Source organism: Castanea sativa, chromosome 6 (assembly GCF_040712315.1).
Source record: "Castanea sativa cultivar Marrone di Chiusa Pesio chromosome 6, ASM4071231v1".
Classification (NCBI taxonomy): Eukaryota; Viridiplantae; Streptophyta; class Magnoliopsida; order Fagales; family Fagaceae; genus Castanea; species Castanea sativa.
The window spans coordinates 19,733,923-19,806,011 of NC_134018.1; the positions used below are offsets into that span (position 1 = coordinate 19,733,923).

The following is a 72,089-nucleotide window of genomic DNA, read 5'->3' on the forward strand; positions in this document are numbered from 1 at the left end:
AGAGAATGGAGAAGAAATTAGTTTGTTCAAAGAGAAGGAGTGGAATTGTGAATTACTCCAAATATAGAGGAGTAAAATACTTTTCAAGTAATTATCTGGCCACATTTAATATTTTGTAGTTACTCAAATAATGACAATTCAAAAAAATTCAAAAGTTTTTTTTTTTTTTTTTTTTTTTGTGTGAAGCTCCCTCCTGGAACTTAAATCCCGGCTCTTAACCCTCACACCCCACAAACATTTATACTTGTATACTGACTACCGCACCAAACGTGCGCGATGGTAAACAAATTTAAAAGTTAATTTCCCTCATTTGGATGGATTTTATTTATTTATTTATTTTTATACAAGATAGAATTCAACTCTAGTCTAATCTAAGTGTATATGTGTGTGAAGCTCCCTCCTAGAGACTTGAACCCCGACCCTTGCTCCTCACGTCTCACAAGCACTTATACTTGTGAAGTGACCATCACACAAGCACTTATCACATTTAATATTTTGCATTTAATTTTGCAAAGCTTTTATTGCGCCATATCCCACTCATCTCTCTCTCTCTCTCTCTCTCTCTCTCTCTCTCTCTCTCTCTCTCTCTCTATATATATATATATATATATATATATATATATATTGGAGAAATTACACTTTGCCTATTTGTGGTTTAAAAATTGACATTTTTCTCACCTGAGGTAAGCTTCATTTGTCCCTTGTTGCCCACTTCTGTTAAAAACATTGGTAAATTTATATGCTTCCATCATTAAATAATATATTAAAAAAAAACTAACTTTTAATAATAATAATATATATAAAAAACTAGAAAATCAAGAGAAAAGAAGATCTAAAAGTTAGGTTTTATAAAAATTAAAACCTAACTTTTAATTTAGATCTGAAAAGATTATCCATAATCATCAATCAATATATATATATATATATATATATATATAAAAGTAGAGACCTCATGTAAGAGTGTATGAGGTTCTGCTACATGGCACTCTAATATTGCATTTAACATTTTTTTACCTTTTTTCATTAATTTTTTAACCATTACCCAATAGATCATAGTAACTTATTTTTACCATTATATAAAGTTAGTATTTTTTTACCTCTTTTTATTAAGTTTTTTTTACTGTTATAGTAAAAATAGTAACTTCTTTTTACTATTATATAAAAATAGATCATAGTAACTTCTTTTTACTATTATATAAAATATGGGTTGTTCTTGACAATTAGACCCATTAGAGCAAAATTTGTTCACTATAAAATAGACTACCTTTTAAAAGTAGACCAAACCTTATGAAAAACTCAAGCACAGTTCTTACATTACATATTATGATCCAAGTTTGACCCTTCCCACATGTAAATCAAAGCAAAAACTCTTACTCTCTTACAAACTCTCTTTTTCCTCCCCCACATATAGATGATACTTCTAGAAAATCTCATTCTCATGAAATCATGTCTTCATTTTTTCCCAATTTCAATTCAATATGCTTTTGTCTATTAATAATGTTCTATGAAATTTATGCAGACAAATTTCTGTCATTGACCAGTGCAACAAAAATATATATAAAAATCTTAAGATCCCTGAGGTTACTGAAATAATTGACAAGTGCATATTTTTAAAATTTATAATAACAAAAAAGTCTAATAAATATCATATACTATCTCACAAAATGCCATTAATTTAATATTTTCTTTAAAAAAATTCAATGATAGGAATGGTAAAAAACATGATCCTATACAAGAAAAACTAAAAATACATGCAAAACAATTTTCATAGGAGGATTTATCTTTAAATAATATGAAGACAATAGTAAAGATAAAATGCATTGAATGAGATCCTAAGAAACAGGTTTGTTAATCATTTCAAATTATACTCATCAATTACGTAAAAAAATAACAATACATCATATTATTTACATTAAAAAAATAATGCATATTAATTTCAAAGTTCTTTGCAAGATGTGAACTGCTAAGGTATTGCAATAATAAGTAACATTGATACAACAATAGGTTGGTATTACATTTTGTGCATACTTTATGAAAGGAATGTCAAATCACAAGTAAAATCATTTTGGTGTGCAAAATGTGAAACAAAAATAAATCTTTCTATCCCAAAATTAGCGGCACTCACATTAACTACATACTCTCCAAATATTTATAATATATTTATCTCACAATAACTACAATATATATACAATTGCAAATTATTTCAGATATATGATTCAAATTGAAGTTTTTGATGCAACTAACAAAACAAATTTTGTGATATTTGATCGAGATGCTGAGAAAATTCTAAATGAATCTACAAGAGATCTTGCTGAAAAATAAACTGAGGTATTACTTATTTAAATTATTGTAAAAATATTGATATTGGAGAACGAATCCCATATGATTTGAAAAAAAATTAGGAAAAAAAATGGATTTCTCTACTTCATTTGAATGAATTCAATCTAAAGGATGGTTTTGAAAATTATATAGTTGCTAAGATTTTTGATGCACTTTCAAATAATAAAAATGTATGGAAGAAAAAAAAAATTACACAATTCAATATGCTATATTAATTCTTTTTGCTGCACTATTGCAAAGTTAACAAAAATAAAAAATAAAAATAAAAATATTTACAAAAAACTGTAACATCATTGAAATTTAATATAAAAGCAAATACTATGAAAAATCTTAGCGATAAAGTCTAAACTTTGTAAGATTCAATCAAGAGTCTCTTGATGCCAATTCATTAGTGATTAACACAAATGATGCAACAAAAGAAAAAAAATGATGAAAGCTCAAAAATTGAACAAATATGGATGAACTAAACTTCAAACGTTGAAGATGGAGAAACTGATGATGATAACAAGCATCACCATACCGCAATAACAAAGATTGAAGGGAAAAAAAAAAAAAAGATTTCGTAATGAAGCTTTTTATTACATCATATAATAAAAATCAATAATATAGAATGAATTAATATTCTTTTATCAACTTTTATTATACAATATTACTCCAAGTTGTTTTAATTATTGCTCATTACTTGAACAAAATAATTATAATAGATATATGTGTGCAATTTATAATTGTTACTTTTTATGATGAACTTATTACTAACAAAGTTTTATAATAAATATGCTATAATATATGTATAATATTTTCCAAAAACAAATTTACATAAAACATTACAACAGTATCCGTGCATCGCACGAGAACCTTACTAGTTACAAGAATGTTGAAGCTGTTGAAGATATCCTTCAAACAAATGAAGACCTTGTTGAGGAGCAACACTAAATTATTGCCTGGACGTCCTGAATATATAGCAGCAATGACTTTTCAATTCTTTTTTACTCTTCCACTCCTATTGAGAAATTATATGGTCCTCATGGTAGACCACATCACTTGTCTACTATTCCACTAAAAGACTTTCATTTATTTAAAATTGCTTAGTCAGTAATCAGTTTCTATTTTTTAAAAATTTCTTACTCAGCAATTTTAAATAGGTGAAAGTTTTTTAGTCAAATGATGGACCATGTCACTTGTCTACCATGAAAACCTTATAATTTCTTCAATTCCATACCGTTCCATTTCTTTTCTTTTTTTTACTCTTTACAACACCATAACTGGGCACTTTGTATATGCACATTGGGATAGCTTTAAGATCATGGAAGCTAAAGACAATAAGATGAAATATACTTCAGAAGTTCTTCAAAACATGAAGACTCTTAGACTTCAAGCATGGGACGATGAATTTCTTCAAAGGTTAGAGAAAAAAGATCTAAAAGTTAGGTTTTAATTTTTACAAAACCTAACTTTTAGATCTTCTTTTCTTTTGATATTTTTAGTTTTTTATATTTTGAGAGGAGAGAGAGACATAAAAAGGTAACAAAAATATAAATTTATCCTTGTTTTTAATAGAGGTGGGTAACTAGAGACAGACAAAACTTACCTAAGATGGGTAAAGTGCTAATTTTTAAACTACAAGTAGGCAAAATGTTTTTTGAGCAAACTACAAATGGACAAAGTGTAATTTCTCCATATATATAACATGATCAAGTAGTGTAACTTTTAAATTTATTTAATATATCAAAGGATCATGGCATTGAATTACATATATTTTCATTATCCTTAACTTGTGCATTGAAATTCATATTAATCAAATTTATTTACTATTAGATTACTAAACTTACATTTTCTTTTTTAATTTTGAAATATAGTTAAAAAAATTTAAAGAAGCAATAGTGTGATCTTTGATCAACAATTTTTACACATTTTAAGTCCTCTTGATGACATATATATATATATATATATATATATATATATATATAAAAGTAAAGTTTAGAGAAAATCTAATTAGATTTTAATTGGATTCTCAATTTTGCACCACGTGTCCTATTTAATTTTTAATTTTGTGCCAAGTGAATTATTGAATGTAAAAATTGAAGAGTTTAAATCCAATTAGATTTTAATTGGATTCTAAATTTTGCGTCACGTGTCCTATTTAATTTTTAATTATGTGCCGAGTGAATTATTGAGTGTAAAAATTGAAGAGTTTAAATCCAATTAGATTCCAAATTAGATTTCAATTAGAATCCAATTTTTTGCCACGTGTCCATCTAAGTTTTTTATTTTTGTGGCGATTGAATTATTAGGTGCAAAAACCAAAGAATTTAAAACCAATTAAATTTTAAATCATGTGTGTGTGTGTGTGTGTGTAAATGAGATACCTTACATTTTTTAGAAATGTGTGGTTTAAAAAAGTGTAAACTATTACCATGTATAATTTAAATCTCTTCTAAAATTTAATTCTACCACGGGATTACACACTAGTATGTATAAAGTAAGAATTATGGATGGAGTACATTCAATTTCTGATGTGTCATTAAAGATATTTTAATGGGGTAACTGCATTTATTTTTCATTTATTAATTATATATAGTGCACTAATTATTTATATAAAATAATTTCTATTGTTATTTTTTCTAAAATTCATATGAGGAGCTATTGATTAGGAATATGATATTCTTGAGTTTAGTTGCATTGATAATAGTAGAACCAAAATCAAGCAAAAGGAGGAAAAAAAAAACATATTTCAAAAAACAAGCATTCAAGACTGCTAACATAAAATAAAATATGTGCTTAACTTAATAGAAATAATTAATTTTTCAACTCTTAAGTTCATATTATTAATTATAATAAAGTACATTTGCTTCATTTATAATGATGTGCAATATAATTAGAATAAATTCCCTAAATATTTTATTAGAAAGAGTGAATATTTTAGATGAGTTATTAAAATATTTTTTTTATAAAATTTTTTAAAATGAACTTATATTGTATACACACATCGACTGGTATATATAATAGAGTAAAACTTAGATACATTACTTAGGTGTTATTCCTTAAGTTTCCCTATAAAGATTCTGCTATATGAATTTTTTCTCATAAGATAGAAGTGTATTTTTTAATTAAGTAGTCATATGACTGAATTTTAAAAGGAAAACTTAAAGAACAACATCTAAAGTACTGTACCTAAGCTAAAGAGCTTCACTTTAAACTAATTTTTTTCCCCCTACCATGTCCAGGGCCGGCCCTTCCCTTAGGCGAGTTAGGTGGTTGCCTAAGGCCCCTAAGTGGAAGGGAGGCCCCAAAATTTTAGAAAATAAGAGGGAGTAGGGGAAAAAAAATTTAGTTTCAGGGGAAGCACAAAAATCTGACACAATAGGGGAAAAAAAAATTAGTTTAAGGTGAAGCACAACAATCTGACACAGTCAGGGCCGGCCCTAGACATTTTGGGGCCTAAGGCGAGAATTAAAATTGGGGTTTTTTTTTATACTTATATATTAATTAAATTAATATTTATTTAATATTTTTATATTATAATATATTTCATTTAAAATCTATTTTTCTTGCCTTTTGAGATGCAAATCGACTAATTAAATTTTTGTAATCAAGTTCTTCTAACATCTCCTTTTCAATCGATAGTATAGCTAATTCACTTAATCTTTCTTGGGACATTGTCGATCTTAAATATGATTTTATTAATTTTAATTTTGAAAAACTTCTTTTTGCAGTAGCTACTGTAACATGTATTGTTAGTAAAATCCTATAAGCAATGCATGTATTTGGAAATGAATCTAATCTTTTTATATAATTTAGTATGTCAATTGGAGTATAATCTTTTATTTGTAAAATTTCTTTTAAAATCTTTAACTCTGACAATAAATCAAAACCATCAATATCACAATAAACATCATGTTTGAGAAAATTTTCAAGTTTAAGACAGTATTTTTGTAAACGATCATTATCTAGTGACTTCAATTTTGTGAAGTTAAATAGAAAACCAAAAATATCTTAATATATTTGAAATTGTTCAAATCTATTCTCAATTGAACTAATTGTTTTATCTACTATATATAAAAAATAATCAATTCTAAAAGATTCTTCAGCAGAACATGTTATCTCATTATAAACATTTTCATCAAATTGTTTCTTTCTATGAATTATACGTTTCTCACGAAATACAGGATGTTTTTATCTATTGTTTTATTTTTTGACAATCTCATTTCCAAATCTAGCCAAGTCTTCATATTAGTAATATGCTCTCTGGTTGTTTCATGCTTTCTAATTTTAGAACTAATATTTTTCCAATCTCGAGTTCCTTCATTACATAGTTGTCAATACATTTAGACTCAAACAATTTGCAACAAAAACAAAATACTTAGTCCGTATTTTTTGAATACACTAGACATTTTCTATCATGCTTCTCCCCATTTGATAACATTCGAATGTAATGAATAGTAGAAAAATGTCTAGTGTCATCATCTTTAGGAAAAATTATATCATTGTCTCTAATTGGACCTCTTTCTACTAATAAATCTCTTAATTTTGTGTTAATATTTTTCCAATTACCTGGATCATAAATATTTGAAGGAATATAATTCAACATGTCATTATTATTTTCATTTTCTTCTAGTTGAATATCATTTGGTGAACTTGTTCATCTGTGACATTTTCATCATTATTTTTATTTTCTTCTAAATTATTTGAAGTTCATTATCAAGATTTGTTGTATTGCAAAATTGAAAATCATTATTATCTTGCAATTGTATCATTTCTTTATCTTCTAACTCTTTTTGGTGAATTTCTTGCTCATTGTGATATTTTCATCTAAATTTTGTGTTTTATTTTGTTTATTACTAATAACAAATTTATCTATTGATCATTTTTAAGACTCAATTAAATTTTCTTCTTTTTTTAAGTTTTTCATAGCCAGATGCATATTTTCTAGTAGACATTTCTAATCAAACAATATATTTATAAAGACCAAAATAAAAAATAACTTTTAAGTGCAGAGCAAATGAGAAATAGAACCTGATTTATATAAAAAGTATTGTTGTAGTTTCACTGAATAATAACAAATTTTTAGCAATTTCAACCTGCATAAATAAAGACTTATTCAATATATGGCTACTAAATATATATATATATATATATATATATATATATATATATATATATAAATTGAAAACACAAGATTAAAATTAAAAATAAAAAAAAAAGTACAACTATAACAAAAATTTAAGCACAATTATAACACAACAAGACTTATTAATAAGACCCACCAAAAAAAAAAAAAAAAACACAAAACAAATTAATCCTATCTAATCTTATCACTTAGAATGCGTTTGGATAGCACAGCACGTCCACGTCCAACCCGTTTTTTTTTTTTTTTTTCCACGCGCATATGTCACTGTTCATTGGCCATGAACAGTACTTTTGGGATGAACAGTAATTTTTACACATTAAAAAATTATTTTTGTACAATATTTTTAGTTTTTAGTTTTTAATTTTCAGCAATAAGTTCTATCTAAACGGACTCTTAGTAGATGATTCAGACTTATCTAAAACGGTAAAACCCAATACGCAAAAAGACAAAAACGCACAGGCAACCAGGCAGGCAAGAGCAAGCTTTATTAAAATAAAAATAAAAATAAAAAGACAAAAACGCACAGGCAGACAGCAGACAGCAGACAAAAAGACAAAATCCCATCTATCTAACCCAAATCCAAAAAGAAGAAAACACAGACAGCAACAAGCTTTATTTAAAATAAAAAAATTAAAAAAAAAAATCTTGAAGGAAGCTTGCTGAACGGAACTGAGGAAGAGGAAGAGAAAGACCGGAGGAACTGAGGAAGCTTGCTGCCAGGGCTGGAGAGTAGATGAGCTCAGTGAGAACAGGGGAGAGAAAGAGAATCAAAGAGAATGAGAATGAGAGACAAAGAGAGGCGGAGAGTAGAGATTAGAGAGAAAAGGTAAAATTTTTAGGGTTTTGAGTTATTTTATTTGTTATGATTTGTGATTGTTTTGTGGTTAATGTGTTAGATCGGATTTGTAGTTTATCCAGATGATTTTTGATTTGTTTGATTTACCAAAATTTTAATTTTTTGGTTAAAAAGATGTGCCAAAATTTTGAGCTTCACCTTAAACTAATTTTTTTATTTATTATAATATAAAAATATTAAGTAAATATTAGTTTAATTAATATATGAGTATAAAAAAATGTCCTATTTTTAATTCTCGCCTTAGACCCCATATGTTTAGGGCAAGTCCTGTTCCCAAGGGAATCCAGGACTTGTCAAATTGCATTTAGCTCAAGTATATTTTGCTAATGTTTCTCTCACTAAAGCAACATATTTGGTTACAAATGAATCAAGTTCGGTAAAAGGAGGAAAGATAAATCCAACAGGTCTGATTTATTGTACTTTTGAGTAGTGATGTTGCCTTGTTCCTTTAATTCACTCCCAAGACTTGGAAAATGTTGTTAACATATTTCTATTTTAGTAGGAACAATATGACAGAGCTACTAATGTTAAAATCAAAAATATTGTGAGTGAATTATTGTGGCAGCTTTTCTAGGATGTCGTCATGTTTATTTAATCTACACTCTTTTTTATTTTTCTTTGGAGTTTCCTCTTCTTTTTTGGATAAATTAGAGAACCTTTCTAAATAAGTCTTTTGGACTCACTTCTAGGTAGTAAAACTAAAACCTACGGACAACTAAACCCACCCACAAGCCACATGAACCAACATTCAGCTGCACACCTGTCCCCAATCAACAAACTGCATGCATACGTTTGTAGACGGCTTCTATGTGGAATTTCTTATAGAATCCTTAAGTGGAGTTGCCTTTTCATATTGTTACACAAATGGTAATGCAATCAAGAATTTATAGTACACTGTATCATATTTGGAGACTCATTAATTAACCAAATGCAAAATTCATTATGGAGTATTAAGAGTTTGGACTTAGAATTTCGAAATATACTTTGTAGACTCAATGGTTCCTTCGAAAAGTATTTGGAAGCCTAAGATTACGTCAAGTTTCTGCTTCTTTATTTGGACTGCTTCGTTAGGTAGAATTTTAACAGCGGTGAGACAGTAGTTGGTGTTCTATGTTTAAGTAAAATGGGGAGACACTGAGTAATTTGCTATTTCATTGCCCTTTTGCAAGTGAGTTAAGGGATATGAGTTCACTGGGTGATGCCTAAGAATGTTGTAGATTTACTAGTTTGTTCGCAAGACCAGTTGGGATGACATAGAAATAGCGTAACTTGGAAGGTGGCCATTCCTTATTGGGTGATGTGGTGCATTTAGTAGAAAAGAAATGCTAGAATTTTTTTGGGATGTGGGTGGTCTATCTTAGAAGTGAAGATGCAATTCTTCCCAACTTCGTTTCTGAGTGGATAATGGCTACAGGAGTATATCCCTTCCGTACTTCATGTTTTGGTTTTCTTTTCAATAAAAATTATTAATATCAAAAAAGAAAAAAAAAGTCATTCATTTTTTTTTTTTTTTAAAACGACGTCTTTTCCCCCTCTTTCATCCTTTAACCCACTCAAGAAGCAACTAAGATTGTGTGTTTTAGACAATCCTGTGATTTCGTTAAATAGAGATTCAAATTGGCTTTTGTAAGTCGCCACATTAGAAATGTTTTTGAGTCTAGATAGGATCTCCATTGGATCATTATATTTTGTTGTACTATTTGGCTTACCAATGCAGACCCTGAACCTGTTGAATTGCTAGGAACGTGGTTGCGTTGTCACCCTGATTGCTTCTTCCTTTCTTTTGATTCAGCAGCCATTTTTTGCATGAACAAATTACAAATTAATAGACTATAACTGTTTTTAAATTTCTTGTAACACCTGATCGTGGTGATCAGTGACCTTGGTTAAGGCTGCAATCTTTTCATTGTTTTGAATAGTTGATTGATTTTTTTTCATCGGGAGAGTAATAGGATATAACTGCTCTTATTCCAAATGTGTATTTACTCTTATTTTGAAAAATATGTAGTAAAATGCTCCTATTTTGAAACAATTTAGCAAAATACCCTTTTTTAGAACTTGATTTTGTTAAAATCAAGTTCTGTATAAATCTTGATATCCTCAAAATCGAGTTCTGTGTATTAAGTTCCACTTAAATTTTCAAAAAAATTAAAGTGACAAAATATGCATAGAATTTGATATTACTAATGTCAAGTTCCATCTATAACTCGATTTTGTTAAAATCAAATTTAAAAAATAGGGGCATTTTGCTACATAGTTTTCAAATTAGAGGTAAATACTCATTTTGGCCCCCAAATGTAACTACAAATTGATCAATTTTTTTTAATAAAAAAATGAAGGATAAAATTTGGTTACAAACTTGGTTGTAGCTAGTGGTTACAAGTCCCATTAAAAAATCAGCATAACTACATATTTTGAAAACCTAACAAGTTGTATGTTTTTTATATTCTTAACAAACGTGTCAAATTTCATGCCAATCAAATATTATTTACTATTTAATCCATAAAATTGTTTTTTATATATTAGATTACAAAATTTTGAAATTTAATAATTTAATTGATGACATACCCATTGATCTTTAAATTGCTAAAAATTTTGCTAAAAGATAACAGAAAATATAATCTGGTGGTTGATTTGTCAAAATTCAAATTTATAAAAAGATATTGAGTGAAATTATAGCCAAACTTTGTCCAATAATTAATTAATTGTTATTCTAATTAAAGATTTAAAAAAAATAGTTATTCTAAAACATTAAACTTAGAATATTGGATAATGAAAAACTTTAGATTTAATATAGTGGTATGTTATGCAATTTGACTATATGTAATTCTTGACATATATTTTAATGGTCTAAATAATTCTACTATATGGATATGTTTTAATGAAATATTTCATTAGATAAACTCAAAAAACATCAAATTGGGATGAATAAAAAAATTGATTAATTACAAAAAGAATTCTCTACATGCCTATAGTGTTTTGTGCCATTAATTTAAGAAGCATTCAATTTGATCGGTGGTTTTAAAAACTCTTTTTCTAACATGTACTAATTTTCAAAAATCAAACAATTGACACTATAAAATTAAAAGCCACCAAAAAGGGGAAAAAATGATAATTACGATATACTAGTCGCAAGCTATGTGCGCGCTTAGAGTCTTTTATTATTATTTATAATGTCAAAAAGTTTTATTCATCCCTATTTGCGCTTTACGCTTTGGTTGAGTAAAATTTATGTGTTTGTCAATTACTAAAATGATCAAAGTGTGAAATGAGACAGCCCCAAAAATAGAATATACCTACACCAACACATTGAGGGCTCATTTGATAATGTTATTTTAGTAATGTAGTTTGTGTTTTTTGAAAATACGTGCGGGTGAAAAAATATGAAAATACATATAATGTTATTTAAATACTGAAAACTGTTATTTAAACAATGGTAACAAACGAGCTCTGAATGTTTTTAGTGCTATTTCGGTGTTTATTTTTTAAAGTTATATCTCATCCCACATCACACTTAACTATTTTGTTGATTATGGCTAAGTCATCAATCTTGAATTAGGATAAATGGATAATATTTTCAATATATAAAAAAAAAAAACAAAAAAACAAAAGTAGACGTGCATATCTCTGAGAGTAGTATGAGAGTATATATCTATCATTCAGAATTTCAGATATATACAAACTCTTTATTTTTTATCCAAATAAAATAAAACAAAATAAAGCCTTTATTTCCTTTGCGTTGATTAATCTTAACTTAAACGGTTAAACCCCGTCATCTTTTCATTGCACCGCCCTCTTCATGGTTTTGGATTTCCTTTTTTCTTAAAACCATACCTTACATCAAGTCCGTTGTCACATACTGAAGATGTGGGACTCTTTACCTGTTCACATCCTAACCCATATTCTCATAGGACTACCTATAAAAACCATCATAACTTGTGCCTGCGTTTGTAAAACCTGGAACTTCTTCATCCAAAACCCTACTTTCATCTCTAACCACCTACAACATTCCTCCAACAACAACCAAAACCACAACCACCTCCTTCTCTTCTTCCACGACCCAACCGGGTTCGTGCATTGGACTTACAGTTATGAAAAACATGTGCACGAATTGTATTGGGACAACAACGAAGATTTATGCCAAAGCACTACGTTTGACTTCCCTTTCAATAGATGTATATTCCGTGTGGTGGCTACTTGTAACGGCCTCGTCTGCATTACCACCAAACACACTAACAGTCTCTTTCTCTGGAACCCTTGCATTAGAAAGTTTGTGAAACTTCCTACACCCAATCTCAACTTCCAAAAACACAGTTTTTGCAAACCGTCTTTAGGGTTTGGCTTTGATGCCAAAACTAATGACTATAAGGTGGTGATCTGTAAATGATTACAAAAAGAAAAGCTCTATACCCAAGGTTGAGGTTTACTCACTCGCCAATGATCAATGGAAAATTGTTACTGCTTTGCCTCCATTTACTTTATGTGATTCTAACGGTTCTGATCTACTGGCTTTTGTCAATGGGGCTGTGCATTGTGTTGCCAGGAAAAAGACTAAGAAGAAATCTATTAATTTTGTTTTGGCGTTTGATTTGGGAGACAATGTCTTCAGCGAGATAGCAATGCCACCCCGTGTAGGTGAGAACTCGGCGCGCCTATCTATTTCAGTGTATATATAGGAATTGCCTTGCATTGATTCAAGAGGAGCATTCTATTCTTAGTCTCAATTTATGGGTGATGAAAGAGTATGCAGTTGTATCCTCATGGACCAAAGTCTTAACTTTTGATAATCAAGGAGACTACATACCAAGGGCAATAGGTTTTAAGAATAGTGTTGAGGTTTTATTGGCAATGAAAACAGGACAATTCATCTCAGAATACTTTGATACCCAAAAGGTTAAAGTACTTCAGACCAGTGGAAACCACACAATTGTTGATTCTTACGTTGAGAGTCTAGTTTTGCTTGACAAACCCAATCGTGCTGTTACTTACTAAGAAAAAAAAAAAAGAAAAAGAAAAAAAATGGGCAAGATGCATTTCATAATTATTTTTATGGTTTTTCATTTTGTTCTTCATTTATACTTGCCGTTGATTATAAGTTTGATTTTTTTTTTTTACGATATGAATATAAATTCTTTTGCTGATTGATTACCTTAATCAGTTAATTGTATGGCTTTTATGTTTCAGTTATGTTAAAATTATTTGGAATACATCCAGAAGGACCTGAACAAAGAAGTCGAGAATCATTGTTGTATCTGGGATAAATGAGTGCAGTAGCTGTTCAGCTTATATTAAATACAAACAATATGAATTTGGGAACTTCTTGTAAATTGTAGGTGAAATTTGTTAGAGATGATTTCAGTTGCTAATGGTAGCTCATTTTCTATATTTACCTTTTCTGATTGTTAGGACATATATATTTCACTTATTAAGAACATATGTCATTCATTTATGTAATTGGTTAATCCTTTGACAAAACGCACTTTACTTGTAATTGGGTAGATTTAGGATGAGTTTTTATACTTCATGAAACTATGTTTCAAGATCAAATGTTGAAGTCATCAAGTCTGTCCAAGAAACAAGCTAAAAAGTGCACATTCATTAAAGCTCGACAGCTAGAATGTGTCGAGATTTAAAGAGCTGTTTCAGCCCCGTGACTCGACAGCTGCTCGACAGCATCTCGATACCTCTATCTGTCGAGGTTTAAATTGTGGGTGAAATTTGTTAGAGATGATTTCAGTTGCTAATGGTAGCTCATTTTCTATATTTACCTTTTCTGATTGTTAGGATATGTATTTCACTTATTAAGAACATATGTCATTCATTTATGTAATTGGCTAATCCTTTGACAAAATGCACTTTACTTGTAATTTGATAAATTTAGGATGAGTTTTTATGCTTCAAGAAACTATGTTTCAAGATCAAGTGTTGAAGTCATCAATTCTGTCCAAGAAACAAGCTAAAAATGCATATTCATTAAAGCTCGACAGCTAGAATGTGTCAAGATTTAAAGAGCTGTTCCAGCCCCGTGACTCGACAGCATCTCGATACCTCTATCTGTCGAGGTTTAAATTGTGGGTGAAATTTGTTAGAGATGATTTCAGTTGCTAATGATAGCTCATTTTCTATATTTACCTTTTCTGATTGTTAGGACATATGTATTTCACTTATTAAGAACATATGTCATTCATTTATGTAATTGGCTAATCCTTTGACAAAACGCACTTTACTTGTAATTTGGTAGATTTAGGATGAGTTTTTATACTTCAAGAAACTGTGTTTCAAGATCAAGTGTTGAAGTCATCAATTCTGTCCAAGAAACAAGCTAAAAAGTGCACATTTATTAAAGCTCGATAGCTAGAATGTGTCGAGATTTAAAGAGCTGTTCCAGCCCCGTGACTCAAGCTTTATATTCCATCCAAAACTATATTTAAGCCTTTCATCATAATGTATATGTAAGGACACGCTGTTCTTGGATAGCCCAAAGATGAAAAGGATTAAGGCCCAAAGAGCTTAAAATAATGAATTTGTAGAGAGTGGACTAGAAACTGAACTTCAAAGTGTTGGACCGTAATAACAGTAGGCTAGATGATACTTGGAAGGATAAATTAACAGTTTAATGCAAAGAAAATCCTCTTTAGCAAAGTCCGAGGATAGTAGTTTTTATATATTTCTTTTAAGACTTAAGCACTATTACAATTCTTGAGTATACAGTAATTTTTCTTCTCTCTAGATTCTCCCGTCCCCCCCCCCCTTCTGTAATATTGTTTTTTTTCTTTATATTCCCCTGTCTTCCTTCATCTTAACCCTCCACGTGTAAATCAAATTGTTAGTCTTTATCCATCTTCTACCAACACCTTCTTGAAATTTTTATGGGTAGTTGTAAGACTACACGGCCTTATTCAGGTATCACCTCTACATTAATGCGGCCAAGGAGTTAGCTGCAGAGCATTCAATGAGGTGGTAGCAGTTTTCTCTTAAATATTTCTCAGCTTTCCTTTGTCCTATTCCCTTTTGATGCTTATCCTTACCAGTATGATCGTCTAATGTGTTATCCTTAATAAAAGGTCGGGCATTTGTCCTCTACTCGGCTGGGCCAAGGAGATATCTCTCCTCGGACTACACTCCCAACCCTTCACGACTAGACTTCTTCCATAGCTCACTAATTTGTACGTCCTTGTTGATGTCCACCTGCCCTCAGGCAACTTAAAGTCTTCGAGCATGGCTCACATTCCAATATCCTTTTCTGGGCCCTTTATCCCTATAGTATATATCAAGCAAGAGAATTCTGTTTCTCTTTTGCTCTCACTGTGCAACTGTTTTTTTTTTTTTTTTTTTTGCTTGCTTTAATCTATTTGTCTCACTTTTTCTTTTAGAGTTTTGTTTATATAATCATTCGTAAATAGAATATGAGGTTTTGAATCTTTGGTTGAACTCCAAAGGAATCAGCTCTAGAGTCTAGATCTTGAAAGAAACTCTTGCAGTCATTCTAATATACCTTCATTAAGTTGGTAACAAACAAAAGCATTACCATTTTCATTTCATGTTTTAGTAGGTAACAAACTAAAGCATTCCATATATTTTTTACCATTTGCATTTCATGTTTTAGTACTTGTAACCCCTTTTCGGGTTTCCAAATCGTTGTGTTGATTATTAGCGTTTAGTTGCAAATTGAATGTTTGAATTACAGTCACAGCTAATTAAGCTTCAAATCTACTCTTCATTTAACATACCGCTAAGCTTCAAATCACAATGTTACCTGATCTTGTGGTTGGCCAAGACCAATGTTCTCCTTGAACATATTATGCATAACATCTACAGGTAAAGGTGATGCAAGATCAAATACCCTTCAAAGATCATAAGCTATTGTTTTTCCCTTTCTCTTTGTTTGTTAAATGGAACATCTTTAGTTTTCTAGTTGTTGATGAAGCAATTAATACTTACAAGCTATAGCTTATATTCTCAATTTAATGGTATTAGAAATCGGATTGGTTTTGATCTATGTGCCCCAAAAAAAAAAAGGATGCAAGTATTCACTTTGCATTTGTCTCCCTTAGTAAGCTTTCTTGACAATTTCATTTCTTGATTCTTGATCTCCCCATCATTCCTCACCATACCATTGTTTTCTTCCTTCCAATCATTTTTTTTTTAACTAATTTCTTTTCTATTACTCTTGGTACCAATCTTTCTAATTCATTCCATCTTTTGCCCATAACTAAAAAAAAAAAAAAAAGTAATTACTCTATTTCTCTTTACTCTCGGCACATCTTTCTAATTCATTTCATATTTTTGCCAAGAACAAAAAAGGTAATTAATCTCTTTCATTCCTTCTTTGATTTTCTTCTTTTTGTTGGTGGATTTTTCTTTGTTGTTGTCATCTATGCAGTGGCCAGTGGGTTTCTAATTCTTTCTTGCAACTGTCCTTCGGGTCGATTTCAATTTCTTTCTTTGATTTATAAATTTTTTTAATATTTTTTTTTTTAATTTCTTTCTTTGATTTATAAATTTTTTAAATCCTTTTTCTATATTTTGGATATGGAGAGAAAAAAAAAATGGTTTTGATGGAATTTGGGGTATGGAAGTGTTAATTCAATTTTTTTTTTCTTTATGTATCAATTTTATACAAAACTTTCGGATTAACAACTAGTTTTCAACAAAATCCTGAACGTAACACAGTAAAAGTGTGGGAAGAATAAATTCATCCTAGATAAAAATAATTACAAGATTAACATTTTGGTGAAAGAATCTAACAAAATTGATGATATGCATACGATCAGTTTAAAATTTTGAATGTTGTGGAGCGTCCAAACTTGACATAGTTATCTTTTATGTATGTGTTCATTACAAAATTCACAGAACTGACTTTCTAGCAATCTTAAATATCCTGTGTAAAGTACTTCTCTCTCTCTCATCTGGTTATATACTGAATATCTGCATGTTCTCTCAACCATTCAAGCACCTTTGCTCCCTCTAGTATCTCCTGTACCTACACAATTTCAGAGGGACAATTTGTTCATTGTTAATAGTCCTTAAAACTTTCCTACCCAGCATTAGGGCCAAAGGTTATATATAAGCCAGAAAAGGAAAAAAAAAAAACGAAGATCAATTTTACAGAAATTTCAAAAACACAGAAGCACAGTGCAGTGTATCAATGCTAGTAGAAGTGCTTCAACTCTATTCTTTGTTCCAATAATATTGTTGTAAACTAACTGTTCTATGCTGTCCTTTGACCTGTTGGGGAATCCCTAGACAGGCCTTTGTGAAGGCTTTAACGATAACAGCATTGGCTTATAAAAAGGTTTAGCCAAAAGGAAAGTAGTAATAGTACCTGTTCCCTCACCCTCTCCTCATCGTATTCTTGTTTTTGACGTTTAAATTCAGCAATAGAGTTCTCAACCTCTTTCACAAGCTCATCAGTTGAAAACTGCAAAACAAGGAATTAAGATATTCACATAGTTGTAAAAAACAATGTATTTTCAATAAAGCAAGTGATGCTTCTCTTTTAATCAGCAAGTAAAAATTATTATAAGGAAAAAGAAAAAGATAATTCTGATAAGATCAATTGGAGGCCCACAGACCCTTCTTCCTACAGTCTGGTTAATCCATGCAACACAATAGGAAGAATCAAAGTCATGAGCAGAAAGATAACGTAAAATCACAAATGATGTCGAACCCAAAATTTTGAGACTTGATTGCTGTTTTGTTGTCGTACATTCATGGAAGTTGAAAGAAAAAATTATCTTCTATTGTAGATGTATACCTGCAAATTTTCACGTTTATATATATCTCCAACTGCAAGATTCTGTTTTATTACATTCAATATGTTGTCCTTCTGGTTTTCAAGATACTCATTAACTGCTTTTGGGCTTGACAGAGAAGCCAATTGTTGGTCATTCAGTTTCATATTTGCCTGTGCCACCATAATACTAAAATGAATACCAATACACAGAACTGAGAAAATGAGAGAGGGTAGAAACCAAAATATGCATATGAAGGTAGATTTTTGGAACCCTAGTAATAGATATTGATGCAAGTACCAACCTGTATCTGTAGAAGTTTGGCTCCATAAAACTGCCTACCTTGTTCCTCAAACAAGGATTGAGGAATATCAGCCTCTACCATCTAAAAAAAACACATACACACACATATGTTTAAAAAAAATCACAATTATAAATAAATTAGGATCATAGTTCAAAAATAAATTCATGATTTATCTATCATATTCTTCTGGCAGGATGAACTGAGTGATAGATTTTGTAAAGTTGTGATTTACAACTATGTTTTATGTTGGCTTTATTCCATGGCAAAAAGTGTTGTATTTGCTTTAATTTGTTTCCTTGTTTTTTTGTGGGATTTTATTGTATTAGGTTTAGTATTAAGTTGGTAAAAAATCAAGCTTGAAATGAAGAATTAGTGCATTTTTGCGATTGGCTCGCAAGTAGCTCGCGAGAAGAGTATCCCGTGAAAAGGGCACGTGAGAAGCATATGGTGGAAGCTGAAAAGTCGTGCCAGCCTGGAGGATTTTACGACTGTCTCGCGAGTAAGGCCTTCCCGTGAGACACCCGCAAAACTCTCTGCCTGGAGGATTTTTTATGTGTGACTTTCTTACCCTTCACCCATACTATATATACCCTCATTACCCACAAATGTGTAAAGAGGCCATTCAGAGAGAAAAACCCTAGATAGGTTTTCAACAACACACACACCCATCTTTAGAGAGAGAGCTACTAATTCTTAGTGAGAAATCATCCTAGCCTCTTCTCCTTCCTTCTCCCATTATCATGCCTTGAGAGGAGATTTGTACCCAAACACAATTCACACCTTTTCAGAGTGTAGAGAGTGTTTTGGATCTTGAGAAGCTTTGAGGATTTGTCAAAAGAAGCCGGTGAGGGCTTGGCGGATACAATCGGGCGTATTATGGGATCTGGAAAGTTAGAGAAGACATGACTCCGTGAAGTCCGTTGGTAGCAGGAGCTTGGAGGGCTCAAGTACATTGGGTAAACTAGGCTTGGAGGGTCTTTTGTTATTCGTGTACTCCAACTTTATTCTCTAGTGAATCGATTACCGCTTGGAGGGCGACGGAGAGGTTTTTCGCCGAGTTCTTCAGTTTCCTCTTCAATAACACATCGGCATGTTATCTTGTGTTTGCACCTTTCTTCCCTTACTCTTGTGCTTTACTTTTATTATTTGTTGTTCATGTTTATGCACTAGAGTAGTATCGGTTGTTTGCGCTTCATTTACTCTTGTTTCTGCACTTAGATAAGTTAGAGTAAAAGCAATCTAGCCGTAATATTTTAATTTGAGGTCTAAACAAGCTCTTGTGTTTTAACACAAATCCGAGCTTTCAGATTTAATTATTATCATTTCAAGTTGTCAATATATAGGGCCCATCAAAATATGTCCTGACATGCTGTCAAAAGAGAGGATCATAAAAATAAAATAAAGTCTAATGATTGGTACATTATGTTTCTCACATGATAATTCTTTAGTTTCTCTATCATGTATGGACTGTGGATCCATTAAAAGATAGATCATTTGGATAACATTAATGTGCCTACTACCAAGAAAATCATCCAATAAGGTTTCTCTCTCTCTCTCTCTCATTTTCTTAATTAGTAAACAAATGTTAGAAAGAGAAATTTTCCTAATAAGTTCATGCAACATAGGCCAAAAACAGTTAAAACATACAAAATTCTGTTTTGTTTATGCATTTTGATAATACAAAGCCATGTCCAACCAATGTTCAGAAAGCAAGAACCAATCAGAAACCGCAAATGAATTCAATTTCAAAGATGCTTTTTTTGAAGACTCACCTTTTGAAGCTGGTCTAGAATCACATTATCAGTTGCTTGTTCTCTTGCTGTTTGCTCCACTTCTAGACATCTCTGAAACAATGATTCCTTGACCTGAAGATTTGAACAACATAAAATGTTATATTTTAGAGATAATTGGATAGGATATTTAAATTTTGGGGGGAAAAATCAAGAGTATATATGAGTGCACAAGGATTCCAATGAGCTCTAGCTAAAATTACATCTTCTATCCTAGTAAGAACAAAGTGAAGGATAATTTGTGGATTTAAGACCCACTGAGTTCGTGAGAAATTACCAATATAAAAATAAATAAATAAAAGTGTAAGTGCACAAGGGTTACCTGGTTCAGAGTGGTGCACCCAGGAAGCAGCCTGTCAGCAAGGGAGTCATCCAACTCAGGTAAGTCTCTGTAAAACAGTTCTTTGCATTCAACCTAAAAAAGAATATATAAAAAATTTCACATTTTGCTAAGCTCAGTACAATGAGCATATATAGATTGCTACAGAAAACAATTAACAAATTTTTTAACAGACTGAAAGGCTAAAAAGAACTAAAGAACTGCAAAATCATTTCATCATTCATTTATATGTGTGTCTTTATTTTATAATTGGAATTTTTTTAAATGAATTTGCTCACAGTAAATTGTGCATGAACACCACGAAGATCTTCTTGTTTCCATGATTCAGGGAATACAAGTTGAAATGACTTTGTTTCACCTCCTTTAATTCCTATAATTGAATCTAGGAAACCAGGAAGTACTTTGTCACCATCTTCTGTATCAAAATGAAAACCTGCAGGTAGAACATAGAGTTGAGGGAGGAAATGCTCAAGATGCTTTTACAAATGAAAAACTAGCAGAAGTGTAATCTTCAGTGCATACGGGCAGACCTTTACTCTCTGCAGAAGGAATCTTTTGAACATTCAACTCATCTTGATCAACTGTTGTTGCTGATATATCAAGGACTGCAACATCACCAATCTGTGGAAGGTTCAAGTTGTTTTTTTTGATAAGTGGAAGGTTCAAGTTTTTACAATTTACATAACTCATATGAAAATAAGCCCCTCAACAGGGAAAAAGAATTATGCTCAAAGGATAAAAGATTAAATCATGAATTTCTTTCTAAGGCATCAACTGCAGTTTATCAATTACAACATGATTACTACACAGGGAAAGTTGGACAATTGATGCTGGCTAAACATTTTTTCATTCATTTTTTGACAGGATGTAGGAGTAGTTAATTTCTTTTAAACCAAATTAGCCATGAAGCTGTTAACCAATATGGTTATACAAATGAAACTACGGGTGAAAAGCAACAAGTTATATGCTTATGAGACTAGAGTAACTTTAACTTGAGTTACCTGTAGTCCTCTATCAGTTACAATCCTCATTGAACCAAGTGACTTGTGACGGCGTCTCAGTTGTTGTTCAGAAGCTCTGCGAGCATCTATGTCACTGTCTATTTCAACAACAATCTTCAAGTTCTTGTACCCGTTCTCAGGAATCCATTTGATTTGAGGTGCTACATCAACAATGACATCATATCTAGAGCACAAGTCAATTAGCAATCATGATCCATGAAATTGCATGCTGAGTCATTCACTGTTTACTTCTATCATTCTCCTCAATATATATGTGTTTGCATGTGTATGTGTGTGCGTGTGTGTGTGTATGCCTCTCCTTTTAAGATACAATGAAAGAAAATGGTAAGAGCATGCAAATGAAATGTAGCTTATAAGATGTATACACGACAAACCTAAGAGAGTTGAGAGAAGAATAGGTCTGCTCCATCTCAGAAAATTTGGTTACAATGCGGACCGAATCTCTCAAAGCCCTTCCTGTCACCTATAAAGTAAAAGCAAATCAAGCGTTCAATTAACATTCCTAAGAAAATGATCAATGTAGTACCAATGAGTTCTGCCTTGAATGGCATTCTTCCTTCCACAAGAATTACGAGGTCGTGGGTTGAAACCCACCTGGTGCATGTGTAACTTACCAATTAGAAAGAAAAAAAGAAGAAAAAAAAAATGATCAAAGGTAAGTATCTTTGGCTCCAATAATCTACATAATCAAAATTAGTTGTGGAATAAATGCTGCAAAGATTTAAACTCTTTCTTGTAGAATAAGTCTCAGTTCAAGTCCTTATTGGAAAGATAATACAGAGTCAAAAGGGATTTCTGGTTTTGAAAGCAGATACAACTTTCATAGGCTTTTGTAAGTGATAAATAGTTTTCTTTCAGGGGATGGGGAATGTAGAATACAAAATGTGCTGCATATTTTTTTTATAGAAATTTTGAAACTGTTGTAAATAAGTTACAGATCATGGACCATCTAATATATCTATTTTATATGGATCCCCTCAACTCCTATTATACAGAACTTGAAACAACAAATGAGAATTTGCAAATTCCAGTATCAATGCAAGCATCCATATCAATATAAACATAATGAACTGAAGTGAACCCAAAGAAAATTAAAGGTTAAATGAAAAATATTACCCTAAAATAAATTAAATAAAAACAGAAACAGATAAAAAAAAGTAACCGGATGTTACTTTCCACATACTGAGGACATGGCATGTGGAAGTGTCCTCTTCAAGATAGATTCAACAGTAGCCTTTTGGACATTTTTCTTCCCGACATAACCTATAAGAATACTCTCGGGAACTTCCTTTCCCGGGCGAAATCCAGGGACCTAAGTACACAAAAAACCAGTATTAGAACATATAACAACATCCTTGTTCCACAGGCTAAAACATGTATCTTCCCAAGAGCACCTTGGCTTGCTTCATGAACTCATTTAAGACCCTACTGTAGCAGTCATCGCATACAGCTGGTGGAACTTGTACACTCAACCTAACCTGCACAAGAGAGATACATAGTAATACAGATTTTTACTAATTTCAATTTTCTCAATTACACAAAAGCAAAAATGTAGTTCTCAAAAGTAATTGAAAGGCCAAGAACTTAAAAAAAAAAAAAAAAAAAACGAACCCAGTTGAATTAAATAACTACTAATATACTTGGAAATTGTAAGTGCTTAAAAAGGAAAAACTCAAACAAGAGAGAGAGACCTAGCGTTTTTAGCTCATCAGAGAAAATAATAAAGACACAATTGAACAAAACCAAGTAAAACATAAAGCAATGATAATTATACAAAGAAAAACAACCACTGATTATCTGGGAAAACATGAGAGACAATGAAGTAACTAAAAAAAAGAAACTCACGCTGCAATTGGGTTCTTGGGTCTCCTTGACCTCAATATCTGCTGGAAGCTGATCTTTTTCATTGCCGGTAGCGACTGAAGAAGAGGCTGAAGCGGTGAAGCGAGAGGGGTTTGGAGGTGATTGAAGTTGAAGGAGGTGGAATTGGCGGGAAGGAGAGGGAAGCTTGAGACAGGTGAAGGGTCTGTGAGTATGGTTGAAATGGAGAAGTGGGTTTCTGAGAGAATTATGAGAGGGTCGAGATGGGTTCAAGTTGAGGACCCTTGTAGTTGTAGTGCTACAGAGACACAGCTCCATTGTTGGACTTTGCTAGTTGCTACAACAATAGGATAGAGAGAGAGAGAGAGAGAGAGAGAGAGAGAGAGACATTAATATAGGATAATTCGTTTTGAGAGACAGTTTTTGGTTATTCGTACAGTAAACGACAGTAGTTGGTTTGCTGACGGCAAGGTTCGATCATATTCTTGGGTCGTTTTATCATTTATTGATAATTATAGATATAGAGGTGCTTGTGGCAACAAAGTTGTAGATCATTAACATTGGATATGTTAAAATAGTCCAAATACCAAAATAAAACGTCAACGTCTAGTGTGCTATAGCTAAATATAAATTTTTAAAATAAATTTTTTTTTTATATTCAATTTTCTATCTCTTCTATATGCATAAAGAAATAATAAAGAAATAATATTTAAATTAAATGGTAAAATAACAGAGTAGGAGATGTAGAGTATATTGTTAAGCGGAATGTTAAAATAGATAATATGATCGGTGATGTAAGTGCTAAATTTTTTAATAGATTAAATGTAAATGCTCTTAAAAAAAAAAACAATGTTACACAAAAAAAAAATTAAAAAACTTTTTAAATCAAGAAACTTTACAAGATGGATAGAATTGTATAATGTATTTTTGACTCTTTACATTCCATAGCTTATGGACAGTATATTTTTACAAATTTCTTGAGTGTTTGAAAAAATTTTAATTTCATGAAATATATTTTGTATTTCCCTTTCTTTCTTTTTTTTTTGAGTCAAAATGAGAATCACCAAATTATGGATCTCATTTTGCATTCTAACATTGTTTTAAAGTTATGGTCCAAACTACTCCAAAAGACTATTTTTCTTTTTGTCAATTTCTTTCTTTATAATGTTTTCTTTTTTAAACCAAGTTCACAACCAGCCAAAAACCCACATGCGTTGCAAGTTGCAAGGCACAACGGTTCACGGCAACTTGAAGCTCAAATCCCCACCAAATCAGTCACGTACCCACCACAATCATCATTAACTACAGAGACCTTATATAGTTCTCAGCTACGATGACCCAAGAGAGAGAAGCTATTAAGGGCTTGTTTGGATCACCATGATTTTGAGTGATATCACCCAGTTTTCATCACTAAATTTCTAAAATGTGTGGGTCCTACCAAAAAAATCTCGTTTGGCTTGATTTTTGGGTGATGTTTTCATCACTTAAAACTCAAAATTTAAGTGATGGATGATGGAAACTGAAAATAGAATTTTAGTTTTTTTAGTTTCCGAAATATGAGTGATGGTGGCAAAAGGTGAGTTATGTGACCAAACAAAAATTTTGGAGTTTTTGAGATAAAGTAAGGTTTGGATTATGAGTTATGGGTTTTGAGTTTGAGTTATGAGTATTGAGTATTGAGTTATGAAAACTGAGTCATGGCCAAACCAAACGAGTCGTAAGTAACCACCAACACCCCCACAAGCTCAAATCAAAGCCACTACACACGGTGGCCAACTAGAGAGAAAGAGAGAGAGATAAGCAAGAGAAAATTTATACACAAACATTAAACCAAATTACAAATCATTCAGAACTACTAACATAAGAATGGTGTAGCCACAAAGAAGTTTAACATAATTCATTGAGCAAAGGTTATACCAAATTACCAACTACAATCCATTTTGACAAAATAGACTAACTGAACACCACCAAAGAGCTACTAGCTTTGTTGAATCTATCTTTTGTTAAGTCTGTCACTTGAAGCTCATCAGCACCATGAATCCATGATTGCACAAGGTCCTACAAGAAATTAAGAACGGTAAGTGCATTATTAATTGTTTGTGATACAAGAAGTAGATAAAATAACACTAATTAGTATTGGAGTTTGGCTTACTTCTGATACTTTTTTAACTGAACTTGTTCTTTTGTTTTAAATATACAATGACAAGTAGTAGTGGGCTTTAATCTCCACCTTTTATTTAGTTAGTTGATAATGTGACAATTTCTCATTAAAATAAAAGGAAATTCCAGTTAAAAAAATACTGAAAGTAAGCCAAACTTTTAGTGTTAATCATCGTATAGAAAAAACCTACAACACTATTTGAGGTTTTTCAAAATGTACAAATTAAGAAATACTCTTTTAAGTCTTTTCCACGCATCAAGGAGGATGGGGGACCAAGGTAAATCAGCCAAGCAAATTCCCATGCTAGCAATTATAAATAAGAAAATAAAGATAACTACTCAACAAAGGGAAATTATAAAGAGAACACAATGTTCTAGAACAAACTAAGAATATTAGTACGTTAGAAGATGGAATTATTTTTAGCCTTAATTTCTTTTTATAAATAATTTTAGCCTTATAAATTACAAAAGAAAAGTAGATAGCTTAATTTTTTGGTAAATTTTTTTGGGAGCTATGATGGGATTTTGTTTTGAGTTCTGCCTTCTCCAAGCTAGTTTAAGATGAGAGGGATGTAAAAATAAGGAAATGCTTCCCACGCCTACAACCTATTGTTATCTAAACTAGCCGCGAACTCACGTGTTGTGCGTGATAATTATTTTCTGATAGTTTTATTAATTTTTTTTACAATTTAAACTAATTTAATAAAGAGTAATGTATTTCGTAATCATATTTTTATTTTTTATAGGAATAATCATAAATCTTAAATATAAATTTTGTCGTGCCAAAATGAAAACAATACAATTTTTCTCAGAAATTCAAAAGGCAAGTTAACGAAAATATTCATTTTTTAATAAAATTTATTTATGACATTTTTTGAATCATTAAAAAGAATATAAAATTTAGAAATTATTCTTATAGGTTTAAACAAACTTTCTCAAACCTTATTTTTTCTACCTACAATCCAAAACACCGAAAAATGTAACGAAGAAAATTAATAAAACTTAACAATGATTAATTGGACCAATTAGGAAAACAATTTGTTGTAATTTCATTCACCCAAAACATATTATCAAATAAACAAATGTAAGGACACAATTCGAGCCCGAACCCACAATTAGAAGGGAGTGGGCCTGAAAAACCCTTTTACAATAAAATTTATAGAGAGTGGGCTTGAAATCTAGGTTCTAATGATGTTTAAATAACAAAGAATGATGGACTTTGGTCACAATGGCACAAACAAGGAGTTGTTTATATGAATATGAATGAAAACTTCTCTTCGGACACAATCCGAGGATAATTTATATTACTGCTCCTCAAGATAGATTAGAATTGTGGATAGTCAGATTTACAATGTACTTTTTCTTTTCCTCTCCAAAAAATTTTTCCCTCTTACTGAAGGTCCCCTCTCTCTTTTATACTCCCTCCTTATCCCTTTTTTCATCCTCCACCTTATGGTTAGACCACTGGTTTAGATACTTGTCTCATCCATCTTCCTTGAAGTTTCTAGATATAGGGACCAAGTTTCAAACCTGATGTTCAGGTCTCACTTCCCCATTAATGCGGCCAGAATATCAGTTGCAAAGCATTCAATGCGGGGGCGGTAGTAACAGCTTTATCTTAAATATTCCACCGCCCTTCTTCTTATCCTCCACGTGTACCGTGTCTTCCCTAACTTATAGGAATTTTTAGAACATAGCCTGTGGATACCAAACAACCCTTCTCCTACCTCGGCTTCACTTAGCCGATGATACAATCTTCCTCGGACATATTTATCCAGACATTATCTTTTCTTTATATAGTATTTTCCTATGAATTAACATTCATACAGCCTCGGACCATCCTGTGTCCTCGGTTTGGGCTCCTAGCCCAAAGAATACTCTTGGGCCAACCCACGTATATTTCTGGGCCAATGACCCTACAATAGCCCCTTGAGATTCTCATTTTGTTACCTCGGGAGGAAAAGAGGATCTTGACACCTGTCACCGTTCAGCTTGTGTACACCATACATCTTCTTTGGCAGGGATGATGACATTTGAACTGCCCCTTAGCACATTCCTGACGTATCGATATACGAAGCGTCCCCAAATTAAATTCTGGCGTCTTTTTGTCCCCCACGCCTAATGACATGATGCGCATCCAATGGTTGAGGATGACATAGAGACATAGGCGGGAAGTTTCATGCCTTTACGATTTCAACTGGTATAAAAACCAACAATTCAAACCATTTCACACATTACAACAACTACTCAGCGTATTTGCCAATTTTTTGCAATCTACATGCCCTCACATTTACCAAGAACTAGGCCAAGGTGACTCTGTCGTACTTAAAGTAAGTTTCCCAGACTCCATCTTTCATTATTTTTCTTTTTCTCTCTCTGGTGTTTACTTTTCTCGGCTCATATAATTTCTTAGTTCTTCCCTCATACCCACACCTCGCTTCTAAACATGGGCAAATTTGCATCACTAGTAGATTCAAGCGAAAAAATAGAACAATTTAAGGCTAGGTACAAAATTCCACCAACGGTACCTGTCAAATACTATTCAGAAGGGGAGTGGTATGAAAAAAAGGGAAACGGGAGAGGTAGTAATCCCGATGATAGAATTCATAGAAGGAGGGATGAAAATCCCAATGGGAACCGTTACCAGGGATTATCTTAGGGCGTTTAGATTAACTCCTACCCAGTGCACCCCAAACATGTTTAGGATTCTAGGTTCCATAGATGCCTTGAATGAAAAGATGAACCTAGGACTCACCCATCATGATGTGAACTGGGTTTATAACCTTCATTACTTAAAGAAACAAGGTGTATATTATCTAAAATCTAGATATCTAGAGGTTAGGTTAATTCAGTGCCTCCATGAATCCAACAAGGGTCTGAAAAATAACTTCCTACTCATATCAGGGGATTGGCACGACGGTCTTCCCTGTCCGACAAGGGAGGAGACACCAGGTGAAGTTCTGGATCCAGTTTAAATTATTCAAAACCTTTTTTTTTTTTAAACCTATATTTATATAAAACGTTTACTTATTCTAATAATTTTTCTTCTCAACAATTTTGCAGACCCACACGTAGCGGATCGCCATCCTCATCTTGTCGATTTCGCCAGATTAGACAGGATACTGCAAGCTAAAGTTTTTGTACACTTAGACGACCAACTCCGAGTGGCTCATCTAATCCTCGGCTACAATCCCATCTCCAAAGCTTTCTAAGCACCGTAGTGCGTGATCAGAGCCAAGGACCCGCGTCTACCCCGGATAAGTGTTGCTGTCAAGGGTTTCCTGCTACCTGAGGGAACTCCTATTCCTCAAGGCACACTTATCACACATCCCGTACAACCCCTTCAACCCATATTAGACGGTATTCCCTTAGTCCCTCTTCCAACTCAACACACATCTAGCGAAGCAACCTCTTCTCAACCCAATATAAAGGAAAAAGAAGAGATTGTTGAAGTATTTGATTCCGAGGACGAGTTCGAGGTTTTCAATCAACCCCCTTCTCCTGAAGACCAAGTTGCTGTCCTCGGCGCATCCTCCTCAGCCCTACCAAGCACCACCCAACAACCTGATATTATGGGCATCCAACGTAAGCCAAAGCCAAGTCTTAAGGACGTACTGGAAGCTCAAGTGGGTACCCAAGAGCTTCCCAAGGTACCTCAAACCAAAGTCAAAGATTAAGGCATTGAAAAAGTCCCTGAATCCAAGATCCCTCCTCCTCCTCCTCCTACCCAATCTCAACGCACTAACCAAGCTGACCACAAAAGAAAAAGGGATCAGCCAAAAGGGAAAGACGCGATTGAGGGAGGGAAAGACTCTCTTCCCAAGGACTTGAGCCCGAAAAAGGGGGAAAGCTGGCCCACATAGCGCAGACGAGGTCAGATAAATGGGCCGAGTCCCATACAGCTATACATGTCCCAATCTGGGCTCCTGAGATGACCGTGGACGACCACGCGGTCACTGCTGACGTAGCCATTAGGAACTCTGATGCAGGGACAGATGCATGTGTAGCAGATACCCTGAAGCAAGTCCTACTGCTACCCGAGGACATAGGTGAACTCAGAAGAATGAGAGATCAGAATGTCTTCATGACCTTGAAGAAGGAACTTGCTATGGTAAGGATCTCATCCAAGTCTTATTTATCTCCATTTCTGTTACACTTGAAAATTTTTAACTTTGTTTTTATAACTTTGCTGTCTTCTACGCATAGGCTGTTCAGTCTGCTCACAGGGCAGAGGAGATTGTTATTAGCACATACAAGTCCCTCAAGGCCGAAGAATTAAGGTGTGACAACACCCAGAGGATCCTTGACCTATAGAAGAAGAAACTAAAAGAGGTCTCGGATAATCTGACCAAAGTAGAGAGTGAGAGGTCCAGTTTGGACGCTGCTCTAAAAACAACCGAGAAGCAGGCTGAGGACCAAAAACTGCAGCTTAGGCAAGCCAACGAGAACTTTGCTGCTGCAAAAAGGCTGATTGAGGGTCTTAAGAATGATTTGAAAGAGTCGGAGAGGGCAAGAGAGGAGGCCATCAAGGCCAAAGAAGAGGCCATCCAAGCAAAAGAGGAGGCTGAGAAGGCAAATGACCGAGCTAAACAAGAAGGTTATGAGGTCGGCGTGATAGAGACCACAGAAACTTTCAAGGCTCAAGTCCCTGAGGTATGTAGGCATTACTGCCTCCAAGTATGGAACGAGGCACTTTCCCGAGATGGGGTTGATGCTTCTTCCATGCTTTGGAAGGCAGAGAATGTTTACTTTCCCCCAGCCATCCGAGCTTCTGCCCCTCCCCAAATCAAGGATGGTGCTGACATACATGGAGCAGAGGACAAACAAAGTAAGGTAGTTGAAGATCCTATCTCTACTGAAGACCAGCCTCCCAAGCATGCTGAACTAAGCATTTGAGGATACACAGCCTCCCAATGATCCTAAGGAATCTTCCAAGGACAAACAGAGTGACACAATGGAGCTTGTCTTAGCGACAATTCCAATAACCTTGAGGGAAGATCCGAAAGGCAAAGGGATAGCTGCTGACCCCTTGGCACAACCTCAGCTTCCAGAAGATCCCAAAGGCCCCCTAAAGATAAAGCTAAAGCCATGATTGCTCTCTCCTTCCCTATTCTCCCCTTTACCTTTATCTTTTGTAATTTCGACGACTTGCAAGTAATTGTACTTCCAAAGAAATTTTGAATCAATAAAAAAAGCAAGTTTCTTTCTTTTATTTGATGCTTGTTTTGTTATCTTGTTCATGGTTCCTGATGTTTGTTTACCACACTTAGAACAATAGTCTGTTTATTTTCATAAACTAACTAACAATTCTAAGGAAGCAATCTGGAATGATTTAGGCAATATGTTCAATATACTTGCAAATGCATTAAGTGATGCTCATGGACTTCTATCCATTTATCACTATATCTGGGAGTCTCCAAGTTTTTGCCAGTAGAAGCACAAACTTAGGCCTGGATTCAAGTTTAAACATAAACAAGCCGAGGATCAATAACAATTAAATTTTAACCAATGCCCAATAAAATATCAACATATACGAGGTACACAGCAAACAAGATGTGTTAATTTCCCTAAAGTTGATGATCCAAGGACCAGACATGACTAAGGTTTTTGTTCAACATTTAATAAAATATCAATTTACACGAGGTATGTGATCCGAAGAGCTAGACATGACCAAACTTCAGTTTGATACTTAAAAAAATGAACTGAAGTGTTAATTTCCCCAAAGTAGATGATCTGAGGACCAGACATAACCAAGGTTCTGTTCAACACTTAATAAAATATCAATTTAAACGAGGTATGTGGTCCGAGGAGCCAGACATGACCAAGCTTCAGTTTGATACTTAGAAAAATGAACTAAAGTGTTAATTTTCCCAAAGTAGATGATCCGAGGACTAGACATAACCAAGGTTCTGTTTAACACTTAGTAAAATATCAATTTAAACGAGATATGTGGTCCGAGGAGCCAAGCATGATCAAGCTTCAGTTTGATACTTAGAAAAATGAACTGAAGTGTTAATTTTCCCAAAGTAAATGATCCGAGGAACAGACATAACCAAGGTTCTGTTCAACACTTAGTAAAATATCAATTTAAACGAGGTATGTGGTCCGAGGAGCTAGGCATGACCAAGCTTCAGTTTGATACTTAGAAAAATGAACTGAAGTGTTAATTTCTTCAAAGTAGATGATCCGAGGACCAGACATAACCAAGGTTCTGTTCAACACTTAGTAAAATATCAATTTAAACGAGGTATGTGGTCCGAGGAGCCAAGCATGACCAAGTTTCAGTTTGATACTTAGAAAAAATGATGATAATCAATGCAATACAGTGTCAATGGAAATAAAAATGGTGGAAGTGCCTTTCATTTAATAATAGTACATTCGTAGGTTATTTACATTCCACGGGTGTTGTACAACACATTCATCTAGATCTTCAAGATTATAAGCCTCTATGTCCGCGATTGAGGTAATACGATAAGGTCCTTCCCAGTTGGGCCCCAGTTTTTCTCATGCTGGGTTCTTTGTAGTGCCCAAAACTTTCTCAGCACCAAGTCTCCAAGTGCAAGTGGTCGTAGCTTTACATGAGAGTCATACCCCTGCTTAAGTTTGTGTTGATAATAAGCTAGCTGAACCATAGCATTCTCTCGCCGTTCCTCAACTAGGTCTAGGCTTTTTACCAGTAAATTATCATTACCGCTTGGAGTGAAAGAGCTTGTCCTTAGTGTTGGAAATCCAGTTTCCAGAGATATTACAACCTCGGCCCCATAAGTCATAGAGAAGGGTGTCTCTCTAGTGGATCTTCGAGGTGTAGTTTGATATGTCCACAAAACATGTGGCAACTCTTCCACCCATCTTCCCTTAGCATCATCTAGCCTTTTCTTGAGACCATTGACTATCACTTTGTTGACTGCTTCGGCATGTCCATTCCCTTGAGTATAAGATGGAGTGGAATATTTATTCGTGATGCCTAGATCACAACAGTATCTTCTAAAGGCCTTACTATCAAATTGTAGACCGTTATCTGAAATGAGAGTAAGAGGGATTCCAAACTTGGTGACAATGTTTTTCCATACAAAATTCTTCGCTTCCATGTCTCTGATATTTGATAATGGCTCAGCTTCAACCCATTTGGTGAAATAATACACTCCAACGAGTAGCCACCTCCTATTCCCTGCTGCTTTTGGGAAAGACCCAACAATGTCCAAGCCCCATTGAGCAAAAGGCCAAGGACTAGACAGAGGATTAAGAACACCCCCTGGTTGATGTATGTTAGGAGCGAATCTTTGACATTGGTCACATTTCTTTGCATAATCCTATGCTTCTCTCTGCATATTGGGCCACCAATATCCTTGAGTAAAAGCTTTATGAGGTAAAGACCTTCCTCCAGTGTGGCTTCCGCAAATTCCTTCATGCAACTCTTCCAAAAGTAACTTCGTTGCTTCTGGGTGTATACATAGCAAATATGGTCCTGAAGAAGAGCGTTTATATAATTTCTGATCCTCGGACAGCCAGAAAAGAGGTATTTTCCTGTGTACTTTATCTGCTTCGGACTTTTCTTTGGGCAAGGTATCATCTTTGAGGAATGTCACAATTGGATCCATCCAACTAAGCCCCACCCTAATTTGATGAATTCGGATGGCGTCACCACTTGTCCCAGTGGGTTTCCATAGATCTTCAACAAGGATGACCTGAGGTAGGCTTTGTGCCGAGGATGTCGCGAGTGTGGCTAAAGAGTCAGCATGGGTATTCCCACACCTAGATATATGCAATAAGGAAAAAGACTCAAATTTGGATTGTATATATCTTACCTGAGTTAGGTATCCTTGCATTCTTGATATCAAAAGCCCCTAGGATAGTACCCCACTTGGCAATCCTTCCCGGGTAGTCTACACTCCGAAGTATAGACTTAAGAAGGAGTGGAGTTCGGACAACAACTGTATGAGACTGGAAGTAGTGGGGAAGTTTACGTGTAGCATGCACCACTGCCAGGATTGCTTTCTCCAACAGTAAATAATTCACCTTGGCCTCATGTAGAGACTTGCTCACGTAATAAACTGGCCTTTGTACATTATCATCATCCCGTATAAGAACTAGACTAACTGCATGATTAGCCATCGCAATATATGCGAATAGAACTTCATCAATTTCTGGTCGAGACATAACGGGTGGTCGTGAGAAATACTCCTTAAGCTGTTGAAAAGCCAACGCACACTCCTCGGTCCATTTAAATCCCTTCCATTTATTCAACAACTGAAAGAAAGGCCTACATCTGTCCGCGGACTGAGAAATAAATCGGTTGAGGGCAACATTCATTCCCGTCGGCCTCTAAACTTCTTTAGGATTCCGAGGTGGGTGTAAGTTGTTAATGGCCTTGACCTGAGCCGGATTAACTTCAATTCCCCAGTGAGTTACCATGTAGCCTAGAAATTTGCCCGACCCCACACCAAAAGAACATTTAGAGGCATTAAGTCGCAACTTGTACCTTTTCAACGTTTAAAAAGTGTCACTCAAATCTTCCAGATACACGGAAACCGCTTTACTTTTCACCACCATGTCGTCCACATATACTTCGATAGTTTTTCCAAATTATGGCTCAAACATCCTAGTCATCATCCTTTGATAGGTAGCCTCTGCGTTCTTTAAACCGAAGGGCATTACCTTATAATGGTAATTTCCCGTGGGAGTGACAAATGCAGTCTTCTCCTGATCCTCCACAGCTAAAGGTATTTGGTGATAACCTTGGAAAGCATCCAAAAAACTCATCCGAGGATGCCCAACAGTAGCATCCACCAACTGATCTATTTGAGACATTAGGAAAGAATCTTTAGAACAAGCTTTGTTCAAATCTATGAAGTCCACGCACACTCTCCACTTCCCATTTTTCTTTTTTACCACCACTGTATGAGCTAACCATTCAAGATAGAAAACTTCTTCGATAGCACCCGCCTTTTTAAGCTTGAGCACCTCTTCTTTGACAGCCTCGGAACGCTCTTTAGAGGAGCGCCGAGTGGTTGCCTCTTCGGTACCACAGCTGGATTGACATTCAAATAATGACAAATGAAACTCGGATCAACCCCAGGGGCCTCGTAAGCATTCCATGCAAATACATCCACATTTTTCTTCAAAAACATAATCAGCTCTGCTTTCTCATCATGTGGCAACTAAACTCCCACCTGAAAGAATTTCTCAGGGTCATCGCCTATAAGAACCTTCTCTAGTTCCTCACAAGCAGGTTCTTCTACCGATGGTACCCTAGTTGTGGCCAGAGACTTTGATTGCTATGACCTTCTGTCAGCCGAGGCCGAGGACTCCAGTTCAAGCTGATGCAGAATTGCAGTCGTCATGCACTGTAGAGCCACTGATTGACTTCCAAGCAGTTCCTTTATCTAATCTCCAAACGGAAATCTGATCTTGACATGCAAGGTTGAGGAAACGGCACCTAAAGCATGCAACCAAGGTCTTGCCACAATAGCTGTGTAGAGAGAATAGATGCCTACCACAATGAAATCCACGTTTACCACTTCTGAGACTGATTGCACAGGCAGCCTAATTTGCCACTTCTGAGCCTGTAAGATCTTTAAGCTTTAAGTTTAACCCTTTAAACAGGTCAGGGTACATGATATCTGCCCCACTACCCTGATCAACCATCACCCTTCTTACAGCATAGTCCCCTATCCTCAGGGTAACAACCAAAGCATCATCATGTGGTTGGATAGTCCCGATCTTGTCCTCTTCCGAGAAACCTAAAACTGGTAGAATATTCGCTTTAATCCTCTTCGGCTGATCCCTAGATTCCTCGGCTAGTTTCCGAGCCACAGACATCACCCTGGAAGGATGTGAACCAGTTCTTCCAGGTGCAGTAAAAATAACATTGATCGTACCCAGAGGAGGTCTTGATGAAGTGCTACTCTGGTTTTTCGCTCCTTAGTGGTTTCCCTGCCCATTAGGCCGATACAAGAATTGCTTTAACCTTCCCTCTTTAACCAATTGCTCCAAATGGTTCCACAGAGTCCGACAATCCTCAGTGGTATAACCCCTCTCCTGGTGATAATGGCAATGAAGGTTTTGGTTGTGTCTCAAGGGGTCCCCCACCATCTTATTAGGCCATTTGAAGTATGACTCATGTCTGATTTTCTCCAACAGCTGTTGCACTGGTTCCTTAAAAACGGTGTTGACCACTTGTGGGGCGGTAGGACCAGCTTGCTTGGAAAAGTCTCTCCTAGGCCTGTTATTGTTGTATCTGTCCGACTTGAAACCCCTCATCTCCTAAGGGATAACCTTCGCCTTTCCCTTTCCTTGCTGCTGATCTTCCTCAACCCTTTTGTACTCATCGATGCGATCCATGAGCCTACGCACGCTCCTGATAGGTTTTTTGGTCAAAGATTTCCTCGAGTCATGCTCCATAGGTAGGTCGACCTTGAAGGTCCTTATCGCCACATCATCAAAGTCCCCGTCAATTTCATTGAACATCTCCTAGTACCTATCTGAGTACGTTCTTAGGGTTTCCCCTTCTCTCATGGTCATGGACAATAATGAATCCAAAGGCCGGGGAACCCTACTGCATGCGATGAAACGAGAGCCAAATGCCCTAGTAAGTTCCTTGAAAGAATTGATAGAGCCTGCCTTCAAGCCATCAAACCACCTCATCGCCACAGGTCCCAGGCTGGAGGGGAATATCTTGCATATCAAAGTTTCATTTTTAGAATGTACCGCCATCCTTTGACTGAAATGACTCACATGCTCCACAGGATCTGTTCAGCCATTATAAATGGTAAAGGCTAGTTGTGTGAAGCATCAAGGGAGCCTCCCCTCTTCCAACTTGCGTGTGGAGGGTGACCTAAAGATTTGATGTAATGCCCTACCCAGGCCCTTGGAAGAAGAATTTTTACCATTCCGCCCATGCAGGTTGTCATTGTCGTAAGAGAAAGATTCATCCAGGGGAGTCCTTGACCTCGGCCTGTAATTGTCATTCTCGGAGCCCTCAGAGGAAGGATCAGAGAAAGAAGGAGTTCGCCTTCACCTTTCGCGACGCAACTTCCTTTTCAGGTTGTCAATTTCCTTCTGCATGGCTTTTGTATTTTCCTCGTGAGGAACTCTGCTCCCCCCTCGTGAATGACTCCTACTCCTGCTGGTGTGCGTTGTGTGTACACTCCTTTCATGGTTTTCTTCATACTCAAGATGTAAGGAGTGATCCTCATGCTGAGACCCCACAGACTCCGTATGGTGTGGACCTGAGCCTACCATAATGTCAAACCTCTTAGAACACAAGAATTTTCACAGACGGCGCCAATTGTAAGGACACAATTCGAGCCCGGACCCACAATCGGAAGGGAATGGGCATGAAAAGCCATTTTACAATAAAATTTGTAGAGAGTGGGCTTGAAATCTAGATTCTAATGATGTTTAAATAACAAAGAATGATGGGCTTTGGTCACAATGGCACTTACAAGGAGTTGTTTATATGAATATGAATGAAAACTTCTCTTCGGACACAATCCGAGGATAATTTATATTACTGCTTCTCAAGATAGATTACAATTGTAGATAGTCAGATTTACAATGTACTTTTTCTTTTCCTTTCCAAAAATTTTTTCCCTCTTACTGAAAGTCCCTTCTCTCTTTTATACTCCCTCCTTATCCCCTTTTTCATCCTCCACCTCATGGTTAGACCGCTGGTTTAGATACTTGTCCCATCCATCTTCCCTGAAATCTCTAGAGATAGGGGCCAAGTTTCAAACCTGATATTCAGGTCTCACTTCCCCATTAATGCGGCCAGAATATCAGTTGCAAAGCATTCAATGCGGGGGCGGTGGTAACAACTTTATCTTAGATATTCCACCGCTCTCCTTCTTATCCTCCACATGTACCGGGTCTTCCCTAACTTATAGGAATTTCTAGAACATAGCCTGTGGATACCAAATAACTCTTCTCCTACCTCGGCTTCACCTAGTCAAGGATACAATCTTCCTTGGACATATTTATCCAGACATTATCTTTTTTTTATATAGTATTTTTCTATGAGTTAACATTCATACAGCCTCGAACCATCCTGTGTCCTCGGTCTGGGCTCCTTGCCCAAAGAATACTCTTGGACCAACCCACGTATATTTCTAGGCCCAATGACCCTACAACAAATATTAGCAAAATCTAAGAATTAAATTTCTATATATGCATTTTTATAAAATAATAATAATTAAAATAAAATTGCAAAAGCTAAAATTTGTCATCCATTTAACTATTTTCTTTTGGTTAACCTTTGCTTTTCTCTAAATAAATGGCATTATAGTATACTTCTAATACAACTATTAAGAGTACATTGTCCACCAGAAAGTATTAAAGAATAAACAAAAATTAGTAAAGTCTCATAGTTTAACATCTAAATTAAGCATTATAAAAATCATGTTTGTAATAGAATAAAATTATATTTTTATATGCTATATTTAATTCTTTATAAAGCAATAGGATAACATTTAACAATCAAAGAGAACAAAAAAAAAACTAAATTGCATTAACCCAAAGTAGAGTTTTAAATAATATAAAAAATTATCAACCTAAAGCAGATTGCAAGAAAAATTTAAAAAAAAATCACCAAAAATTTGAGAGAGAGAGAGAGTGAAACAACATTTTTTTTTTGTGAGGGAAAACTATGCATAGAATGGAAGAGATAATGACAAATTTATAGTAAGAGGGTATAAATAAAAAAAGACAAAAATAAAGAAAGATAAAGGGAAAGAGGAAAAATGATATTAATTTAGAGGATAGTGGGGAGATGAAAAGATAAGGAAACGAGAAATGTTGGAGAAGTAGTGGGAAGATGAAAAGGTAAGGGAGGGAGAAAGGTTGGAGAAGTGTAAATATTAAAAAAATTAAATGTTAAACCAATTATAGGAAAATTAGAAGGAAAAAAAAAAGATAATGACATGGACGTTGATGTGACTCAACTGGAGCGTAGCATCAATAAATACTATGCTTCAACTTTTAGAAATATATAAACTAGGAAAAGTTAAATAGCAAAGAAACAACCTAAGTGGGGGAAAGTAAAAGAAACTGGAGGCAAATGTTAGCATCCTCCAAAAACTGAAAAACATACGACAAGAGCAGCAATCACAAATTGTAACATATCTCATTGCTACGATGAAAGGTCACTCTTACGAACCTAGGATTGCATTTTCCATTAGCATATTTCAATTACAATAAATAAAAAGGATAAGAAGATGCTAAGTTGCTAACTACCTATTAACGCCAATAATTTAGCCTTTCAAATAAGGGAATATTTCCAACAGTGATCTACAATGAGGCAAAGCCTCTTATATGCTTGTATAGAAGAAAAGTTATCAAATTCATTTTGTGCTTTTACATATTTATAGAAACATTAGTAACCAAATGTTTTAAGCTGAATACAAATTCACACACAAAGTGAACACTTACATCCATTTCTTTTCATCTTTTGTTTGGGAGGGGGGGAGGAAGAAGGAGGGGAAGGAAACCACGCATAGATTAAATCATCAAAACCAACCCCATCTCTAATAATATTAAATTGAGAATATAAGTTGTAATCACTGCCTCATCAAAGATTAGAAAAGTAAAATATTACATGTAACAAAGAAGGAGATAGGGAAAAACAGTGGAAGGCATTTTTTTAAACAGCATGATAGATGGCACCTTAAGGACCATATTGCAAACTTGTGGTCCTTGAGGGGATTTCATCTTGCAACACCTCAACATGCAAAGGTTTTTCCATCATTCAATGAGAAGATTGGTCTTGGCCAACCACAAGTTTGGGTAACACTATGATTTAGAATTATCATTAGCTTTGATTGTGGTTCACATGCAATGTTCAACAAAACACTAATCATGAACACAGTGATTTAGAAACCTAAAAAGTTAGAGCATCCACAAGTACAAAAACATGAAATGCAATTACACACAGGTTACCTGTGATGAATTGGCATGAGATCTTCTATCGCATGCTTCATCTAACCAACTTTATTAAGGCATATTAAAATGACTGCAATAGTTTCTTTCAAGATCTAAAGCTGATTCCTCTGAAAATGTTAAACCTCATATGAAGTCTAGTCTATTCCTAGTTTACCTATAGAAATAATATAGTGAACAATGAAAGAAACCAAAGTTGAGTTATGATGATGTAAGAAACAAAACTTTAAAAGTGAAAGGAAGGCTAGTTGGTCAAAATAGAGGGAAAAAAAGTAAGCTACACAATGACAGCAAAGAGGAAATGGAACTCTCTCTCTCTCTCTCTCTCATTGATCTCTAAAGGGAATTTTTTTTAAACCTTCCTTATCTACAAAAGTTGTCCATCTTCCTATCAAACACAAACACCTAGGGGTGTTTGATAGAGTAGTTTGAGTTATATTGTTTGAGTGTTTTTGATATATGTGTGGGTAAAAAAAGTGTGTGAAAATGTATATAATGTTGTTTAAAATGTGAGTTATTATGTTAAAACTAACATGCCAAATAGGTCATATCTCTTCCTCTCTTACCCCTTTTAAAGTGCCAAGGATCTCTAAAACACTAAGTTTCTACTCCGTTTAAAATCATAACACATTACTATTGCTAATAGAATAAGAAATAGTTCCCAAAAACACAAAAAGTTCTTTTTGAAAAAGCTGAGTGTTTGGTAAAAACTGTTAAAAAATGCTTTTTGAAAACGCTGAATGTTTGGCTAGTACTTATAAAAGTGGTGGTTTGAGTGGTAAATTACCAAAAAAGACAAAGTATTTATAAAGGAGTTTATTTCATACTTAAATCAATATTGTGAAATTATTTTTTTCTTACCAATATTAGCTAATAATAACATACCGCTTGAGATTTATTGTGAAAATATTGTGATAATTGATAGTGATTTTAATTTGAACGTACTATTACAATTTTTTTTTTTTTGTCTTTCTAAAAAAATTATTTTTTTCTCACCAATATTAACTAATAATAATCTACCACTTAAGATTTATTGTGAAAGTATTGTGATAAAAATTGATACTAATTTTAATTTGAACGTATTATTAAAATTTATTTTTTCTCTTTCTAAAAAAATTATTTTTTTCTCACCAATATTAGCTAATAATAACCTACCACTTAAAATTTATTGTGAAAATATTGTAAAAATATTGTGATAACATTTCTTTTTTTTTTTCTTTTTTTTCCCTCTGTTTTTCTCCTCCACCCACGTACCCTTCCTTTTTTCTTTTTATCCTTCTTTCCTCTCTTTTTTTCCCCTACCACTCCTCCAACTCCAATACGTTCCTTCTTCCTCTTTTTTTTTGTTTTTTTTTTTTTTTTCTCCCCCTCCTCCAAAGTCCAGAACGTTCCTTCTTCCTCTTTTTTTTTTTTTTTCTCCCTTTTCTCTCTGCAAGAAGTCATCCGTCTACAGAGCTACCGCAAGAACTCATCCATCCTCTTGGAGAGACTCTTCAACTTCTTCTCCAAACCTCCAGAATCCATCCACCGCAAGATGGGTATAAACTCCATTTGAAAGATTTTGCTATATTTTGATGTTTTTTTGTTTTGCATTTTGAGGAATCCTAATTTGCAAGGGATTGATTTTTTTTTTTTTTTTTCTTAGCTGATTTGGGAATTTGTTATAGATTTTTTTTTTTTTTGGATTTGGAAATTTGTTATTGAGAGGGTAGAGGGTAGAGCAGAGAGATGAGAGGCTCTGAAGGGCAATTTGGTAAGTGCACATTTGGTCCAATGGATACATTCATCAACGCGCACTCACTTTTCTAATTTGGTCCGAAGAGACGCATAAATATTATGCACGTTTTGTGAAGAAATGGAAAACGTAACTTTCTATCAAAGCCAGCTTTTTTAACTCACTAACACTGTAACAGTGTTTGCTTTTTCAAAAAGCCCGTTTTGGGGCTACAAAAGTGGAAACAAACAGGCATATAGACTAAACTACTTCAACTTGACGCACTTTAGTTTTATTTTATTTTTTTAGAAATGTAATATTAATAAAATTTAATAAATCTCGGTGCACGTGTTACATATTCTTAGATTTGTTGTTGGGCCCACAACCTTCTATCAAAGAACGTTCCATAGACGGCAAAAGGATTTGTTCTGGATATCAAATTCAAAAATCTCTAAAAATTAAACTTTTAAAAAAGTATTCACATAAACTTTAGAAAGAAAAAAATTTGTTAACATTAGACTCTTTTAAGTTTAATATCATTCCGAAGTTCTTATTAGGTAGTGGTTTCTTAATTTATAATGCTGCACCGCTTGCAAGGAACAGAATGCTTCGAGAAAGAAATGTTTTGGAAGTCTGTAAAAAATTCCAGTGTGATGCAGCCTGGATGTTATACTCGCACTGTCTATGACCTTATCACTTATATTCAGGTATCTTAAGATGTCTACATTTCATAGCTTTTTGGATAATGAAATGTATTGGTGCAAATTTCTTGTGTGCTTGGCAATTTTCTATTAAATTTCGTGAAATGTATTTTATATTTCTCTATTTTTTGGAGTCACAATAAGAATTCCAAAATTATTGATTCTCTCCTCTTTGATTTAAACTATATGGATCCCACATCTTTTTTCTTATCTATAATTTTTTTCTTTTCTCAAGTGAGCTGGAACAGCGCCACATGACAATTCATGACAACCTGAAGCCCAAATGAATCACACACGACCATCATTGTTCCAAACCCATTGAAGTTCACACACAAAGCCCACCTACAAAGCCGAATCGCTAGGACCAATGGTCCAAACCACCAATCCGACGTAACCATACACAGCGGCCCACAACTTGCCAAACCATACACGACAATGGTGGCTCCATTTGCACAAACGAAAATAACAATAGCCCAAAACGCCATTGCTACAGAGAGTCAGAGACCCAACAGAGGGGAGCCACAAAGTAACCACCAACACCCCACAAGCTCAAATCAAAGCCACTACGCATGGTGGCCTACTAGCGAAATGCATGGTAGATGGAGAAAGATTAAAACGGTAATAATAATTAAATTTAGAATAAAACATTTGCAAAGTTCACATAAAAGTTCATACACAAACAATGAAACCAAACTGCAAATCACCTAGAAATACTAAAATAAGAAAGGAGTTTAACATACTTCATTAAGCATATATCTAACATTATAATTTATAACAACTACAATCCCTTTTGACATGATAAACTAATGCAAACTAAATACCATAAAAAAGGCTTGTTGAATCTTTCTCTTGATGAGTTAAGTCCATTATTTGCAGCTCATCACCACCATGATTGCACAAAGGTTCTGCAAAAAAGTTTTAAAAACTGTAAGGCAATTTTTTTTTTTTTAAATTCAATACCAGAAGTAGAAAAAATAACATTAATTATTTTAATCACTATATAGAAAAAACCTACAACAATATTTGAGGTTTTTCGGAATATACTGAAGAAGAAATACTCCAAGCATTAACCACATGAACATGTGCACCGGGGGGATGGGGGAGCGAGAAATGAGCCAAGCAGATTCCCATGCCAGCAATAATATAATAAGAAACTATCTTGCTAATTAACAAAGGGCAATTGTAAAGAGAAAATACAGCATTCCAAAAGAAAATAAAAGTAGAATATCACACAATTCAAGGTAAAATAAAGAACACAAATACACTATGACATCAACTGTAATTTACAACCAAAACAATTTCAATGTAAAGCCAAAGCCAAAGCCAACCAACAATTCTATTATTGACTCAAGGTTTGTGTCATCCCTCAACATGCTCTCTAGATTACATCTCTAGCCCTTAGTTAAGGATATCTGGAAAAAAAAAAAAAAAAAGTACACTGGTGAGTGTTCAAAGTGTCTAATGTGGAGGGCATATATCTTGCTCAACAATTATTGATCACTTGTGTATTTTTTTCATTCATAGCACAAAGGCTTTCTTAAATTGTTTAAAAGAAATCTTTAACCCTCATCTAAAAGATAACTGTGACCTAAAGAACAAACTAAGAACATTAGCACATTATAGGATGAAATAATTTTCAGCCTGATAAAATAATTTAGGAGTTGTGTTGGGATTTTGTTTTGAGTTCCACCTTCACCAGTGGGATGAGAGGAATGAGGAAAGGATTCCCATGCTAAGAAAATTTATACAGTAGAGAAGCAACCTAAATGGGGGGAATGTAAAAGAAACTAGATGCAAAGGTTACCAGCCTCCAAAAAGAGAAAAATACATGACAGGCAATATTCAGAAATTGTAACAAATCTTATTGCTACAATGAGAAGTCACTCTAATGAACCTAGGATTTTGTTGTCCATCCACATTTTTCATTTACAAAAAAATACAAGGCTATAAATATGCTAAATACCTATGAACTTCAATAATTTACCCTGCAAATGAGGTAATATATTCATCAGTCTACAATGGGGCAAAACCTCTTGTATGCTTGCATAGAAGAAGAATGATCAAATCATTGAGTGCTTATACATATTTATAGAAACGTTAGTGACCAAATGTTGTAAGTTGAAGACAAATAAAAACACTTAAAATCAATTTTTACTTCTTTTTTTTGGGGGGGGGGGGGGGTGTTGGACCCAAAACGAAGCATAGCTCAAGACCAATCCCGTTTCTAATAGTATAAGTTGAGAATATAAGCTGTATGCACTGCCACATAAACAACTATAAAATTAAAATATTCCATGTAACAAAGAATGAGAAAAGGAAAAACAGTGGTAGGCATGATTTATAGAAACATTGGTAACCAAATGTTGTTAGTTGAAGACAAATATACACACACAAGGTGAACACTTACATCCATTATTTTTCTTTGGGCAGGAGGGGGGGGGGGGACCAAAACAAAGCATAGATCAGAACCAATCCCATTTCTAGTAATATTAAATTGAGAGTATAAGTTGTAAGTACTACCTCATCAACAACTAGAAAACTAAAATATTCCATGCAACAAAAAATGAGAAAGGGAAAAACTGTGGAAGGCATGATTGCAAACTTATGGTCCTTGAGGTGAATGTGATCTTGCAACACCTTGACATGCAAAGGTTTTTGCATCATTCAAGGAGAAAATTGGTCTTATCCAGCCACAAGATTAAGTAACAATGTGATTTGGAGCTTTACAGTGACTCTGGTTCAAACATGCAATGTTCAACTAAATGCATCTACAAGTTCAGAAACATAAAATGCAAATAGACACATATTTCCTGTGATAATTAGTATGAGATCTTATATGTAATGCTTAGTCTTACCAACTTTATGAAGGATATTAGAATAACTGCAACAATTTCTTTCAAGATCTATAGCTGATTCCCCTGAGCAACAAAACCTCATAATAAGTCTAGTCCATTCCTAGTTTACGTATAAAAATAATTCTCTTGCTCGATATATACATTAGAAAAAGGCTTCAAAAAGAAAAATTATGGACAGAACATAGTTTGAATAAAGGCTATAATAAATAAATAAAGAAAAAAAAAAAGACCTCATACTAATATGTGGGAACAAAATGGTAACCCCATGCATCAGCCAATACGCAAAATGGAAACTAAAGGAAAGGAAGCTGAAAACTATATAAGTGCTCTTCAAAGAAAGAACAAATACAGAACTAATAATATAACAAAGTAACAAACTTTAGAAAGTGACTTCCATAAAATGGTGGCAACAACATATAAAACTCTGAAACACAGTTCACATATCATTTCTCTGATTTTTCAATACAAAAAAATAAAAGAAGGTTAGGAAAAAAAAATGAAGAGTAAAAGAAACATTAGATATGTAAATGTAGAAAAGAAGCTACCGTCAGCAATTGAAAACTATTTTTAACAAATTTCACCCTCAAACTACAAGAAGTTCCCAATCATATATAAATCTTGAGTTCAGTATATATGATCCAAAAAAATTTGGAATTACTATAAGTTGAACAGCTACTGCAGGCATTTATCCCAAATACAACAGTGATTCTCATTTTCTTTTTTTAGGTGTATTCCAAAAAATTTGAACAGCAACTGCAGGAATTTATAGAACAGTACCATATAAATTCATATCTAACTGATAATCTATGCCAAGTGTATATGAAGAACAAGATGGAAAACTATAAAAATAAGCATGAAATGCATCTTGCCTGTTGTTCCTCTTTCTTTTTACTCAGTACGTATCTGCACAGTTGGGTTTGTCGAGCAAAACTAGAGTCTCAACATAAGAATCAACGAAAGTAGATTTATCTTCAATAGTCCTAAGATCTTTAATCTGTTTGGTCTCAAGGTCTCGTGAGACGAAGTGTCCTCTATGCATTTCCAATAAAACCTCACCAGTCTTCTTAAAACCTATTAGCCTTGGTAAGAAGCCTCCTTGATCAGCCAAAGTTGAAAACATTTTGGTCCAAGAGGACGCAACGTCATACCATTTCATCACCCATATATCGACACGACCAATAGAATCCCCCCGTTGAATTAAGGCAAGGGAATTCCTATAAGCTGAAACAGACACACCCACCAAATTCTCAGGATTATCCAAAGGTTTTGGCATTGCTATCTCGCGGAATACCTCGTCCCCCAAATCGAACACCAATACAAAATTCAGAATTTCGTTGTCAATATTGTTTTTACTGGCAACACAATGCAAAGCCCCATTGACAAAAGCATGTGGATCACATTTATCTGCAAATGCAGTACCTACGGGAGGCACAGCAGCAACCACTTTCCATTGAGCAGTGGCGAGCGAGTAAACCTCAACCTTGGGTACCTTAGAGCTTTCACTCTCGCTAGCACTCACAATCCTCACCACCTTATAATCATTAGTTTTGGAATCAAATCCAAACCCAATAGAGGGGTTGTAAAAACGAAGTGTTCGGAGGCCAACACTGGGTGTAGGAAGAGTCACAAGCTTTCTAACAAGAGGGTTCCAGAAAAAGAACCTGTCAGTGAAATTCATGACAAAGCAGACCAAGCCGTTACAAGTACCCACCACACGGAACGACCCGCCTTGAGGGAAGTCAAACCTGGTGTGTTCATATAAATCTGGGTTGTTGTTGTTGTCACAATACAATGCGTAGAGTTCCTTATTACTAATCCTGTGTTCACTTGGAGGGAGCCTGAAGAGAAGGAGGGGGTGCTTGTTTTTGGAGTGGTGGAGATGGATGGAGATGAAGGAAGTGTTTTGGATGATGGATTTCCATGTTTTGGAAACGGCGGTGCAAGTTATGATGGATTTTATTGGTAGGCGTATGAGAACAAAGGTTAGGATTTCAGGAGGGGGAGAATCCCACATCGCTAAGCTTCGGTTAATAATGATTTGGAGAAATCGATGAAGATCTGGGATTGAAAGCTTAGGTTGAAAAGAAATGGAAAAAGATGAAATAATGGAGTTTTAACTGTTTTTATGTTTAAGCTTAATCAATAATGGGCCCCGCCACCTTGGAAAAAACAAAAAAAGTTCGTGATTATTACGGAACTAGACTGAGTGTCACACGTTTAATTTTTCTATGTGTGATGGCACTAAAGGTTGACTTAGTCTTAGCCAATACACCAGACATGCGTTGCAAAAATACTTAGAACAAAATTATTAAGGAATTACACACCGCACACATGGTATTTTCAGGGCACTAATTCCAACTTTTATTACTCAATGTTCAAGTACAAAGGAAACTTGGAGAATACACACGAAATTCTCTATGGCAAAAATACACACTCTGTTGTTGACAACCTCAACAGGCTAGGATAAATGCACAGAAATAATTGACACGGCAGTTACATGTGGTCTGACTTAGGACACCTCCAACTGATGCTGTCTTGGTTTGCTCTTCACGCTTCCAGCCCCTACACAGCAGGTTTGAACATCTAGCAAGCTAGAAACTACTTAGTAACTGTTGATAATTGCTGCTGCACACTTTGCACATGCTAGCCAATGTCTCAGCACATCATCATGGGGCCTCTGTCCATGCTCCAGCAGCCCACACATAATTATTCCATCACGTTTTAGAAGTTTGGCCCCTGCCCAAGCCTTTCTTATTAGCATCACAGCCCATTCATCATGCTCATATGCAGCACACCAAGTAACTGCCATTAGCCCACTCACACAAGTCCATGTATTCTACCGGCACCAACCAGCCCAATGTCTTGCACAGCATATGATCATCACAACAGCCGAGCACTGCCTTGCACACAAGCCACTAAGCCCACACACAAAGCAACCATCAGCTAGCCACCAATGCTATGCACCATTACATAGGGTCAGCACCACCTGTTGCTGCCCATCATTACCAAAATCATATCCGCCCACCATGGCTCACTCCTGCCATGGCCTTGGGGCATTATGTGGAGCAAGGTGCCTCCACATGCTGCCCGTCATCATGCTCATCATTTTGAGTCCAGCGGGGAGACCGGGTTTGTCCCCCTCAAAGAGCAGTTAGGAGCTTCACTAGATAGGCATGAGGAGCCATTAGTGTTTTAAGAAAACATTGAGACAAGTGACTGGCCTGAAGTTATCCAAGCACTCAAATTCCTCATGTCATCATCAGCAACTCATAAAGCTCCTAACACTATGCCACGATTGTAAAAAACCAAAAGCAGAGCAGAGAGAATTCGTGCTAGGAAAGTTTACAAAGGTTCGTGATTATTACCGAACCAGTTATTATTATTAAAGACATGTTCCAGCTTAAATAACCAGGGATGATGTGATTGCCTTTATGATCAAAACCAACGCAAACCAAGATTGCTTTTTGGTTAATTAATTTATAAGTGCCTGCTCCAACTTTCTGCGCATAGATTATGGGTTTAATTCACATGTTTGTTCAATGTGCTTTGATTGATTTTTATTCGAATTTAGGCAAACTTTGTAGATCAAGAATGGTGTTTGATGAATACCTTAAAGTAGGGTCGGCCCAAGCGTTTTAGAGGTCTAAGACGAAATCTTCAAATGGGGGTTTTATGTTATCACTTAAATAATATTTAATTAGCATTTTATACAATAATTTTTTTTTAAATCCATTCTTTTTATATTTTAATATGATTTTTTTTTAGAAAATGCTAAAGTTATAACAAATATTACTACAAACTGGTGTTGTAATGAATGTGATCAATGACATGAGACTTACAAAAATACTAGAGATATTATAAAATTTACAACATGAGAATTACAAAGATATATCACCAATCACAAATATTCATTCAAAAATGCATTCAATAGTTTGTTAAAATTCATCTATCATATTCATTGTCATATCAAATTATAAAAGTTATGGAGACCACCACTCACCCTTGGTGCAGTGATCACTCCACAAGTATAAGTTTTTGTAGGGTGTGGGGGACAATGATCGAAATTTAAGTTTCTAGAAGAGAGTTTTGCACACATATACGCTTAGATTAGGCTAGAATAAAATTTTTATCTTGTATAAAAATAATTAAATAAATAAAAGTTATGTAGTAAAATTTGTAGTATTTTTAACATTTTCCTATTTGAATTACTTGTGATTAGTAGCACGTCTATTTGTAAAACCTATTTATTTAAATTTGTCTTTATCTCTCTCTAGCATTACTTAATTCTTTAAGCATTCTTAATAGTGAAAAAAAATGTAAACTAAAATGTTTTAATATCTCCCAAAAATATTTATATATAAAAAATAAAAAAATTTGCCCCCAAATTTGGGGCCTTCTCTAGTAAGGGGGGCCTAGGCAATGGCCTAATTGGCCTAAGCCTAAGGCCGGCCCTGCCTGAAAGAGATGTTTTTGCACGGACTGCAATAGTTTCTTCTCATATCCGTGCTGGGGATTTGAGTTCTACTAGGAGATAGTTTGAGGAGATGCCTGAGAGGAATTCTGCTACATGGAACACTATGGTCGATGGATATGCAAGAATGGGGAATTTTGATTCTGCGGAGCTTTTGTTTGATCAGATGCCTAAAAAGAATATGATCTCAGCACGAGAAATTTAGAGAAGCATTGGCAGTATTTAAAGATGAGTAAAATATGTCAAGCTCACAATAAATAACTATCGGTCTTTTAACCCAAAAAAATGTTGGTCTTGTAGGCATTGTCCTGTGAATTCGTACCAAATTATCAATAAAAATTCTATGTACATGAGGGTGAGGGAGGAAGTAAACACCAATAAAAACATCTCAAAAAAAAATCGTATATTAGCATAATCCGTTTGATGAGAGATTTCTAGTATCGTTGTTTAAGTGTTGTGGGAATATACATTGTGGTGTTTATATACTGAAAATTGTTGTCTAAAAAATAGTACCAAGCGGGTAACATTCACAAATAACAAATAAACAGGAATTTGTTCATAATAAAATAAAGAAATCTTTTTTTATTCTCTACCCTCTCTCTCTCTCTCTCTCTCTCTCCTTTCCAAATACTATTTCTTTTCTCTCTCTCATGCACTGATCTAGTCATATTAACAAGGATGGAGTGTGACAAAGGGTGGTTGATGGCAGTGCCGCTTCAAGCCTAGGCAACTTAGGCCTCTTATTTGTTTGAATTTGTTAAAAAAGTTTTAAGACCTCCATTAATGTAACAAAAGGCTCCCAAATTGAGGAAAAAAATGTAATTTTTTTTTAAAGAAAAATATTTGTGAGTTTTGCATTCTTTCCCCCATCTTCAAGAAAGCCCCAACATATTGGACCAATAGAAATCCAACACATCAGTCCTGACCCAACATGTGGATGAGAATCTAAGGAGGAACCATGAAGAAGCTGACCTTCTGAGGAGTCCGAAAGGTTAGCATTCCTTGGGAATTGCTGGGCAGACTACTTGCACTAGATGACAGAGGATCAAAGAAATTGGTAGAGAAGTGTGAGCAAAGAAAAAGGGAAGTATCAAGACAAAGTAACCATTAACTCTACATTCAATGCACTACACCAACTCAGCTAGTCGCATTAGTGGAGGAATGACCTCTAAACAGTACATTAACAGCTTGCAGTACACTCTACCACTTCCAGCAAAATTTTGATGGGATAAACATTTAAAGGAAGGTCAGTAACTCTACAAGTGGAGGGCTCAGATGCAATTTAGTTAGCTATATATGGAAAGGAAGTGCCTAACAGAAAGTGGAGAAAAGACTGAAAGAAATATTGATATTGTGTAACACTATCTTGTAATCAAAACTTGAATAATCTATGAACAAATGCTTTTTGGCCAGACCTGAAGAATGGCTAATTCTAGAAATTTGTTCTTCTACTTTGAATTGTTTAACTTTTACCATCCGCCTAAAGCTTAAATCATACTAGCACATTGAAGTTGACCTCGAAAGCCCATTTCTCTACAAATTAATTGTATTGGGCCATCTAACCTAAATCCATTGCTCTAAGTGGGCTTAGCTTGTTGGACCCGCTTACATTAATTAATATTTAAAAATTTTAAAATAAAATCACTAAAATTTATGCCTTTAAGTTCCAAAATATATTACTTAGTTTAGTCTCTAAAGTTGTGCTTCAATTTATTTCATAACTTTTTAAATATGTTAGTTTAGTGTTCGTATGACAAAAATTATTTTTATTAATTTATTTTATTATTTAGTTTATTTTTACCGCCCACTGTACTTTTTGATTTTGCCCATAAATTTCATTATATTATTTCAGTTAATTCTCCTAAATCTGCCCATGGTGAAATGTTAAAGAGAAAGAGAGACAGTGGGGAGGGTAAGAAAACAGATAGTAGTGAAAAAAAAACAAAGAGTAGTAGGGAAACAGCTGTCAAGCACTTTGGCAGAAAGAAATTTTGTGCTGTAGTAAAACTTGAAAAGAGCTCTGTTTTCTCACTCTTACATATTTCTCATTCCCACGACTCATCATCAGCTTCGCTAGCCGCTAGGGTTTAACCTCCAATCCAACTCGCCGGGTCCACTCGCTCTCCACTCTCCAATCTCAAAGTGAGTCTCTCTCTCTCTCTTTGTCTTTTTTTTTTTTAAAATTTTTTTTTTTTTAACACTATCCAGCTAAAAACATTAAAAAAAAGAAAAAGAAAATCTGGGTTGTTTGGTATTTACCGATTCAGTAACAGTACACTCTGTTAAAAGTATAATTTTTAAAAAAAAAACCCTAAAACCCTTCTCTCTTTCTTTCTTTGAAGCTTTGAAGGAATTAGCCATGTCAGACAACTTACCTGAACTCACCAAGTCCTTCACTGAAGATTTACACAACGAAGAAGAATCGATTTTGGACTCTCTGCCTCCCGAAATCCTACCCGAAATTCTCATTCGCCTGCCTACAAAAGCCATCATCAAGTGCACCTCCGTCTGCAAGTCATGGAAATCCCTCATCCAAACCCCCACCTTCATTTCCGACTATCTCCGCCACTCCGCCACCAAAAACGACCACCCCCTCCTCCTCTTCAGGCTCTGCTCCGAGAACCTCGCGAAGGCGGTGGAGAGCCTGAGACGGGACGAAGTCGAAAAAGAAGTCTACGCTCTGCATTGGGACGACAACATGGATTTCAGTGAACACACCAGGTTCGACTTCCCTTTCCATGGCCAAAGCATTAATGGAGTGTTCCGCGTCGTGGGTACCTGTAATGGCCTGGTCTGCCTCGCCGATGATTTGTATAGGTACTGCTACAATTTCATCATCTGGAACCCTTGCATTCGAAAGTTCGTCCAACTTCCTAGACCCCATATGCGTTTCTCAACGCACGGTGGCTATGATGCTTCTGTTGGGTTTGGATTCGACTCCAAATCCAACGACTACAAGGTGGTGAGGTTTGTGAGTCTTCAAAATAAAGGCTCATTTGGCGAGTTTCCGCCAGAGGTCGAGGTCTACTCACTTGCCACTGGTGAGTGGAGGATTCTAAACGCCTCGCCTCCCGAAGGTTGTGTACCTTATCGGGACCAGGCTTTTGTTGATAACCAAGAGGCTTTTGTCAATGGGGCGCTGCATTGGGTTGCTCTGAGGAGGTCTAAGGAAAAACTTATTAACTTTGTGATGGTGTTCGATTTGGGGGACGAGGTCTTCCGCGAGATAGCACTGCCAAATCTTGATGAGTGTGCGCTGAGTGATTCTATTTGGGCATATGGGAATTCGCTTGCCTTGATTCAACATTCTAATTTATGGGTGATGAAGGAATATGCAAATGCGTCGTCTTGGACTAAAATTCTAAGTTTGGCTGATCAAGGTGTCAGAATGGGCATACCAAGGCCGTTAGGTATGGGAGCAAGCAAATCCAAGGCAAGAGGTTTTAGGAAGAGTGGTGAGGTTATTGTAGAAATGGCTGACGGGCAGCTCATTTCACGAGACCTTAAGACCGAAGAGATTAAAGATCTTGGGATTTCTGGATATGGGTTTACTTTTGTTGGCTCTTATGTTGAGAGTCTAGCTTTACTCGACAATCCCAACCAAAGAGCAAAAACAACAGGCAAGATGCTTTTTATATTCATGCTTTTTCCATTTTGTTGAGTAAATAACAAGTATACTCAACTATCGAAAAAAATGAAATTGGTTTATGTTGGTTATCAACTTTGAGCAGTCTTTTTATCAAGTGTTTGAGATAAATGGACACTGAATTTCATTTTTCCTGCCACTTAATTTCATTTTTCCTGCCACTTGTAATATGCGATATGTATATAGATGTACTCAACTTTTTCTTTCTTAATAATGTAATGGTGACCTCTTTTGACTTCACGTTTTCACACGTGTACTAAATATTGTTCATCTATTCCTTGGAATTTTAAAATTTTTAATCTGTCAATTATGACGTATATAACTCAAGATAGATTGAACACTTTTCTTAAAAAAAAATTGTTAATCTGTAAATTATTGTACACTTTAAATCTTCTATCGCTTTAGACGCCCATCTTCTTACTGAAAACATTCCCCATGGAGAGCCATATTCATTGAGAAAGTAGCCCACCACTGGTTATTGCTTGCATTGGGTGGTTAAGAATTGAAAATTACTTGTTAATAATCCTCTTCTTGAACTATTTTTGTTATCTTTCCTTCCTTAGCATAATTTGAACATTTTATCCCAATAATGTTGTTTTGCTTGGATCTTTTTTTTAGTGAATCAATTCCATTCCATTGTTTTTCTTTTCCCTATCTTCATCTTTTTGTGAATGAGTTACTATTTTCTATAACAATCACTAAGGATCTTGACATTTACTTTTGTTGATTCTTATGTAGAAGGTCTAGCTTTCCTTGATGAAGCCAACAGTGCAATTACTGAGGTACAAGAATGGGATGAAAAGGTAAGATGCATTTCACTCTTATTTTTATGGTTTTCTATTTTGTTATTCCTTTATACTATGCATTCATTATAAGTTAGATATGAGCATGATTATTGACCATTTTTTTTTTCTTATTATAAGTTAGAATAATTAGCTTATCAATGTTGTCATTTTTCTTGGATATTAACTTTAAGCAAGCCTATTTATCAAGCTTTTGACGAGTGTGAACTTCGTGTTTCCTATCACTTATAATTTAAAATGTGTAAATAGATGAGTTCAACTCTTTTTTATTTCCTTGAAAATTATATTTTACCTCTTTCTTCCTGTGAAACCTTCCAATAGAGCCAATGTTTATTGAGAAAGCGGCTCATTAGTGGGTATTGCTTGCTTTTTGTGGTTAGGAACTGAAATGTGTTTATAATGCCCTTCATAAACTATTATTATATATACTTCCGTAGCAAAATTTGAGTCCTTTTCTTTATTCACAATAAAGTATTTACGCTTAAGATGTGTTATTTTGTTGACTCCATTCTATTCCATTGTTCTTTTTCCTAACTATTTTCATGAAGCTTTCTATTCCTTTCTGTCTGAGCATAATTTATTAATTACAGTTGCTCAAGCCATTCTAATTCTAATAACAATCTTATTAAACTCTTACCTTTGTTTTGTTTTGTTCTTTTTTTTTTTTTTTGTGTTTTCTCATATTACTGGGTGGTCTGACAATTAGAGTGTGTTCGTTTGGGGTGAAAATAGGGAGGATGGAAAATAGAAAGAGGAAAATAGAGTGGAAAATGCTGTTTTCCACTGTCCGGTTGGGGAAGGAAAATAAGGAGAGAAAACCTGGGAGAAAGTTTTATCTCCGGGCCCACATTTTTTTTTCTCCCAATTTGGGAGGAAAATTTGGGGAGAAAAGTGCTAGTGTAGCACTTTTACAAAAATGCCCTCAAACTTATTTTGCTATTTTTCCTCCCAGGTTCTCTTCTCTCTCTCTCTTTTTTTTTTTTTTTTTTTTTTTTTTTTTTTCAACGTGACCTGATCTATTGTCCTCATTATACTCCTCATTAATCTTTTTGTTTTTCTTGTTGATTTTTTGGTTGTTTGTTCCATATGACATTAATTTTTACATTATAATAATAAAAATAAAAATAAAAATTTATATATATGATGTGGTGAATTTTATACTATTTAACAAGTACAAATAAATCTATTTCTTACCTATTATGTAACAAGGGTATAATAGTCAATTTATATAAATTACATTTTCCATCCTTCCCTTTTTCCCCCCCAACAAACAAAATAGTTTTCCACCCTTTCACTTTTAGAAGAGAGAAAATTAAATATTTTCCATCCTCCCACTTTTCTATCCTCCCACAATTTTCCATTCTCCCACTTTTCCACTCCTCTAACCGAACAGACCCTTAAAATCTCCAACTCAAATCTTTCTCCATAAATCATTGGAGATATCACAATCAAAAGACAAGTGATTCCTAAATTTAATTTTTAGTTTGTAGAAAAGAACGGTATCTTGATGGTTGATGCCCTGATTTTATTTATTTATCTCTAGTGAGGAGCTTGTTCCTAATAGCCAGCCAAGCTATAGAACATATTGCAGTACTTGGTGACAGATTAAGCATACAATACAAGGTCTCATACCAATTCACCATAGGCAATCTGAGTTTAATTGCATTCCATGTTTCTTGTAATTGAACTCCCCCCCTCCCTTCCTTTTCCCCCGCGACTATTCAGGTTTCCAAATCACTGTGTTCACGGTTTGTGTTTAGTTAACCCCTTCTCTCTCTCTCTTTTTATTTTATTTTATTTTATTTTATTTTTAAAAGCATATATCTGAACCAGAATTACTTCTCTGGTTCTACTTGTCTGATTTAGAAATCTTTTCCAGCTGAGGTTTTGTAGAATCATCTGATTTAAATTGCACTTGAGGACCATAAGTTTGCAATATTTATCTATTGAGGTGCCATCTGTCTTGCCTTGAGAAATTATGCCTTATGCCTTTGTTACGTGAAATATTTTAGTTTTCTAGTTGTTGACGAGGGAGTGCTTACTTCTTACATTCTCAATAAAGGGATTGGTGTTATTTGGATAGTTGTCCCTCATTTCTTGATGTGGTGCATTTGACGGGAGAGAAATTAACTGTTATTTTGAGGATTCAGAAAGGACAGTAGCTGATCTTAAACTCATTTCTTTAAAAAGCTGTCTGATTGGTTGTCCATTGTATGAAGCCACTCTATTTTTTCAATCTATGATTTGATGGATGTTTATAACTTATGTACTTGATTGTTATGGTCTCCAGCTGTATACATTGTGTATGCTTAGGTAATTCTTTTTTATGATTTAAATAAAATTTCCATTACTTATAAAAAAAGGGGGGGATTGGTTTTTATCTATGTATGGTTTTGGTGTCCCCCTTTTCTCACTTCAACAATGACTGGCTGTTAAGTATTTGGGGTTACTGATGCATCCATATGTGTGCATAATCACTCACTGAGTTTGATAATTCTTCTATTATGCAAGCATAAGAGAGCTTTTGCAACCATTGTAGCTTAGTGATAAGTATATTGCCTTTTTTGGAAGGGAAAAATATTGAAGTTCATAGGTAGATAGTGACTGATTTTATTATAGAGGTCTATGATTGATTACCTTAATTGTGTGGCTTTATAGTTAGGATAGATAGCTCATCAAGGTTGTGGTTGTGGTTATTTATATTGAGATAGTTTAGTAAAGAGCATATATACTCAATGATTAGAAAACCAGGTGGTTTGTATTGGTTATAAACTTGGTTGAAGATAAATGGACTCTGTGAATTTCATGTTACCTTCCGCTAATAATTTACATAATATGGATAGATGTAAACTTTTTCTTTCTTGATTGTGTTATGGTGTTGCCTCTTTTAACTTCATCTTTTCACACTTGTACCAAATCTTCTTCATGTCTCCTTGGATTATTAAACTTTTTCTTAGTCTGTCAGTTGTGATCTTCTACATGGTTAAGGATTACTATAGTCTTTTAGTGGGCTCTAATGACTATTGTTTTCCTTGGAAAAGTATTTGGAAATAGAAGATTCCTTCTCAAGTAGCTTTCTTTGTTTAGATTGTTGCTTTAGGGAAATGCTTAACGATTTACAATTTATGAAAAAGGAAGGTTTGGGTATTGAATTAGTGCTACATGTGCAAGTATAATGGTGAATCGGTTGATGTTGATAATCTTTTTTTTCATTGTTCGGTTGCTATGGATATGTGGTCTATGGTATTTGGAGTAAGTTGGGTTATGCTGCAATCTATAGTGAAGCTTCTAGCATGTTGGCAAGACAAATTTGGTCGTCATCGAAATGGGTATATATGGTTGATTGTTCTCCATTGCTTTTTGTGGTGTCTTTGGAGAGAGAGAAATAGAAGGTGTTTTGAAGATAATGAGAGATCCATACCAGAGGGAAACCAATCATTTTTTTCTTTTCCTGATTTCCTAGATTCTTTATAATTTTTGTTCTTGAATTGTTTTAACCCCTTGTACACTCCCTGTGTACTAGGGTGTTACATTCCTATAGAGCCATGTTCACTGAGAATGCAGCTCACCAGTGTTTATTCCTTTGCTTTGGGTGGTTAAGAATTGAAAATGACTTGTTTATGATCCTCTTCTTGAATTGTTCACACTTCCAATATTTGAAATGTGATTCCAAGTTGCTTGATGTGGATTGCTTGGTTGGAATGAAACCGTTGTTCCTTTGAGGACATTGAGAAGACATTGGAAGAGTTAAAGGTTTTATGCCAGCGTAGTCTTTTTGAGTGGTTTCGTTGTTGGGGTTTTACTGTTTGTTCTTCTCTCCTTGAGTTTATGTTTTCTCTTAGATTATTTTCTTGATTTCCCTCTATTTTGTTGTTTGTTTTATCCTTTTCTTGTTGTTCATCATCATGACCAACCTGCATCTTTCCTTTCTATTTTCTTTAATAATATTTCTCTGATTACCTATCAAAAAAAAAAATCCTCTTCTTGAATTGTTTCTGTTATTTTTCTGTCCTTCCTTTGCATAAATTGAATATTTTTATTCAAAAAAAAAAAAAATAGTTATGCTTAGATGTATTGTTTTGTTGACTTGATTTCATTCCATTGTTGTCCTTTTCCCTCTCCACATCTTTTGTGAATGAGTCGTCAAACACATCAGCCATCGGCTGGTGGTCACACTGTCGCCTCAGCCATCAGCTGTCAAACACATTGCACCTCTCTGCCGATCAGGCAGCTCTATCTCTTGCTGACTCTTAGCTTGCTTTTCTTCAATACTTTTATTTTTCTTTTAGAAATATCTATGTCACACCCTCACATCACATCAGATCTGATTCTATATTCTTTTAATCTGTTTATTTTTAATTGTATGTCTCTTGCTGTCCCTGATATGGTGCCTTTCTCTATTCTTTCTTTCAACTTTCTAGACCTGACTACAGTACTCTGATGACATTGATTTTGAGTTTTGAATTTTATTTTTGGTTTTTTGTTTTTTAATTGTATCAGTTTTGGACCTTTGGTTAAGATGATTACTTATTATTTATTAATAGATAATGGTATAAATAAATTGTTGAATCACAGCTGTGATGTGTCCTAATTTTTCAAGAATAGTCATGTAGCCATGTCCCGTATTGTTTTGTGTCGGAGTTTGTGCTTCCTTTAAGCACTCAATGTGTTTGATAATTGGTTTTTCCCTTGATGTAGCTCACTTATGAATATATTCCCCTATTTGGAGAGGAAAATTATGGAAGTACATTGATGGTTAGCTATCCTTGTTGGTGGACAAATCAATCCTTGCTGTTGTTGCTTGGCCAGAAATTTTTTTAGTTTCTGATTTTTGCATATATTTTTCTTGTTATGGAGGATGCTGACTTTTGCATCTAGTGTCTTTCACTCCCCCCTCCTCCCCAATTTAGGTTTTCATAGTTCAGAGGCAAAATAGGTTTTAGGCATAGGAAGCATTTTATCATAGGCATTCCTCTTCCATGAAGCTAAGCTGGCACCTTTTCTTCATTAATTATTCTGCTGAAATTTTTTTCATCCTATAATGTGCTAATGTTCTTAGTTTCTTCTTTAGGTCAATGTATCTTTTAGAGGAGGGTTAAAATCAATCCTTGGTATAAGAGTGATTTCTAATTATAGCAATGAGACTTGTGATACTTATTGAAAGAAAGCAATGAGATTTGTGATAATTCGTGATTGTTGCTTGGCAAGGGACGTTTTACTAAAGAGCGCATGATGGATGAGACAAACCTTCATTCAAAATAGTGTTTTGTGGTTGCCTAGTCAGCTTTGACTTTACTTTGAAATAATTTGTTTTGATTTTAAATTACGGTTGATTTCATATTGTATATTTGATCTTCTTTTACTATGAATTTTGCAATATTTGTTCCCTTATTTTCACTTGGAACACAATCTTCTCTTTACAATTGTGCTTTGGTAATTAGCAAGATATCTTATTAAATAGTTGTTGGCATGGGAACTTGCTTAGATCATTTACCCCATTCCCCTTGGTGCACATGTTCATGTGGTAAAGACTTTGAGTATTTCTTATTTTTTACATTTTGAAAAATGACAAATTTCAGTTTAGGTGTTTTCTATAAGGCTACTAAATTGATTAGTATTATTTAATTTTATTATGGTATTAAATCACAAACAAACATGCACTTACAGTCTTTAAATTCTTGCAGGACTTTGCGATTGAACTTTTCCGACAAATGTTTCTGATGCCGTTCTTAAGTAGTTTAACTCAGTGACAGAAAAGATTCAACATAGTTTTTTGTTGGTGCTTACTTGCTTAGTATTGGCATTTGTTTATTATGCCAAAGTGAATTGTAGTTATTATTAGGTTAAGGAGTTTATTTTGTTAAACTCATTTGGACTACACCACTACACCACTGACCACTCTTATGTTAATATTTCTGGATGATTTACAGTTTAGTTTCAGTATGACTACAAAAATGACTAGCACTAAACTATGTATGTCATGCTTGCATTGTGTGTGCGTGTGTTGAATCTCTTCTTTCTTGGTGAACTAGATAGCAGTTATTTATATGTAATTGGTATTATGGTAGCTATGGAAATTACATATAAATGTGTTTTAATCTTAGGATATTTACATTTAAGATGATATGGAGGGATTGCATATTGCATTTTACCATCTAATTTGTTGGATACATTCAATTTGCTACTTATGTGTTTTACTCTTATGTGTCCCTTACTAGAAGAATCAGGGAATAAATCTCACCCTTGATGTAAGTACTGAATCATAAATAAATATCACAACATATGTTTAATTCGAAATTTTTAGTCGTGTGTTGTACACGTGAATTTTATCTTAATTCCTACAGTGATAGCAAGTTAAGGTTCAAAACCAAATGTAATTGTTAATTAAATGACTACACTGGAAACGTTAAATTGAAGGCATTCTATGCACAGGAAAAGCAGGTTGAGATTTATAAGGCTCTCTTTGGGATTACATCCATGTTATTCGTAAGTAATGGGGAGTCCTAATATGGTGAGTTTGAACGTAGGACGTCCGGTGTTTATAATAGCGGCTCATATAGGTAGGTGGGTTTTATTGGCAAAAATTGGCAATGAATCAAGATGCAAGCCTAAACAATAAAATTAATTCAAATATTGTTAAGTTTAAGTGTGTATTTTGATACCGTTTATTTTGTTGAAAACAATAAAAAAATATTTTTCGGTTACTGTTTATTAATGAAATCATTCTGCATTTGCCTAATTGCATTGTTCATGTCTCATGAACAGTGCAAGAGGCGCTGGATTAAAAAAAAAAAAAAAAATGCAAACTCAAACGCAGGAATTATAATTCCTATCCAAACGCGTCCTAAGTGTGCGCTTGGATTGAGATGAAAAATTCAAATTATTTTACTATTTAGCTTATTTTTGTTACTATTTATATGTTTTATTATACCTTTTGGTACTATTTATGGGATTTGCTGTACTATTTCAACTAACTTTTATTCTTATTTACAGTATTTTTAGCAATAAGCTCTAAGCCAAAACAATGAACAATTATGTAAAGTAGCTCACCTTTCAGGCTTATCTCCCTAATATCTATTGAAAATGGTATTTCTAGTGTTCTTTTTATGGAGTCATTTATTTGTTCTTATCGCCGCTAAAAATGCTATTATTCTATTCTTTGCTCTCATTTGTCGTTCGTTTTTGTTAATGTTATTAATAAACATTTCTTTTAGTTTTAAAGAGGTGCCTTAGAAAGTGGATTGGATGTAATATGGGCACACTCAGAAAATTAACAATTTTTATGTAATGGAGCACCTGTGGTCACCACTCTTAAGAATCCACTAATCAATAATCAAGCAGTTACAAGTATGAGGAATCTTACCACTACTTTGACCTATCCCAAAATACTAACCTACAGTTTAACTTTCGCTTTAATATCCAATTGAACTTGATACTATAGTATCCTTCTTTCCTTTATTGTACAAATCTCCAATGTGGAACTAACTCCTTTGTGCGGATACCAGTACGTGACTAACTCTAGCAACTTGATCAATTATTGTTGGCTGCAAAGTTCTTCACTTCATAAATGATAAAGATCAAGAAGCACTTGGTTACAAAACCCTAAGGTGTACAAATGTAGTAGCTTCACATAAAGTATATGAGTTCTAGGTCTCTGTTTCCATGTCTGATGACTCTTAAAATAAGTCTTATATGCGACTAGGGTTGTGGGAAAAGAAATCCTAATCAAACAAGTCATCATGGGCTGAATTTCAAATCTAGAAATTTTGAAATTGCAAATCTCGATAGATCGAGTGTGTCGAGCTTCTCCATTAATCCTTGATAACAATATCTGTCGAGCTAGTGTCAAGACTTGTTGGATTAAAATAGATTGACCTCAGTTAATTAGTTCAATTACTCAAGTTGATTAATTAGGTCAAATGAAATGCAAATTGTGAAGGTACCTACAAATCACCAAATAAACTAAATGCAACGAAAACTAAATTAACACGGTGATTTGTTGACAAATGGGGAAAACCTCTTACAAGGCGAAAACTCCAACGAGTAAATTTAAGGTGATGACTCTCAAGAATTCATAATCAAATCAAGTGGTTACAAGTATGAGGAATCTTACCACTACCTTAGCTTATCCCAAAATACTAATCTACAGTTGAACCTTTGCTCCAATACCAATTGGACTTGATCTTATAGCAAACTTCTTTCCTTTGCTACACAAATTGCCAATCTGTGACTAACTCTTTTGCACGAATCCCAGTACGTGACTAACTCCACAGCAACCCATTGATTTTTGTATTTGGTTTGCAATAGCTCACATAGAAACACTAATAAGATCTACAATGTTGGTGCTAGAGAATTTGCCTGGTTACAGAACTCAAAGGCGTACAAGAAACATAACAAGAACTCTTTCTTCTATAAGAGAAGGCTAAGGTTTCAAAAAGAAAACTTTATGAAGTTTTCTAGAGTTAGGGTTTTCTTTCTTCACCTTCTTATTTAAATAAGAGCTTAATGGGCCTTTTAAATAGGCTTTCCTATTCTAATTAGGTTTACACGAACCTTGGGCTTTCCTAGTCCTATAAGAATTATGCAAACCCAAAAACAAATAACCTTTAGGAATCAAAACATTGCAAGGTTTATTTGAAATCCCATAAGTTTGATAGATTGAGACGTATTGAGACAAGTATTGAGCTTTAATAAATCTCGATAGATTGACAGCTATCGAGGAGGTATCGGGACCAGCTAATTCAATTTTTCTTGAGCAATTCTTGAGTAATCTTCACGTCTTCAATGTAACTACTTGTAATGATCATCTTGAAACTACTTAGATTTACCCAAATACAAGTAAAGTATGTTTTGTCAGAGGATATGCCAATTACATAAAAATATGAAGCTAACAATCTCTCCCTTTGACAATCTGTAACAAAACCATAAGAGTACATTAAATGTCTTAGAATACATTCTACTCAAGATTAAAAAAAAAAAAAAGCCTATCCTAAAAGATTTGAACCTTAGAAGTTGTTGCACGAAGAAAGCTCAGAATCTTAACTTGGCTATAACCTGTCTTTCTTGAAAGGTACTAAACAAGAAGCATCAAGGTACTATGTGGAAAACATTGACAAGTTAAATAAATAAGCTCAAGAAAAATTTTATTCACAATGCTAGCAGAATAAACAACAAAAATATCTCAATCATAGCATGTGAATGAATCATAATGATACATATCTCAAAATATATCAATATCAAAGTGTATCAAACTAACTCTCCCTCTAAGTTAGTTACATCATAGATTTTCTTCCCTTTAACAAGAAGTTCTCCCCTTAAATCCATTACTCCCTCTGAGGAATGACATTCAAATCTCAAATTTCTCCCCCTTCTTGACACGATTTGTTAAAGGGTATAAAAAGCCAAAAAACTTCACCAGAGACAATGAAAACTGACATAGAGGGTACGAGGAGAGCAAGGAACCATGGACCTATAAGAAAAACATGAAAACAAGATGCTATGGACACAAAGGGAATAAAAAAAAAGGAAAAACCTAAATATATATATATATATATATATATATATATATATATATATATATATATATAATGCATGCAAGAGAAGTTCAATCTATCGGGAGGTATCAAGGGATGTGTCGAGGAAGACTTTGATAGAACGACACATGTATCAAGCAAATAGAAAGTTGAGAAAAGAGGCTTGATGTATCGGGGTTATTTATAGAGAGGTATCGAGAAAAACCCAGAAAACTTTGATAGAAAAAGCTTGTATAGAGAGGGTTCGAGCCGCAATCAAGCTCCTATCGAGCTAGTATCAAGCAAACAGAGACACAACGGAAACAATGCTTAGGAAAGATAAAGAAGAAAAGAGCAATGCATAGGAATGCATGAGCATGTTATGTGCAAAAATAAATTGCACACTGAACCAACCCAAATTAAAAGGAGTTTGAACATGTGAAAGAAAAATGCACCAAAAAAAAAAAAAAAAAAATTTTTAAAGCAAAGACACAAATTTTTTTTTTTGGTTTGTTTTTTAAAGAATAATATACTCACAGGTGTATCGAGACAAGCTTTGATTCAGTTTTTCCTAAGCAGTTCTTGAGTATTCTTCATATCTTCAATGTAACCACTTGTAATAATGATCTTGAACCTACTTAGATTTTTCCAAATATAAGTAAAGTGCATTTTGTCATAGGATATGCCAATTAAATAAAAATATGAACCTAATGATCTGCCCATTTGTCATAACTGCTTGATGGGGACTATCACCTTCGAGGTACATCCTATAACTCCCACATCTCCTAGAAGACATGCTTGCAATCATATATAAAGCATTTTGATTCTTTTTTCTTTTATTTTTTTTGCATATTTTATTTTAAGCATACCATGCATGGACATATAAGAGAGAGAGAGAGAGAGGGAGAAGAAATACCTAATGATGTTAAACTTTTGACATTGCACTTTTGCAATGCTGTAGCATACATATGTCATTTCATGATTGACGAGGAACAATGGTGAGATGGTTATTTATGCCATTCTCTTAGGATTTTCTAGTCCTTCTCGTCAAAAAGAGTAATACGAGTGTTAAGGAAAAAAGATTACTTAATCTTACTCATTACAAACGTGAGATACAAAACTCACTTGCTTAGTTGTGCATAGAGATGCTTATCTAAGTTACAAAAGATACAAAGTTTAGAAAACTTTGTTTCAATGGCCATCCGAGGTACACAAGTACCGATGTACACAAAACACACATTGTTTTTGTATTTTTCTAATTTTTCAAATTTTTATTTTTATGAAAAACAAAAATAAAACAAAACTGAAAATAAACAAACAAAAACATGTTTAACATAGCATAGCATAAAACTAGACTGACTCAATAACAAGAAAGCAAAACACACAAGTAATGCATAAAAAAAAGAGAGGGGGAGAGAAAAAGTGATTAAATCACTTTGAGCCTTTTTCCTTCCACACCTTGGAAGAACCTTTCCGTTTAGTGAACCCTTGATCCAACGGTGAGGGAGAAGAATTGAAACCGCTCAAGTTCGAAAGGAATATGAGGGCTTTGAGTAGATCTCCAAGAGGAGCAAAAGAGGATGGAAACTGATTCTGGTTTCCAGATGAGATCTTCTTATTGCTCTGTTGAATGGATAACCATTTATAGCAATTAGGTCGAGTATGTCCAGTCGCTCCACAGTGATGATAGAGTTGCTGCTTCTTCTGTTTAGACTTTTGGGTATTGCCCTTCTTAATCCTAGGGTTTTTAGTCTCTTTCTTATTAAGCTTAGGGGGTGCTCCTAAAATAGATTTACCCTTGTGTATGTTCTCACTAGTTAAAATAGTTTTCACATCATTATTCTCAGATTCACTATTATTAGCAGGAGAAACAAATACAGTAGTACTGGAAGAAGCAATATTAGAAGAATAGAAGTCATACCCTAAACTGGTTCGATCAGAAGCAGATTTTTGAAGGCTAAGCATCTCATCAAGTCTTGCACTTGAAGTCCTCTCCAACTGAGCTTTGACTTGGAACAGTTCTGCTTCAAGCTTCTTGGTTCACTTTGCCAAGAGATTGTTCTCGAACCGCAGTGCTCCAATAGTTTGATTAGCTTCATCAAACTTTGTAAAGATTTCTTCTCGTTCAAGCTCCACATCAATGAGCTTCTTGGTGGCCAACCTATACAGTTTCTCATACTTTTTTGAGACCTTGTACAATTTTGTATAGGCTGTGTGGATGTCATCATGTTCATCCATCTTCTCAAATTTAGACTCCACTAAGTCCTCTCCTTCATCCACTTCTTCAACAATCCCCTCAATAGAATTTACAATGGCAGTGAAGGCATTTAGGATTCCATCGTCCTCATTATCTGAATCATCCTCAAGCTTGGTGTCACTTAAGGTAGCAGCAAGGGTTTTACTTTTCCCAATGGTCTTGAGATAAGTAAGACACTCTTGTTTCATGTGACCAAAACCTTGACTCCCAAAACACTTTGGTCCTGAGGGAACAGTGTACTGACCGCCATCCCTAGCATCCTTCTTTCCTTTGTTTTGGCTCTTGAACTGAGACAAACTGGACTGCTTGCGGTCTTTGTCAAATCCTTTCACATTGGCATTTTTCATGAACTTTTTGAATTGCCTTGTGATGTAGGACTTCATCATGGAATCTTCATCGTTAGAAGACTCATTGGTGTCACTGCTCTTAGCCTTCAGTGCCATGCTCTTACCCTTACTCTATTTCTCAATCCTTGTCAAACCAACTCATAGGTCTGCAGATTGTCAACCATCTCTGTCAAAGAAATTTTTACCATATCCTTTGATTCCTCAATTGCGGTGATCTTGGCATGGAATCTCTCTAAAAAAGATTTGAGCACCTTTCTCACAATCTTGGGTTCATGAATGGTTTCCCTAAGATTAAATGCTAAGTTCACTTTGTCCTTGAGCTTGGCATAGAACTCATCAAACAACTCATCCTCCTCCATCTTGATCACTTCGAAGCTTGTAGTGAGCCTCTGGAGTTTCGAATCCTTGATAGCCTTGGTTCTCTTATAGGTTGTCTAAAGGATGGTCCACGCTTCCTTGGCAGTTTTGGTAGAGGATATCTTCTTAAACTCCTCATTCGTGACCGCACTGAATAAATCATTCAATGCCCTGCTGTTGAAGTTAGCCGCCTTGATCTTAGCATCATCCCAATCGGTCGACACTTCCTTTGGATTAGTCTAGCCTATCTCCATAACTTGCCACATTTCTTCATCTAATGACTGCAAGAAAGCTCTCATGCGTACTTTCCAGTATGCATGGTTAGTGCCATCAAATAAAGGAGGTATAATCAACGATCATTCTCTATCCATGACAACAGGGGTCAATGGATCACACAACAAAAATTAACCCTAATCAAAGTGTGCCTGCTCTGATACCACTTGATAGACCAAGAATGCATTGACCCCTTGTGATAAATTAACCAATTAATTAGCCAAGTTAATTAATTAATTTAATTAACATGCAATATGTGTGGTAGCACAAAAAAGTCACCAACTAAATTAAATGCAGCATAAAATAAAGTTGATACAGTGATTTATTTATGAATGGGGAAAACCTCCAAAGCAAAAACTCCACCAGGTGATTTTAAGGTCACCACTCCCGAGAATCCACTATTATCACAACAAGCGATTACAAGTAAAAGAATCCCAGTACCTTATACCAACCAAGAGTTGAACCTTTACCCCAATACACAATTGGACTTGTTTTGTAGAGACAATCTCTCATTTTCAATGCACGGATCTCAGTACATGACTAACCAATCGATGTGTAGATCCCAGTACGTGGCTTACTCCTTTGTACAAATCCAAGTACGTGACAAACCCACGAACTTGAGAAAGATGTTGGCTACAAAGATATTCAGTTCATCAACACAATGAAGATCACGAACTCCTTGGTTACAAAACCCTACGGCGTACAAATGCAACAGCTTCTTCAAGAGAAAGATGAACTAGGGCAAAAACTGCCTCCGGTCACAATTTGCATGAATAAAACCTTTGTCTCGCACTTGCGCTTTCTTTGACGGCCCTTAAAATAATCCTTATATATGTTTAGGGTTGTAAGAAAAGAAAGCCCAAACAAGTATACATGGATATGTGTGAAAAAACTAATTTTCATAAATCTCGATAGACAGGTTATCTATCGAGTAGCTATCGAGCATCAAGCTGAAGATCCCTTTTAAACCTCGATAGATGCTATCTGTCGAACTAGCTGTCGAGTTTTAAAATACAACACTTCCATACTTGTTTCTTGGAAAAATTTGCATGGCTTCAATACTTGACTTGAATTCTTGTTCCTTGAAGTATTAAACACATCCTAGATCTACCCAAATACAAGTAAAGTGCGTCTTGTCAAAGGATTAGCCAATTCTAAATGACATGTGTTCCTAACATGATTCACATATGCCTTAACAAAAAATATCTCAATCATGGCATGTGAACAAAGCACAAAGATACATGTCTCAAAATATATCAATATCAAAGTGTATCAAACTAACTCTCCCCCTAAGTTAGTTACATCAAAGATTTTCATCCCTTTAGCATGAAGTTCTCACCCTAAGTCTACTACACCTCCTGAGGAATGACATTCAAATCTCAAATTTCTCCCCCTTTTTAACACGATTGTCAAAGGGCATAAAAATCCAAAAACTTGACCGAAGACAGGCAGAAAACTAACATAGAGGGAACGGGAGAGCAAGGAACCATAGACCTACAGGAAAAACATGAAAACAAGATGCTATGGACACAAAGGGAATAAAAAAAATGCAAAACATGAAAAAAAAATAAAATGCATGCAAGAGAAATTTGATCTATTGGGGGTTATCGAGGGATGTGTCAAGGAAGACTTCGATAGATCGACACAAATCACGTTGTACCTACACAACAGTATCAAGAGTAGCAAAAAGTTTGCATGTTGTGTGTGAAACTTTTGCAAGAAGGCATAAGTGTCTCATCATATGAAAATAATGATATAAGATAATCAAGAATATTCACACAAAATCATAACAGTATTACCTTTGAGGTACATCATATAACTCCCACATCTCTTAGAAACACGCTTGCAACCATATTTAAAAGCTTTTTTTTTTTTTTTTCCTTTTCATATTCTTTGCAAAATTTTCTTTTAAGTATAAAAAGGCATATCATGCATGGACATATAAGAGTGAAAAGAAATACTCATTTATGTTAGCCAAACATCTTTTTCTTGTTGTACAAGTGCTACACCTTATTGAGCACAACTTTTATTAGTTGTACACAAATGTTTTATGATTGATGAGTTTTAGTAGTGAGATGGTTATTTATGCATTTTTCATAGGATTTTTTACCCCTTCTTATCAAAATGAGTGATAAAGATATGAATGTTAAAAGATTAACCAAATCATACAAATCATATAACAAGCCACAAATCTCACATTGCTTAGTTGTGCATGAAGATGCTCATCTAAGCTACAAGTGATACAAAGTTAAGAAACTTTGTTTCAATGGCCATCCAAAGGTACACAAGTACAAGTACACACACATTGTTTTTGTATTTTTCAAAATTTTCAATTTTTTTTTCTTTTCTTGAAAGCAATAAAAGAAATAAAAAATGCATATGCAAAAAAAATGAATGCAAAAACGATGCAATGCATGAAAGCATGATTCCAAAAATAGATTAGAAATCAACCATAAAAGTCTTACTTTAGATAGAAAAAATTAAAGAAAAGGACAAATAGAAAGACAATAAAGTCTTAGGATCCTTCATCACCCACACAGCACGAGTCTTTGGCCGTGAAGATGAAAAGGCTCGTATCCTAGTATGACTACTAAAGAACATAGAGAAATTAGGATTCCCCTAAAATTGAGGGAAAAAAAAAAAACTCAAACCTTTTAATAAGTCACCAAGAATAGGTACAAATCCTTTAGACAGAGGATGAAACCTATTAGACACTCGCTTATGATTGAAAAACTTAAAACAATTATGGCGAGTGTAACTGGAAGCGAAGACAATGGTGACAAACATGAGTAGTATTAGAACTACTAGGCTTCCTAGAAGGAGGTCTAACCTTAGAAGTTGACAAAGACCTTAACTTTGGACAATTTGGCCTAATATGACCAACAATATGACAATGATCACAAGTGGGGACATTCAAATTTTTCTTTCAATCTAGGTGGAGTTTTAGACATAGGTTTAGAAAGTTGAGCATCAACTACAGATTTTTTACCTTTATTTATCCTAGCAACATTAGCTTTCAACTCTTCATTATTCCTTTTAAATGGAGGAATATAAAAATCTTTTTCTTTTGAGTTAAGCTCAAAAACAAGTCTAGCACTAGTTAATTTTTCAACTTCAGTTTTAGATTCAACTAGTTGCTCTTCCAAACTTTAAATTTTTGTTGGGTTAAGATAGTTTGACCTAGGTGCGGCACTACGCTTTGTTTAGGGGGTTCAAATGAACCCCCTGACTTCAATTTTTTTTTTTTTTACATATATATATATATATATATATATATATATATATTTTAGTTTAATAATTTAATTTATTTTAAAAATATTTTTGTACACCCTGACTTAAATCTTATACTTTCTTATTACAAATATTTTCGACTCTAAGAGTAAAAGTAAGTGCTTGTAAATTGTAAGTGTCACTCTTTAATTATTATAAATTTATATTAAATGTGTGTGAGTGTGTCTAATATTGGCTGTATGCATTACTTTTTGTTATAATGTTATTTGTGTGAATAATGTTGTTTGTGGATGCTTCTGTACATGTATAATATAAATATAATATAACTTTATATAATTTAATAATTAGAAAATAGAGATGGTTTTTTACATATGTGTATATTGTTATCATGTTATAATAAAATTTTGAAATAAAGTCAAACAAATTCAAATAAAAAATTGCAAAGTTAGTGATTGTTTAAGCATTTAATTGGTTAAGTTGATATGTAGTGTATTAATTTATGTATGAATGAACCAATGAGTTGAGTTTATTCATTTAGTTTAAAAATTGTTATAAAAAAATTACAAATAGATAATAACAATTGCATAAAAATAAAAATGTTAGACAAACTTAACAAAATAAAATGGTTGTATAGCTATCCACATTCGCAATAAATATTAAATACTCATAATGAACTATCATGTAACAATTCAAATTTTAGCTTGTAAAAGGAAATTGTAAAACCTTTTTTTGATAACTTAATATATTTAAGTAATTAAATGAGGTGGAGGTAATTTTTGAGGTGCTTCAGATCTATGCTAATGCTTCGGGATAGTGCATAAACTTGGAGAAGTCCTCGGTCTTTTTTAGTAGTAACACTTTAGCTAGTCAGTTGCAAGATATTCTGAGGTCTTAGGAGTTCAGGAGGTAAACCGATTTGATTCATATTTAGGGCTGCCTACCTTAGTAGGGAGAACTAATATCATACGTTCTCATACTTGAAGGATAGGATATGGAAAAAATTGTAGGGCTGGAAAGGGAAGATGTTGTCTAGGGCTGGTAAGGAAATACTTACTAAAACAGTTGCTCAGTCTACTCCTACTTACACCATGAGTGTATTTCAACTCCCTTTGAAGCTATATGATGAATTAGATGCGATGTGTGCTAAATTTTGGTGGGTTAAGTGGGGAATGAACGGAAAATTCATTGGCAAAGGTGGGAAAAGTTAACAATATCGAAGAAGGATGGAGGAATGAGTTTTGGGGACTTAAGGGAATTTAATTTAGCTATGTTAGCTAAACAAGGGTGGAGGTTGCTGTATGAAAATAATTCTCTAGTATATCAATGCATTAAAGCTAGATATTTTCCTAGAACTCATTTATTTGATGCCAAGGAGTCCCCAAATTGTTCCATTGTGTGGAAGAGTATTGTGGCTGCTTTACCTATTTTGAAGTTGGGATGTTGTTGGAGAGTTGGGAATGGCTTTTCCATTCGGGTTTTAGGGGATAAATGGATACCAAATTATCCAACAAATGCGCCTTTGCATCTAGTGAAGGATGAAGTTCAAAGGGTGACTGTTGCTGAATTGATTGATCAAGATTTGCATGCATAGAGGTCTGAATTTATCATGGACATGTTTGAGAAAGAGGATGCCGAAGCCATTTGTAGAATCCAGCTAAGCCGAAGATATGTGGAAAACACTATAATTTGGTTGGATCATAAAAAGGGGGCTGTTTACTGTCAAGTCTGCATACAAGGTGGCAAAGGAAGTTTTGAAAGGAGGAAATATAGCCGAGAGTTCAAGGACCTATGCTGGGAGACAAGTTTGGACTGCACTATGGAAGTTTTGGATTCCAAATTAAGATTAAAGTGTTTGGGTGGAGAGCTTGCAATGATATTTTGCCAACATAGCTAAATCTATCAAATAGAAGAATAATTGAGGATGCGATGTGTCCAATATGTTTGAGATTTTCGGAGTCAGCTATTCATGCTCTTTAGGAATGTGAGGCGGCTAAAGATGTGTGGTTTGGCAGCTTGAAAATTCTACAGAAGGGGGTCTCGGGTTTGGCTGATATGATTCACTTAATGGAATACTTGCTGGATGGGGTTGAATCACAAGACATGGAGATTATGTTAGTCCAAGCATGGCTGATTTGGAATCAAAGAAACAGGGTTGTACATGGAGGTAAGTTCCATGTTTCGGGGTGGTTGAACAACCGCGCAAGAGAACTGTTAGAAGAGTATTGGACTGCACAAGAACAGATGGGAACTGAACTTGTGATGCAGCCTAATCGGGATACTTGGTAGCTTCCTCCACAGTTGGTCTTCAAGCTTAATTTTGATGCAATAGTGTTTTCAGGCCTCAATAGATCTGGATATGGTGCAGTTATACAAAATGAGAAAGGAGAGGTTATGGCAGCCAAGGGACCTGAGGTGTTTTGTAGCAAGGAGGCAGAATTACTTATATGTAGAAAAGCCATTGAGTTTGCTGCAGATGCAGGCTTCTCTGAATTAAT

At 34.5% G+C, this 72,089-nt stretch overlaps 3 protein-coding genes and 1 long non-coding RNA gene across 5 annotated transcripts; 2 read left to right on the forward strand and 2 right to left on the reverse strand.

Moving 5' to 3' along the window:
- The first annotated feature begins 8,065 nt into the window (after positions 1 to 8,065).
- LOC142638079 (uncharacterized) lies at positions 8,066 to 13,772 on the forward strand. The gene is made up of 2 exons (XR_012844971.1): positions 8,066 to 8,294; positions 13,509 to 13,772. It is a non-coding gene; the product is annotated as an uncharacterized LOC142638079 (long non-coding RNA).
- A 3,268-nt stretch (positions 13,773 to 17,040) lies between these two features.
- Positions 17,041 to 23,715, reverse strand: LOC142638118 (trigger factor-like protein TIG, Chloroplastic). Its single transcript, XM_075812112.1, has 13 exons — positions 23,360 to 23,715; positions 22,909 to 22,992; positions 22,698 to 22,826; positions 21,889 to 21,977; positions 21,494 to 21,677; positions 21,023 to 21,113; positions 20,771 to 20,925; positions 20,475 to 20,567; positions 20,135 to 20,227; positions 18,363 to 18,443; positions 18,082 to 18,231; positions 17,650 to 17,745; positions 17,041 to 17,307 (listed from the first exon to the last, which is right to left on the reverse strand). Exons 1-13 carry the CDS (start codon positions 23,651 to 23,653, stop codon positions 17,230 to 17,232), a joined length of 1,617 nt encoding a protein of 538 aa, XP_075668227.1. The 5' UTR covers positions 23,654 to 23,715; the 3' UTR covers positions 17,041 to 17,229.
- An 18,735-nt stretch (positions 23,716 to 42,450) lies between these two features.
- Positions 42,451 to 46,790, reverse strand: LOC142638031 (F-box protein CPR1-like). Its single transcript, XM_075812020.1, has 2 exons — positions 45,567 to 46,790; positions 42,451 to 42,747 (listed from the first exon to the last, which is right to left on the reverse strand). Exon 1 carries the CDS (start codon positions 46,709 to 46,711, stop codon positions 45,590 to 45,592), a length of 1,122 nt encoding a protein of 373 aa, XP_075668135.1. The 5' UTR covers positions 46,712 to 46,790; the 3' UTR covers positions 42,451 to 42,747; positions 45,567 to 45,589.
- Positions 46,791 to 51,204: 4,414 nt separating this feature from the next.
- On the forward strand, positions 51,205 to 59,768 carry LOC142638500 (F-box protein At3g07870-like). 2 transcript variants are annotated; one of them, XM_075812527.1, is made up of 4 exons: positions 51,205 to 51,310; positions 51,511 to 52,788; positions 53,553 to 53,617; positions 59,302 to 59,768. In XM_075812527.1, the coding sequence occupies exons 2-4, from the start codon at positions 51,528 to 51,530 to the stop codon at positions 59,365 to 59,367; spliced, it is 1,392 nt and encodes a 463-aa protein (XP_075668642.1). In that variant the 5' UTR covers positions 51,205 to 51,310; positions 51,511 to 51,527; the 3' UTR covers positions 59,368 to 59,768. The 2 variants fall into 2 exon arrangements, with proteins under 2 accessions (XP_075668642.1, XP_075668643.1); XM_075812528.1 differs by lacking the exon at positions 51,205 to 51,310 and having other exon boundaries at positions 51,462 to 52,788.
- The last annotated feature ends 12,321 nt before the right edge of the window (positions 59,769 to 72,089 follow it).

Excerpts from the sequence above, each read along its gene's own strand:
- LOC142638500 (XM_075812527.1), top strand. The coding sequence starts at position 51,528 with ATGTCAGACAACTTACCTGAACTCACCAAGTCCTTCACTGAAGATTTA. Across the intron at positions 52,789-53,552 it reads CCAAAGAGCAAAAACAACAG|AAGGTCTAGCTTTCCTTGAT; the intron begins GCAAGATGCTTT and ends ATTCTTATGTAG. Across the intron at positions 53,618-59,301 it reads TACAAGAATGGGATGAAAAG|GACTTTGCGATTGAACTTTT; the intron begins GTAAGATGCATT and ends AAATTCTTGCAG.
- LOC142638031 (XM_075812020.1), bottom strand. The coding sequence starts at position 46,711 with ATGTGGGATTCTCCCCCTCCTGAAATCCTAACCTTTGTTCTCATACGC.
- LOC142638118 (XM_075812112.1), bottom strand. The coding sequence starts at position 23,653 with ATGGAGCTGTGTCTCTGTAGCACTACAACTACAAGGGTCCTCAACTTG. Across the intron at positions 20,228-20,474 it reads GGTGCACCACTCTGAACCAG|GTCAAGGAATCATTGTTTCA; the intron begins GTAACCCTTGTG and ends TCAAATCTTCAG. Across the intron at positions 18,232-18,362 it reads CCAAACTTCTACAGATACAG|GCAAATATGAAACTGAATGA; the intron begins GTTGGTACTTGC and ends ATGGTGGCACAG.